Source organism: Pyrus communis, chromosome 17 (genome assembly GCF_963583255.1).
Source record: "Pyrus communis chromosome 17, drPyrComm1.1, whole genome shotgun sequence".
Lineage (NCBI taxonomy): Eukaryota > Viridiplantae > Streptophyta > Magnoliopsida > Rosales > Rosaceae > Pyrus > Pyrus communis.
In genome coordinates this window covers 12,137,665-12,198,612 of record NC_084819.1, presented here as the reverse complement: position 1 = coordinate 12,198,612, position 60,948 = coordinate 12,137,665, and the positions used below count along the sequence as shown (strand labels likewise).

Genomic DNA, 60,948 nt, shown 5'->3' with positions numbered 1-60,948 from the left:
GAGTGAATAGCCTCTCTCACACCATGTCAACAATGTATATAACTTCTCTGCCAGTGGTACATGGGCCGATGTACAATGGTGTATAACTGCAGTTGTGACAACTTTGTACCGAGTCGCCCTTTACTAGAAAAGAAAACATCACAATATGCAATGTTTTCAGTTACAGAACACGCACTCACTATTTCCCCTCTACCATCCTTGTAAGAAAGTTTTGTTCATTCTAACCTTTTTCAACTAAGTAGTGTCATTCACACATCTATTTTTACTTATAACACACCTCTCTCAATTTCGGCCGTCAATTGAATGAATTGAAGAATACTAATGAAAAAAAATTAACAAGAGTATGTACATGTAAACATAGATGTATGAATGTCATTATCCCTTCAACTAAGCTTTAGGCAAAGTTGCGTATTTCGCCCACATTCAGTATTACTCCAACATCTCAATAGGGTGAAAGAAAGGAAACCTCAGGATGGATCTGGTTTTGAAAAAACACACGATTCCCCCTCAATGTCTCTATCTATTAATATTCATTTGTGTTGGAGATAATTGAGGTGTACATCGGATAAATGAAGGGTTACAAAAGAGTGAAGCAAGGATGCTGAGAGAGAGAATTTTTTTTGTTTAATTTTGCAACGTATGGCTTTCGTTGCCTTTTAATGAAATTTACCATCCTTCCCTTCTGCCTCCTCGCCTCAATGTCTCTATCTATTAATATTCAATAAAAATATTATAACAAGATCTAAAATACCCAAAGTATCCAAGAAAATTCCCAACAGAATAATGGAGTGCTTAGGGAAAAAATAGGATTGCAGAAATCACTGTAGTATAAATAAATAAATAAATAAAACCCCTTTGTGAAAACACAATAGGTACCAACCATTTCCCCTTATTTTCTCTTAAAAAGAGGTAAACAAGATAAAAGACAAGGTGAGGGATTGGGTTGGTCTCACCGGAGAAGACGAGGTGGAGAATGGAGGGGGATGAGGGTTTTCTGCACATAGACAGGAAGGGAGAAAGAAGACGATAGTGTTTGGTTACGAAGATAGCAGATGTATAGTGTTTGGTTATGAAGATAGTAGGAGTTTGAGAGAGAATTTTATTTGACGGGTGTTAAAATTTAATGGGTCACGTAGGATGGTGATCAAATTGACCCAAGTACTGTCCGATTATTTATGAGGAGAATGACTGAAAGAACAATTAGTACTTACTAAATTTACCAAAAAGAAAATAAATTAGTACTTGCTAAATCCCTTGTGCGATTCTTAGGGCTCTCACCTCTCCAAATTCCAAGTTTGCGTTACGTAATTTTCTCAAACACACCAAGAATGAGTTTCCAGCATGAAATTATATATACTAAAATCCAGTTTTTGGTTACAATCAACAGTGTAGCAAAGGAAAGGCAACTCAATATCAAATCAGCCAAAATGAAAAAGGAGGTTTGCTTTGTTTGGGCTTGCGCTTGCCAACTTAAGTGAGAATGTGGAATGTTTCACAGGTTTAATGGGATCCCCTAAATCTCTTGATGTTGGTAATTGAAAGGTGTCCTACCAAGAACATTCCAAAAAATCTCCTAAAGCCAAGGCCCGATGAGAAAGGCGAAACATGTTCCTAATAGACTTGAAAGTGAAAGTTAGATGATCAGAAAAGGAAAGGGATATCCATCCAGAAAAATTTGCCCTTTATTTTCTTCACAATATTTAGCATTCTTTTAGATCGTGCAGTAAATTGCTGATTTTGCCCATGCTAGATGCGTGGTGGTAAGGGAATGAAGCTTAATTTACGCATGTTAGTCAGCTGGGAAAGGAAGTAAGGTGGAAAAGCAAAGCTCTTCCATTTGCTTCCATAGATTTCTCGAGCTCTCTCTCAACCCCAGAACCCTAGCCTCCGCAAGCGAATCAGGTTCGTCTCTCGCTCTCTCTCTCTCTCTCTGTCTCTCTCTCACATATTTTTTTTTTTCAATTCGAGACCGAATTTTGATCATCGTTGGACCTCCTGCTTCCACTTATTTTCTGTTTTTGTTTTCCTTTCGCCTCTCTCTTTCTCGTTCTCTGTCACGATTCTCACCTTCTTCAAATTTTTAATTTAATTCGAATAAAATGTTACCCAGAAAAGCTAAGGTTTCCTGGTGAGTTTTATCTCGACAGTATACTTTCTCTCGATCTAATTTTAAGTGATTGAAAATTGGATTTGGTGATTCTCTCTTTGTTTTTTTTTTCCTTTTTTTTTATTAATTGCCTTATACAGCCCTTTTGTAGGTTTTTGTTGCTGTAATTTCTGTTGAATTGAAAAGGGTTCAAAGGTTGCTACTTCAAGCCATGAAGCACACAATGTGCAGCCATTTGCTGCCACTAATGTGCTGTGGAGAAATCAGATCAGTGGGTATTTTTCTTAACCCCTTTTTTGTTTGATGAGTTTTGTGTGTTTATAAAATATGATATTATTGGCTGTAAGAATCTTGATTTTGTTGGGAATTTTTTGTCAATGTCGTTTGAATTAACTGCAGGGAATACTTTGCCTTTGGGTTGTATATTTCACCAATGTAAGTTTTTAATTTAGGCCAGTTGGTGATGTTGATTTATATCTTGGGTAAATGATCCAGTTCGTTATTTTTATTGTTTAAATTAGTTCATATGAATGTTGATTTCAATTCGACATTGAATTATATCTTGGATAAGCAGCAAATATATATTTGTCAAGAATACTAATTAACTACATACTGCTGCTCACCGATTTGTTAATTCATTCAAGCGTTTTTAATTTTTTTTGTTAATTAAATTACAAATAAGTATTAATGGCCTTCATTTGGTACCAATCAATCAAGTGAGAGATGAGTTGTTTAAATGTTTGATTTGAGTTGTTTGAATGTTTTATTTTACTTGAATTCGAGTCTCCAACTAGAAGAAAGAGAAAGATCTGAATGGGAGCAAGGCAGAACATGGAACAAACGAGTGCATGAGAATTTTATGTTCAGGGGATTTGGGGAAAGGGTGACCAATCATTTGAAAAAACTCAGGTATATGGTTGTTCCTCTTCGAATTACGTGAACATGGCTGTATATTTATTTCTTTTGTGTCAATTATTAGAAAGAATGCACTGGACACTGACATTCTTTTAGACATAATTAACAGGAACATCAAAATGGTTAATTCTACTATGCTCTCATTTATATTTTTCACCTCACAATGTTCCTTTTCCTTCTCTTGGCATGATAATTTGAAATGGTAGCGCATTACAGTAATAGTTATATATTTGATCTATCACTTGGATGTGAAATCCCGTTCCTGGTTTTCACTGCTATAATCTACATATTTGCATTATTGAGATTTTATATTATTTTTCGAGAATTTATATTAATTTATTTGAATTTAGATTTTAATTAAACTAGTTACGAAGTTTGAAGTTTGGAAATTAATTATCTAAAATCGGTACACCTTTCGAGATCACAATTTATATTTTCGAATAGAGCTCGATCACATGAACGCGTAGGCGCAAACTGTTCGTGAAACGGATCTATAATGAAAGAGTTATTAACATTTAAATTTAGGGACATTTTTGTAATTTTGACCCTCATTTAGAATTCTCCAAATTTTCTGGAGCCATGAGATGTGCTAGTGTGTGGCTGGGATGAAAGGAAAAGAAGAGAAAGGAGAAAAAGGGATAGCTGAGATGAAAATGAGAGAAGAGAACATGAGAGATAAGGGGAAACGAAGGGGCCAATTAGGAGACGGGAGAGGAAGGAGCGGCCAATGAGAAAGAGGGAAAGAAGGGGAAAAGGAGAAAGGTGGAGAATGAGGGGAACCAAACCAATTCCCCCTTGACCCACAACCCAGTCGTGACCCATGTGTTTCTTTGGCGAAATTCATCATTTTTTTTTTTGACGAATTGGGCCGATCTACCATTCCCAATCATCATCTCAACCCTTTCTCTACCATTTCCACACCAAATTCAAGAAGATTGGGTTCGAGATTGTGGAGAAATGTACCAGTGGGTGCAACGGGCTTCAGGGCGGTGATCCATCAAATCCAAAGGTAACTCCATCAACAATCACCACCAAAAGGCTTCCCTAAAACTCAGGAACAAAGCTCAAGCAGGTTTAAGGGCGGTGGAGCACAGGAAGTGACGAATTTAAGCACACCTTTTTTAAGGTTTTCGGCAGGTTCGAGGGAAATTGAAGCTTTTCCCGACCAAATTAGGCTTAGTCACAAGTATGAAACTTATTCCACTCATCAAGATCTACATTTCTGTGAAATTTGGTAATTTTTAGAAATAATTGAATTTTCCGACAGGTTGGGGCGACCGTTCGCCGCGTGCGGCGGCGCATGGACCGAGACTCCACTTGACCATCCTAGGCTAATTTTGATGCCCTGATTCCATATTTGACATCCATTTAGTGAAATTCCATTGTTTTAGTATAGTTTTGTAATTGACCACCTAGTTGGCCCCCACGAGGTCATTATATGAATTGACAATCCGACCGTTGGATTGGCACCAAACTTAAATATATAATAGTATATAATATTTGAGGATAGTAGGAACTGATGGATCAGGAATCCGACATAGGGATCTTCCCAAATTGAATTTTTAAGTTTGTAAAACCAATTGCTGATCGCCACTTGGCCCACTTGAATTTGAGATTGGCGGAGATCTGACCGTCGGATCGTGATGAGATTTTAGTATGTTGTTCTATGAGCATAATGTGGATCTTAGGAAGTTACAGGTCTGAAATACGATGTGTGGATCTTCAAATTAAATTGCTAGGGAGTGGACCCCATCGTTGACTGAGAGTTGACTTTTGGTCAACATGTCCTGAACCATTTGAATTACTAAAATTATTATTATTAAAGACTCAGTGAGGCTTTATGGACTTGTCTCGGTAAGTGACTTTAATATATGTGATATGGTTATTACCCTGTTTTCTTATATCAGTATCCTTTGTGGATATGACTTGGTGTTATAAATGTGTTTTCTATTAAAATATGATTTTTATAATTGGCCATCGATCTATTTTTATTAAATTTAATTTGATTCATGGATTGGAAATATTTGTGAAAAAGTGATTTGAAGTGCATATTGAAAAGTTTGTTAAACTTGAGGGCTAGTAGGGGGTCGTTACCCTAGTGTCACGGGGTTAGGTGACACCGAGTCTACACCATGTAGTAGTGGTACATGGATGGTCCTGCTTGGTTAATCAGCGATGGGCGATCCTTTTGGCCATATATACTTAGGAGTGATCATGCTTGGTTAATCCACGATGGGTGATCACTGCTTATGACCCTGCTTGGTTCATCCGCGACTGGGGGTCACTAGTGGTCCTACTTGGTTAATCCGCGATAGGAGACCATACTATATTATGGATCGTGCTTGGTTAATCCGTGATGGGCGATCCTTATAGCCACACATACTTAGAGGTGATCATGCTTGGTTAATCTGCGATGGGCGATCATTGCCTAACAGATTTGTAGGAGCAACTCTGCTCGTGATTGGGGGTCACTACCTACATGGTTTCTTAGGGGTGGCTCTGCTTGGTTAATTCCCTATGTGGGGCCACTTCCTGTTTGGTTACTTATGTAGGCTTTGGCCGGATTGCGTCCCTCTAACCTAGTTTTTAATGTATTTATGAACAACAGTTTTTGAGAATCTTTGTTGTTTTAATTAGAAAAGCCGTTGGATGTCTAGGTGACTCCTTCAAAGTTTTTAGTGACTTGACTATGATTTCATAAATATAAACTTATATTTGAGATTTATAAACTATGATCGATGGCCTTTCTTTTTATTGAATATCACATACTTGTATTATTATCATTCACCCAAGCTTCGTAGCTTATCTGAGTTCTAATTTGCCCAGTGCACCATTCCTATGATTTAGGCACTGATTATACATGTGACAGTTCATGGTAGATTACGAGAAACCGCTTGATATTTTGGTTCCGTTGAGTGGTCAGGAATCCTTGCTTTTGCTTATTTCCATAAGGTTAGTCTAGAACCCTAGATTCGAGTAAATGGGAATTACCCACAATAGACCTTGTGAATATAAATTAGATTTACCATGTTATTACTCATAATCCAAGTAGGGAATTATATAGAGTTCCTTAATTAAATTCGTGGAATAATATGTTATCTCATTGATTGATTAATGTAGTTAAATGTTAAAATCATGCATCTTTGATTTATGAATTGATTAATTGATAGGATTGTGGAATGACGTTGGATATGATTATTATTGTGATTATTTTAGTTTATCAATTTGGCTTGATATGTTACATGTTGTGGATGGAAGTATCATGTTGAAAACTTAGTGATTTATATGATGGATGGAATGGAAACATTGAATGTCAAGTGGGTTTGTTGGGTAACCCTAAACCTAGTAATTTCATGCTTGTTAAGTTCTAATAATTTATTAAGGAATGCTATACTTTCCGATTTGAACGTACTATGATAAACGTCGGAGTGTAGTAAATGGTGAACTACAAATGGCTTGATCCCTATTTAGGGTACGTAGGCAATCTAACGAGGAGGTTAGATGCAGCCATAAAGCATACGAAATTTACTATGAAATCCGAGTTTTGAGCTATGCTTGTACGTATCCCAGAGGTGGGGTATGTTAGATATACGGATACTTGGTGACGTCACATGTTGATCTTAGACGTATGTCGGGATCGGGACGTGAAATTGGAAATCTGGTAATTATTTGGGCAAACAATGGCGATGTAAGACTAAAATGGGTTCGGTTATGTGTTCATTCAATAATTCCAATAATATTTTTCTTCTAACACTGTTAACTTACTGTGGTGCTTAAAAGATTGTTAAGCATATAGCTTTCAGTGATCTCTGGTCCCTATATATGCACTTTATTTGTATATTAGTTTCACTTAATTTAAGGTTTTGAAAAATTTCATTTAATAAATCCAAAATGTGTATTCCTTTAGAGACCGTTTGATAACCATTTGGTTTTTAGTTTTAAGATTGAAGTGTTATTTCATTTTTAACGCTTTTAATTGATTCATGTTTATGTTTGGATCAGGAAAGAAACGTTGCTGACTGTGTACCTGTGACGATGCATCATTGATATGCTTCTGTGTCAATTTGACTTCAGTTATTTGGTAAGAGAACTTACTTTAATCGCCGTGCTGACATTCGTGTCCTTATTTTGTGTGTGTGTGTGTGTGTGTGTGGTCAGAAGAAGCTTTTCTGTTTTTGGATGGTTGTACTTTGTATGCAAGTGAGATTTTGGATTTACTCAAACTAAGTATTGAGTTAGGTGAGTTTTACGATTTTCTTACCTTTTTCTTTGTTGGATTGTTGTACTTTGTATGCAAGTGAGATTTTGGATTTACTCAAAGCAGGCATTGAGTTAGTTCAGGTTATACGTGGTGATGTGCTCCTAAAGAGAGAGAGAGAGAGAGAGAAGAGAAGGATAATATATCTCCATATGGTATAACATATGTTTAAGATAGGAAAAAATTGGTGCCGGGCTTTGCTGGTTGGTGAAAAAAATATAATTTTGGAGATGTCAGCTGGTGCTTGCAGTGTGGTTTAGTTCAGGGGAGATCTGAGGGTTGAAGATAACCTAGCTTTGGCAGCTGCAGTGAAAGCAAGAGGTTTGCCTCCATTGGATCTACTGCCTCCGTTAACAAAAACTCACAATCTGTTTAGATGTGGGGTTTCAAACCAACCATGGTTTCGAAAAAAATGTCAATCTTTATTATTCATAGGGTGTTATCAATCTTTATAAATAGTGTGTTTCAAACTAATAAAAAAAAGTTGAAATGTTTGTTATTACTGTATGTGATTTATAATATTTGTCTCCGCCGTATATTTTTCTTTCTTTTTTGTTCAGTGAAAAATGACATAGCCTTGGTTTATATATGCTTCATGTGTAGCCATGTTAGGGTTTCTTTGGTTAATTTTAAGTTTTTCATATTAAATGTAAGCTTAAACTTTGTGATTTCTTGAAATCGATGAGAGCATATTTTGCACTGCACATTCTCACTAAGCCAGTGTACATGAGCTGCAGAGGGTTGTTGTTAAAATACAAAAAGAGAGGTGAATCATGGTATCAAGTGGTATGAAATTAAAATATTAATATCTTTGTTAGTATTTTCTGGTGTTATTACAACAGTATCGATAATATCTGGCAGTTTTCTTTTGTTTGAATTTCTTTTTTGTGGTTTTGGATTTACAAATGGTTATTCTATTCAAATTTTCTGTATGTGATTTTGGGGGTTTGATTTGTAGCCTCCGATTGTGTATGTGGGTGTTTAATTTTGTTTTGTTTTTAGTTGCAGGAGACTTTTTGTTTTTTTTTGTTTTTTTATTTTTATTTTTATTTTTTTTGTGCTTTTGGGGGCTTTTGTTTGCAATTTTGGAACCGCTCTCTGCTCAGACCTATGATAGCACTGGTGAGCTTCCCTTTCAAAAAATAAAAATCACTTTGGTAAATAGGATTTATGAAATGCTTAATTTGGGTTTGGGGTTGCTTTTTTCTCATGATAAAAATTGGTGTGTGCCATCTGGAACTGTTATTGGGCATTTTGAGGTTTGTTGCAGTAAAGGGTTTAAGGTTTTTGGCAATGTGATATCGTACGTGTTAGGGTTTTTGAAAGTTGGCTTATTTTGGAATTAATGATTTTATGCGTCATTAAGTTGGTAAAGAAGGCTTTCAAATCAAATTTTTTTTTTCACAGTTCAAACTATTGATTAGTTGATAGAGAGCAAGGTTTTCATTCTATTTGTAAAATTTAGTCAAAAGCTTTTTTTAACAACTATGATATAGTTTGATTTCAATTCATAATTACTTATTTTGTTAAATTTAAGCTTGAATCTATTAGTAAATCTTTATACTTTATGTTCAAATACATATATAATCATGTATGTATAGTTTTTGTAATGTTGTTAAGCATTTTTAGTGTGTTCTTTTTGTGCGTAGAGGGTGAAAAGCGCGCTGTTCACTGAGGCAAAACAGGAGACATCTTCTACTTCATATGGGAAGAAGAGGTTAGTTTGATTGTGATTGCTTTTATGATTTGGTTAAGTTCGAAGTTAGTTGGCTTATGTCTAATTAGCCATTTGCGTTGTTTGCACATGTAGTTGTTTTGTAACTTAGTTGATTTGGGTTTGTACAGTTTTTTTTCTCCGTAGTATGCATATTCACTGTTATTCAGCAGATATTTAACAATATTTTTTTCTTGCATTTTTTCCCATGCTGAATTGTGAAGCGACAAGCAATATAAACATATGAATTTTGTTTCTTCATTGTTAACCTGTTGATTCTAGGGATAATTTGAGCTTTTACATTCTTTTGAACATTTTTCATATTTGACTTGCAGGATCACTGTCACTGTACACCTTTCTGCAACTGTTTCTTCTTTCTATCTCCCTTCCTCTGTGTAATTTTAGTCAAATTGAACTACTTTTTTTTAACTTCATATTTAACTAAAGTGCTCAGAATTTAGTTAAATGAAATTTTACTTTGGTTTGATGACATTTAGGTGTTCGGTGTTGAGTTCATGATTATTAGGTCCACAATCATTGCATACATGATCTTTTATATGTTTTAACCAGAATATGTCATAAAATTTTCAATTCTGCAACAACATGCAGGTCACATTTCCCACAGCAACACGCGGGTCATACTTTCTATATGTATAAAGAACTTATGACCTATTCTTCTAATCATGTATTGGAAAGAATTTTGAAAATTGATTGTATTTTCTTGTGTATATCTCTCTCGTTACGAGATCTAGTCAACACGATAGCTAAAATCTCTTTTTTTTTTCAAAGACAAACATGTCAATGTTGTCATGGGGAACCGAGTTTCTTGTTATATGTGCTTGGATTGTATGAATGTATGTATTTCCCAGTCATGTGAAAAATCTAGCAGACAGTTTCTCAAATGGATGTTTTGTCAAAACCAAAAGAAAGAGAAATGGGATTGCTAAAAGAGCAGTGCTATTCACAATTTTTTTTTTTTTTTTTTTTTACACATTTTTGTTAATTTTTGTCCATTGATCTTTTTCAATTCATTCGATTCGATAGTCGAAAATTGAGATTTGTGTGTAAAAGGTAAAAAATGAATATGTAGATAGCACCACTGTACTAAAATGTTTTAAGCCAGAAAATGCCATATTCAATTCTTTTTTTAGTTCTTTGGACTTAAAAATAATTTTGGTGTGACATTGCTGTTGCATTCTTTTAAATTTTGTTTGGTTAAATCTATAAAACATTTCTGATACATGTAGCATGCGTCTGTGGATGCTCTGCAGAGGAAAACTGGGAACCTCTTTGTTGCTAAAATTAATATTGATGTTAACATGAAGGTAATCAATTAAATAGAGTGGTTTTTTTTGGAACTCAATTTTTTGTTGACAATTTTAAACCCTAACCCATACTATGATTATTTTATTATTTGCTCCTTAATAAACTATGAAGACTCATTTGTCAACATGCAATATGCATTGTAGGATTATTTAGGCCGTCAGCTATGATGATTTCATCTAAAATATTTTTATGTACTACCTATACATTAACGCATAGTAGAAAAACTCGACTTGAGGCACCTTAGTTTTTTTAGAAAGACTTGTGTAAAATGGGGACACCAAAGTAGTGGTGTCAGACACAAACCTGTCACTCATCGTCATGTTTTTTTAACTCTCTTATGTCATGTATAATTAGTTTGAAACACTTATCATTTTGTAATCCTCGTTTCATGCTAATCTTTCTCCTAGTTTTGGCAATTTAGCAACCGACATGCAAAACCTTCCAACAAAAACCGAGTCCCCAGAAAATCCTTAACCCTAGAGAATGAGACCACCTATTGTTTGGGAAATTCTCCTTAATAACAACAATTGACAGAGGAAAGATAAAAGGATGACGTGCTACTAACTTTAATGCACCGCACAGCGCAGACAAATGTCGCCCACAGTGCTTTTGGGTGAAAGTAAAGCTCAAACAGTTATTGAGAATCTGGTTCATGGGAAAAGCAGCTTATTACAAAAGCTAGGTAGCTACTAGTCTCCACAAAGTCCCTAGGCTAGCTTTCCCGTGCCCTAAACCACTAGAGAAGTTTGAGTCACCTTCACAGAGAAAAGGTTTCCATTTGGTTTCCTTTCTTTCTTTTTTTTTTTTTAGGGTAAATTACACAGAACTACCTCAACTATTAGTCATGAATAGTTTCATACCTCGTATTTAAAAGTTTCAATATCATACATCATCTACGAATTTATTACAATTTCATACCTTCCGTCAGTTGTTTCTTAATTCCTCTATTAAATGTTGACGTGATTTGTGGTTTAACACACTTTCTATTAAAAAAAACTAAAAAAATATTATTAAAAATTAAAAAAAAATCATTTAATATTTTTTAAATATTAAAAAAAGAAAAGAAAAAAACCCACTCATGTTCGTCTTCCCCCCCCCCCCCCCTTCTCCCCCCACCCCCTAGAAAGAAAGAAGAAGAAGAAGAAGAAGAAGAAGAAGAAGAAGAAAACCCATCTTCATCTTCCCCGACCCCCTTCCCTGCAACCCACCCCTTTCTTCCCCCTCCCATCTTCCCCTTCCCTCCTCCTCGGCACCCACCCTCTTCCCTCCTCTACACACCCCACTCCTCAAATCCACACCCATTCCCCCCCCCCCCCCCCATTTTCTCCATGCCCAATTTCTCCACCCGCGGAATCAGCGGAAGATGGGATCTGGGTTGTAGGGAAAGGGGGATTGGGGAAGATGAAGATGGTTTTTTTTTTTTATGGGTTGTAGGTAGTGGGTGCAAGGGTGGGTGCGGAGGAGGAGGGAAGGGGAAGACGGGAGGAGGAAGAAATGGATGGGTTGCAGGGAAGGGGGGGGGGTCGGGGAAGATGAAGATGGGTTTTTTTTTTTTTTTTTTGTTTCTTCTTCTTTCTTTCTGGGTTGCAGTAGGCGCCGGGGGAAGATGAACATGGGGTGGGTTTTTTTTTTTTTAATAACTTTTCTTTAATTAATTATTATTTTAATAATTACAAAATATTTAAAGTTTTTTTTTTAGTTTTTAATAATATTTTATTAGTTTTTTAATAGAAAGTGTGTCACATCACAAGCCACTTCATCATTTAACGGAAGAATTGACAGACAACTGACAAAAGGTATGACATTGCAACAAATTCGAAGATATGGTATGACATTGAAACTTTTTAAAGATGAGGTATGAAACTGTAACGACCCAATAGTTGAGGTAGTTTTGTGTAATTTACCCCTTTTTTTTAACTAATTGTGCTTAAAGAGAAGTTTTAAAATTTTGAAAACTAATGAAAAATAATTGAAAACTTTGAGTTTTAACCATAATGACTAAATAAAGAGAAAAGTGAATAGTACCATAATTGACTTTTTAGTGTCAAAATGTGGTTTTTCGTTAAAATGAACAATACCGGGAGCTTTTCGTTAAAATTCCCTTTAAATTTTTGTTAAACTAGCAAGTGAATAATTAAAAAACTATTTTAGTTACTCAGTTTAACTTTTCATCTCTATCAACGTTCTTTTTTAACAAACTTTAAGATATTTTAATATTAACAATTCAAAATCAACTCACTCATTTTTTAAACTACTTTTTCTCTTTCTTTTCACCTTGCTCAAGGGTCCACTATTGAGTTTTATTATTTTTTATATTTAACGAGTAAATAGTTGCACTTCAAATTTAAAGAGTGACGGTTCATTTTGCTATCATAGAAACTCTTTTACACCATCTCTTGGAGATGAATTTTTTGAGTTTGGCTCTTTAAAATAAAGTTTGGGTTTGTTTTACAGCATCTCTTGGAGATGCTTCCAAATGTTTTCAATTGTCTTCTTTGAATATAATTTTTTCTTTTTTCTTTTTTTTGGTTAAAGAACAGGTTGTTGAAATTTTGAATCAATAGTACTCGTGTAAATTTTTCACATGTCCTATTATTTACACAAAATGCTACAATGATGGTAAATCCGTGTCAAGTAAGTGGCACATGTTGACAAGGGTCGATAACATTGGTGCGTAACATTTCAGTTGTAAACTTTTAATGTGTTATTACATTATTGGCACAAAATTTGTCATTGAGCAAAAGATTAGACGTTCTACTTAGAGAATTTCCAAAAAAATCTAAATAGTGATATATAAGCATTTTAATAAAAAAAAATAAAATACAATGTGAATTATGGCAATTAGTCAACATATTGTGTCACGTCATCCTACATTAAAATTTGAATTCTTGTGTCATAAATTAGAGTAGTTTAAAAATAAAAAATAAAAAAATAAAAAATAAAAGTTCTAAAAATTTTCCGCCCAGCGTTGCCTAGGTCTCACCTAGGTGTTAGGCAGCTGGCGACCGTCCCGATTAATTCCCAAAAGTTTGAAAATTAAGAAAGGACATCTAGACCTATCTAAGGGCCCGCGTAGCCCGCCTAAGTCACGAATCTCACTTAAACATAAAATAAATAACTTTTATTTTGCATTTTGTTTTTCAATAAATTGTAAGAAACTTGTTGAATATTTAGATAAACACTCAGTATATGCTTGTTTCCTATGTTTTTAATATATTATAATACTTTATAATTTATATGTTATTATATAATACAATTTATTTATCATAATACAATTATTTATTTTATATGTAAGTAGATATTTATTTCTATATTATATAAATCTAATTAAAAAAAAAATCCACGCCTAAACACTAGTATCCAGCCAGAACAGCGTCAAGTGCTTTTTGCAACTTTATTTCTCAGACTCACTGGACACTTGCACTCAATAAAACAATAATGTATCATCCAAAAAGTAACAACGAGAATCAAACAAAGGATTGTGGAAATCAATCACGACTATAAAAACTTCTCAAGTACCATAAAAGTTGGGGAACCAGAGAGAGTTGGCTTAAACTTTTTGATTTGAACGGTTAAATCCTCAAGTGAATGAAAACCCCAAGAACGAGGTCTCCGCTCTAACACTGCTGAAAAAACGTGCAAAAAGCAGATGCCTGTACATCAATCACACTGCATACTGCATATTTATTGGACCCCGAAAATTTAAAAGAGAGATTAACAGAGAAAACCCATCTCAAATTCTCAAAATCTCAATCATATAATGCAATCAAATTATTCATCTGTGCGTCTCTCATAGGATTATTGGATGAACCTTGGTGAGATCTCTTCACCCCCACAAACTGCATTCTTGAACTCAACAGCTGCTGGGACTGTTTGCAATGAGCAATTGCCCCCTCGATTGAGCTCTCAAGCTCTGAATTTGCACTCGCACTTCGCTTCAGCAGCTGCAAATCTGAGAACCCACTTGAGCTGAAGGAGAAAGAAGACGAGGAAGACGAAGAAACGGAGGAAGATGTAGGTGAACACAGAGATTGCAGGGCAGTTGTATGTTGAATTGCCCCACAGAAAGATTTTCTGTGGGTGTTTGAGTTTTCCTCGGCCATTTCTTTCCCAATGCTTTTCATGAGAGTGGTTGATGATATTTGGAATCTGCCACCGTCGACTCTTCCAAATGGGGTTTTCTCAGCCACTTTCATGTACTTGTTGGAGCAAAAGTCTCTGACTTTTGAGCCACTTTCTGCTTCTGCTTCGGCACATGAGTTGTAGTCATCCGCACAGGTGGTTTTTCTGAACAGGGACTTCACATATGCCCTTGAAGCCTTGAGCTTTTGACCCAATGAGGACTGCTTGATCTGCTTCAGCTTTGTAGACCAAGATTTCTTTTGATGATCATTGTGCCCACCAATGAAATTCACACACATGTCAGCCGTCCATTCGGAGATGTACTCATCTGAGTTGAGTTCACTGCTGACCCTGCAGGACTCTGAGGGGGCGATATTGTAGGACTGGTCCAATGGGATACTGGAGCTTTCCCTTTTGGTAAAGCTTTCGTCAATGGCTTCCTGTGTTTTGTTGTTGGAGGTTTGGAGGATCTTTTGGACCATTTGCAGGCGAGGTGGGAGGTGGAGCGGGAGGAGCTTACCTTTGTAGAAGAGGTCATCAGCTGGGGAATTTGTGGTTTCTTTGTCTTGACAAAGTGAGGACATCTGGAACTCAAACTCTCTGGTTTGTGGTGGAGAGCTGATGGAATAGCACAAGAAGTTGGAGGAAGAGCTCACTTCCATGTCTATGTAGTCTTCATCTGAACTATGATCACCTGGAGCTTGGCTTCTGGCCATCGCATCTGACCCTTTTCTCTCTCTCTCTCTAGTTTCTCTCTCTAGATAGTAGATTCTCTGTGTGTGAAGATGGTTAAGCTTAATTATGGGGAGGAGAGCTTGGCGAAGGAAGTGACAGGGCACTTTTTAAAAGAAAGAAAAACTAATCAAAAAGTTTGGAAACTTTGAGTTTTAACGATAAAGACAAAATAAAAAATAAAGTGAATAGTATCAGAATTGATTTTTTAGTATAAAAATATAATTTTTCGTTAAAATAAACGGATTTGGATCCTCTCTTGAGCCCAAGGAGAGGATCCTCCTGACCAAAAAACTTGGGCCGTTGGATGAAAATTCAACGTCTATAATTATTATAACTTTAAAGAGATTCCTCTGTTTGTAGCCGTTGGATGAAAATTCAATGGTCCAAGTTATTTGGTTAGGAGGATCCTCTCCTTGGGCTCAGGAGAGGATCCAAGTCCAAACTAAACAATATCAAAACCTTTTCGTTAACGTTCATTTAAAATTTAAAAAGTTGAAAAGTTTGAATAATGCATAAATAATTGTAATAAATAGCAAATTCTATTTCCTTTTTCTTTGCACTTCTATCTTGAAATGCTTCCAATAACAAGTACGCGTAAAGGAAAAACTTAAAGAAAACTAGCGAAGAGTTTAAAAAAATTCTAGTTTTAATAAAAAATGGTAAATAAAAATATAATAAATAGTACCAGAAAAAAAAAAGTAAAAATATGGTTTTTCATTAAATATGAACAGTATCAGAAATATTTCGTTAAAACTCCTAAAAACTTATTAACCTTTTTTTCCTAGCCCGAGTAGCCACACAAACTGACCAATATGTATTATTCTTCGTATATCTAGGGCTACAGAACATCTAACTGTAGGTTATATGGGCTCGAGTTTGTAGTTTCAATAGATTCTAATCACAATTTTATGAGTGTCTCGTGTGTGTGCGCACACATTATGCTTAACGTTAACACATAATGAATAGAAAATTAGACTATTGGTTCTTGAACTTTAGTTGAATTAAAACTTTGGTTTATGAACTAAACATCTGTGAGCGTTGATTTCTAAAATTGTCACATCGTGGAGCAATGGTATTTTTGGTAACTCCACTAGAATTTTGTCCAAAGTTGTCTAAACAAAAGGGTTTAAGGGAAAAAAATTCTAACGGAGTTATCTGGAAAAAAAAAAAAAAAAAAAAAAAAAGACTAAATCGGTACTTGAAACATTGTGTCTAATATTTTTTTTTTTTATGTATTATAATATAGGTGCACGGTTGATTTCCAAAAAAAATATATAGATGCACGCCGAGTTTATACTTTACGGTACAATTTTAATAGATAAAACATGCATGGAAGTTATACCAAGTAGTGGTTTTTCTATGTAATACAATAAGTTTCAAATGCCTATTTGTTCTGAAAGGATGGAGTTCTTTTAGGAGTGCAACTTTGCTCACCCCTCTAAAGTGGGGCTGATGCTCACATCCCAGGTTATTTGCCTTTAGATTAATTTGGTTTAATTAATTTAAAGTACGAATTTTAATTTAAACTAATCTAACTGTAATTAATGAGAGTGAGCAAAAAATGACACTGAAATTTATATAAAAAATACAATCCCGAACATGCCCAAGAGCCCCTTTAGAACCAATTTTGTAAGAAACGGTTTTTTGTCAAACAGTGTCAATAACTTATTTTGTTGTCTTTTTTTGTCTTTTCATTTTAGTGCAGTATTGAGTGTATGAAAAGACTTTCAGGGCTTGTTCGAGATTGCTTCTCGAACGGCTAAATGCTTTTTAACAATTAAAAACACTTCTAATTACATTTTACAACGAAAATTAAAAGTGATTCTAGATTAAAGAAGTGCTAAATACTCTCAAACATGCCCTAGATAGCTTGTTTATAATGCGCTCCAAGACTTGCAATCAAGACATATATAATGCAATGACTGTAGAGCGTGATTGGTGGATGACAATGCTCATACAAACAAAACCCCATGACTGTACGTTTTCTTGGTCTACATCCACTCCACCCTTGAAAATACCTTGAATTTGGATCTTCAAACGTTTTCTTAGACTAGTTTGCCACCACCATAAGTAGTACAAGATGAAGATGTTGACAGATCAGAACACAAGAAAGCCTCCTGCTTTTATTGAGATTTCATTTGGCAGTTTCAATGAAAAGAATATCCCCCCATCTTTTGAAACAGTGTTCAGAAAATGAAAGGAGAAATAGATTTTTTCGAAAGTGAAATTCTCTGTAAACTCTACTTCACGTTATGTATTTAATACAATTCTCATGCCAATATTATAAAATATTATGCCAAAAATATAAGACGGTAGAGAATTCTACTTTCGGGAAAATCTTCTCACTATTTCTCAAATGAAAATACAAGCTCTAATGCCAAAATCTAATCTCTAAGAAATAACTATTAGCATGAGATATTGATATCCGAGAAAGTCAACAAACATTATTTTTTAGGTGGGATTTCACTGGCCCAACAGAGTTAACAAACCTAGTTTTCAAATTTGGGGACCCTCATTTCACTCTCTAAATCTATAGACTCTTCAAACGTTATTTTTACTTTATTATTAAAATCTCTCTCTCTCTCTCTCTCTCTCTCTCTCTCTCTCTCTCTCTCTCTCTCTCTCTCTCTCTCTCTCTCTCTCTCTCTCTCTCAAGTAGCTTTAAAATTACCTTTTTAGTAACAGATATGTATTTAAATAGTCATATTTATATATTCTATCGAAGATATTCTAACTCTTTAAGTTTGTGCTTTCTTTTTCTCATATTTGTTGTGCTTCCTTTTTTTATACATGTTTATGTTCTATGATAATGACCATGTGGAATATGAGATCTAAGGAAAATAATAACTTTTTTAAACATTAATTTGATTTAGTTTACTAACTATTGTTTTTCTTCCTTTTTTTTTAATTGAGAAACATGCTTTGTTTTGGATTTTCAGGAACAAACTTGTTTCATAAATAATGCATCTCATGTTTATATGCCAATTAATTATGTTATTTTTCTGCAACAACCACTAACACCTCTGCAAAAGCTATACTTGAATTTGAAAACAAGTTTTTCATTAATTTTATTCGTTTTATTTGTGTCTGGACAAACCCAGTTTTTCATTAATAATTTATACGTGCATATCGTTATCTGACCTAGTCAAAATGTTGGAGATTTTAACCTCGTCGTCATCTTTGTAAGTATCAACTAACACGTAATTAAGTGAAAATTTTGATGAACAAAAACATCTTCAAACACGTCTTTGCATGGATGCCAGCATATGTCCTATCTTCTTTATTTGGTCTAGACCTCTCTACTTTTTAGCATTACAATACTTTCTGAGTTGATAATAATAGTTATTTTGAAAACACGACGCTCATCTAGCTGAGAAATATATATTTTTTTTTTTGCCTAAATTTTCTTTATCTTTGATCTTATTTACGTCACAAATAACCGTTTATGTTGTAGAGTCACTGCTAAGACTTGAATTGAGGTTTGTAGCCTTGAATGGTTTAATCGCTTCTTAGATGATAATAATAAGCAACATTTTTCATACAACGAAAGTTGTAGGTAAATGGATTTCTTATAAGCACATATACAAAGTTTCTTATTTTTCTGACGTGAGATTAATACTCTCAGCTCCTCCTAGATTTTAAGTTTTTGAATTTGGGTTACGTTAGAAACAATCAATCATCTTGAGGAATTCGTGCTGATTAAATCACACATGTATTAGTTTTGTTGTTTTCGCCTGACACACGTGCAATAGGAGAGTCGAATCTAACCTCCCATAACCTTCCCCTGACGGGGTTCCGCATGCCATGGCCATTGAAAGGTACGGAAAGGTGAAGGCTCCCTGCCAGCCAGTAATGGTAGCCACCAGGTGCCTACACCAGAGACAGACCATATTATCTCACTAACACTTGATTAAGAGGTCACTTGACGCTTGATTACTTCTCCTGAGCACATGATTAATCACATTTGTAGCTAATGTGATTGCAAGACTTTGCAACTCCATAGTAACTGCTTTAGCCTTCTCCGGCTCCTTGTAATGACAAAACGGGTGGACTTGCTCTTATAATTTCGATGCGTTGTGATGTATTTTTTTCCATTTCAAGTCGAGGCCAAAGCTCAAGTCGTATCACATACTTTGGGTGCTGAAGAGTAGGTTTAACTCCGATAAGCAAGGACTTACTTACATTCAGAATTTGATGTGGTAGTATTTCAAACTAATGATGCACTGTCATTTTACATAATAAAGTTTTTAAAGAATGTGATTTTATGTTATTGGCTTCGAGTATCACCGCAGTGATATGTTAGCTTCCTTGAGCCAATGAACCAACCACTTGGTGTAAGTTCCTTCTAATTTGCAAAAGGGTATATGGTACGATTTTCAATTTTTCGGAATGGTTGACACTATGTTTTAGAAATTTGTTGTTTTATCGTAATCGCATGCCAGACACATGATCAGTTATTGTGAAATAAATATACGTGCCCGTCAAAACTGTTGTCTTTGAAAAGGTGAAAATCAGTTTCTAAACTACATCCACACTGTTGAAAGCACAATATTGGAATAATTTTACAGTTACAGTATCTACACGAGAATATAGTCCACTTTCTTCATGGTATTATCTACATCTTCAAATGGATCAGAGAATTTACACAGCATCAATAGACCTAAGCAACTCCAGTGTTTGTCAACTTTTGTTTTACAACCTATAAGGAGTGTCGACTGTAGGTACATAGCGTTACATCTTGTGTCGAAAGAGACCTACTTATTTGCTTCTTCAACAAGACATGTCATAAGCCTGCAATGTTAATAAGATCAATATGCACTCGTAATGCATATTCCACCATATGAATTTGGCCTGCATTTCTTGCCGGTCAGCTAGTTCTTTTCACTTCCTTTTCAAGTTCATCAAACACCATATCGCAAATCTCATCCACTGAGATTTCTTTGACAAACTTCCCAAGTTCTGGCTGTAGTTTTGCCGGTTCTTCCTTTGCTTCATGCTTTTTAAGTTCTGGAGTCTCAGTGGTCATTGGACTGGTCTTCCCAAGATCAGGGTCTAGTTTCGGCAACTCTTCCTGCAGGTCTAGTGGATTTGACCCCTTGATGAAGAAAGAATTGGAAACTTCATCCTGTTTGAGTTCTGGAGTCCCAGTGGTCAACGGGGCAGCCTTACCAAGTTCCAGCCCTTGTTTTGTATTTTCCTTTGGGTCCAATGTCTTCTCCCCCTTAGTCAAGGAAGAATTGGTATCCTGTTTGAGTTCTGGAGTCCTGGTGGGCGATGGGGCAGTCTTACCAAGTTGCGGCCCTAGTTTTGTGTCTTCCTTTATGTCCAGTGTCTTCTCCCCCTTAGTCAAGGAAGCATTGGTACCCTGTTTGAGCTTTGGAGTCCCGGTGGTCAATGGGGCAGTCTTACCAAGTTCTGGTCCTAGTTTTGTATCTTCCTTAGGGTCCAGTGTCTTCTCCCCCTTAGTCAAGGAAGAATTGGTCTCCTGCTTGAGTTCTGGACTCCCAGTGGTCAATGGGGCAGTTTTACCAAGTTCCGGCCCTAGTTTTGTATCTTCCTTTGGGTCCAGTGCCTTCTCCCCCTTAGTCAAGGAAGAATTGGTATCCTGTTTGAGTTCTGGAGTCCCGGTGGACAATGGGGCAGTCTTACCAAGTTCCTGCCCTAGTTTTGTATCTTCCTTTGGGTCCAGTGTCTTCTCTCCCTTAGTCAAGGAAGAATTGGCATCATGTTTGAGTTCTGGAGTCCCGGTTGTCAAAGGAGAGGTAGCGGTAGGAGATGGACTTGTAATGGCCCTATCACTAGAGGGCGTCTCTGGTCTTCGCGGTGAAGCTTCAGTTTCCAATATTGGTCTGTCAATGGATTCAAATTCATCATTTAAATTTTTGATGGCATCAAAGAGTTCTTTGACCTTCTCATCATCTCTCCTGATTCAAGAAAACACCGTGTATCCATCGATATCAGAGGAGTGAGGTTACGAGCATAAAAGTGCACCTAATGGCAGATGGGAAAATGACAGCACATTCGACTACCTGAAAATGCCTTCGCTTTGAACATAGAACTGCTTTTTCATGGTATCCACTACACTTAAGGTGGTCAGAAACTGGAAAATGGCCAAAGAAGCATAGATTGAGAAATATTTTCCTTATTAACGAAAAACACAGAACAATGAATTCCATTCCATACTGCTTAACAAACAATAATATCTGCAGAAGAAGAGGCGGAAGATTTATGCATACCTTGGCTTCCATGTCCACATAATCCTCTTCAAGATTTTTCCTCGGGTTGCTTTCTTTTGAACTTCCATCGTCTATGCCCGGTATATTTGCTCTGATGTAAATGAATAATCAGGTAAATGAATAATCAGAGGCTCGATCTAACGGTGTAAAAACTGCTAAAAGAGACAGAGAATTACCCTTTACTTGAGTTCAAGCACTCCACGAGAGTCCTGATGCGAGTGATTGACGATCCCAAGTTTGCCTAATTGTGATACGAGAATGAAGTGGAAAAAAACACAACGTAATAGATTACAGGAGAATACGATGCAGTATTTAAAAACAACCATCAATGAAGAAAAGTATTATTACCTTGTAAGTGGAGAGAAGTTGGATTACCAAATTCACAAAATAGTCTCCATATCTCTCCAGTTCGCCACTTAAACATGAAAGAACCAAATATCATAATCATTGAATACGACACAACAATGCAAGTACACATTTCATTAAGTATATCGTATCAAGTACTTGTTCCATTTCCAGTTTTAAATATAAATTTATCCGACATAGTACGTTGGGAATTTTGGGATCAGATTAATTTGGTGATCAGTGTACATAAGAACTACATACTTGACCTGCTTCTCTTTTTGCTCTGTGTACGAAGACTGCAGAACCCAGGTATCTTCCAAAAAACTAACCCACGTATTTACAACATCAACTTCTGCTTTACATGAATCAATAGATTTTGAGAGCTCATCTTCCTATCATTAAAGAAAACAAATATAAAAAGATACTCCGTAGCGAGCTATCAAATTTTCATCCAATTTAGAGCAGTAAAAACCTTACTTAATGTATGCATTCTGAACGCGAAACAGGGCATAATCAAAAACCTATTGTACCTTTGCTTTTATGTGTACAAGAATCTGATTGCTTGCTTCATCAAATTGTTCTCTTTCTTCCCTTGCATTGTGAAGGCGTGCACGAACGGCCTTCAACGCGATAATCACCTATAAAAGAATGTTTAGTTGTATATGCATTCTCCAGCCAAAGATTATGAAAACAAAAAAAACCAAAAAAAACACTCAACAGGATTCATTTTGTAGACTATAGAATTGGCAGGAGTGACATTTGACATTTGATAGGCTCCATTCACATGGACGATTTACCGTCAGATTACATGTTACCTAAATGCCTAGAACTAACAATCAAATAAACAGAATTGGGAATGACTGCGATCTCCTAAAGTGCATATTTTCTTTGAAAGCATAAAAAGAGTGACATAAGAAACACAGGAGGAACCTTTTTCAGTTCATTTTGGAGTTCTTCTCTTTGCCTCTCAAGTTTTCCGATCTCTGCCACCAGTTCCTGAAAATTTACTAAAATATGTGTACCTCAACAACAAAATGATCACAACCAAACAAATTTATCCCGAATAAACAGTCCACTATATCCAAATTAAAATTTAACGGTGCACCAATAAAAAGATGTCATTTATCTGTTCTGTAAAATATTATTACAGATGAAAACTGAGGGTGAACTCTGCAGTTTTTATTTAATCATCAAACTAAATTGGCACATACCATTGTGTTGGATACCAAAAATCCTGAGTGACTAAAACTCATTTTAGAAATTAACATAATAGAGAGGCTTCAAGAAATATAACTTATTAATTGAATCAAGACATATCTGTGCAAAAGAGTTACATAGTTGGACGCAAATAAGTCCTTTGAGGCAATATACCTTCTCAACTTGGCTTACTTCGTTAGCTTTAGCTACACGAAAGCTGAGTGCTTCTTCTTCCTGAAACCTGCTTGAAGTATTGAAGGACAAAACAAAGAAAAGCATTTTACCAAAATCAAAGCCAACCAGATTAAGAAAACGCATATGGTCAAAATTTACACATTTTCCATGTCAAATGGCAATTAATCAAATATCATATTGGAGATGCATGCCCTGACATGCACCAAAACAAGAATTGATCACAAAGTGCACTATCCCCTTACAATTCCACACAAAACTATCTTCACACAGGATGTGATAACTCTTTAAACTCAAATCATCGGTCAAACGCAGTCATGGTGAACACTATCTTCACAATGGAAAAGAAAGAAATAAATATATGCTAACTCTTTAAATTATTGGTATACTTGGTCATGACGGAAATCTTCACAACGGATGTGATAAGTCAAGCATCTATTTTCTTGACACATATGTAGTGATACAGGGACAGAAAAATAGAGAATGGAAACCTGCATGCATACGCTCGCACCCATAGACACACAGAAAAAATCTTTTAAGATAATATTTGAAACCTGTGGTCTGAAATGCGCTTTTCAGCTTGTGAGGTGGAGTTAGCAAGAGATTCTGATAATATTTTCAATTTCTCAACCTGCAAGACATAGAACACGGTAGTTAAATACTAATAAGAGAAGTCTTGACCCAAGACTAAGAATATGGGGCCTAATATCCTGAACAGGTGCGGTGCCCCTCTAGCGGCACAGTTAAGCTTCTTGTTCAGTAAAAAAAGAAAAAATGAAATCTAGAAGAATTTTAGAACTTCTGTAAGATGACTACTTGACAATTGGTTTCCTTGACCTTTTCATAATGCATCTCGGGTGAGTCCCCATTGCTCAATGATTTCTTCTTTAGTAACAGAGCCTCCAACCTGGAACATAGTTGAATTTCTACAAGCGCGTCTTTTAAATTCTGCAAGGAAATCAAAACTTTCAGTCATTTGCACTTAACTACCAAAACTCCTTATTAAAAATCATCGCAAATACAACTGCATCTAAAAATGAATGACCAGTTAGCTGCCTGAACCATGCTCGGCACAACTGCACTAAATCTGAACCCAAAAGACCCTATTCACATTCTTTTATCCTTCTTCTAAAATTAGTTGAGCACAATCCTTGGACTAAATTAACCGAAGCGCAGTGCACAGCTCTAATAAAAAAGATTAACAGAAATGGTCAAGTGATGATTACAGTACTAAGATATAACAAGATAATACATACGTTTATGCTTTTTGATGTGTTAAGAAATGGGAAGTTGGGAACACATCGGATATGAAAATATTATTACAGAAGCATAGATAAATCAAAAAAATATTAAAACAAGTATGCAAACAAGAAAAGAGAAGTCTTCCTAAAGTCAAAATAAAGGTTGGACATAAAATCATCTCAATTGAAGTCTGTGCATGTATGGGCTATGTATCTGCATGTGTGCGTGAAACTCCATGCAAATGTGAGTGGATTTGAATACGTATGTCGTGCATCTGCATAAATAAGAACATCAAGCTTACCTCTATTGTCGCATCTCTTGTCTTCTTAGATGATTTTTCACAACCTTCACTAAGAGGCTTCTGGTGTGCCATCAATTTATCAAGTTCTTCCCTTATACTGCAGGCTTCAGCATCTATTCTGAGAGCACGGAACAAGTCACCGGAAGTTGTGGAGAACAAGATTAGGTGAATCAACATTCATTAAAGGAAATCAATAGAGCGTAAGCAAACCAAAAATAAATACTGTTATTACTTTCCTATACAAAATCAACTACCAAAGACAACCAAACTATAAGAGCTCATACTGAAATGGTATAGAAAGACAGTTACAAAAATATGCTTAACTGGTATGACGTTTCATAAATCAAATGCACACAAAGAACACACGCACGTGCTCGCACACACACAGATCATATATATACATATATAGTGCATATACATTATACATATTGAGAAAGCATACTGACTATCAACATTCAAACATGTAATTGTAACTTTGACATGCAATGCCTACTGCAGCATACAGAGAACAAACTTAACATTTCAAGGCATGGAGTGGAGCTATTATATATCAAAGAAAAAACCAGCACAACACAATACATCAAAGACCAATAATAAAACAGTCATTTACATTCCAAATATCTCTTAGTGCTCATGTCAATGCCCAAACATGCAACAATAAAAATGGAAAAACTGTGTTCCTCAACGACCACCTTGCAAGATCTGCATTTATTTTCAGCCCTGCAATTGCACTTTGAGCAAATTGGAGCAATTCTTCTCGCTTTATCTGAAAAGAGCAGTAGAAAGTAAAACAGAGAAGAGAGGAAGGGATGCAGGTGCTAAAATAAAAAAATTTAGTTTGCAACATGATTGTGTGATGTTAAAAATGCTGCTGCTTTTTACTTAAGCTATGGTATAATCTGGAAAATTAAAAACATGGTGCATCATGTAGCGAGAAAACCATGCTCTGCCATACAGAAGATGGCGGTTTGAGAACATGAGAAAAAAGGGAACAATTTGTTGGGAACTTGAGCCTTCAGATGATAATAATATATCAATTCTAACAAGAAACACCTTATATCTTTAAAACTTAGATTGGATTGAGACTCAAAATCTCAATCACACATTAATTTATTAGATCATAAATCAAAGGACGGGAAACTTGCATCAAATTGTAGCATACTTAATGGTTCCATCGGCTAAATGAGCTTCCTAGTACTATTTAGAGTACAGGCTCGGGTTCTGAGATTTATATGGCCCCTTGCAAAAGCTGAATATAGGGACCCTTTTAGGTGTCTGATCTCAATATTGTTTAGAGGCATACAATCTAAACCCCATGTAAATGCGCATGCTGTCATGCTGAAGACATGCATACCCCGTCCTTACCAGTACTTCATCTTGATAGTACGAAAGTGCAATTGCCAAATTCTGTACGCTGCTCATTACTGCATTATGTACTTCCTTTCCTCCTGTAAGACAGAGCCTGTATGTAACCATACAAGAAAATTCACGTAATATTTAATATTCAAAAAATATTATCTGCAAAAGCTATCTTTAGAGTTTAGATAAATCTCAACTGAATAGAATTTTTTTAACTGTCATCTGCTAAAACTGTAATTTTAAGGACCTAAGTTGTCCCAAACAAGTAATGACAATAACAATCAGCCATAATAAGAAGATTCAAAGAGTGAGAAAAATCACCCATATATCTCCAAAAGTAGCGAAACTTCTTCCTCATTTGGCTCTTCAAGAATCTGAGTCATACAAAAGAGTTAACCTGCGGTTAAACTCCATGGATCAGCAAATACAAAGCCCAGCCATTGCATACAGAAGTCACTAAAACTCAAGGGAATGCCGAAAGGATGAAAATTCTAGATATCATACTTCTAAAACTTTTCACACAGGTTAGAAGGAGAAGAAAGAAATCTTAATCCATCAGAAACATTTCATTCAAATTTTCCGTGTATAATTCAAAAAAAGGTTCTCTCTACTTATAATGGAATTATTATGCACACCGTGGATAATGTCATGCCCTCCAGAGCTTGGCTATGAAGAAAGTATGAATAGAGAAATCTCGCTTTACCGGTGCTCTATTCACTTGTCATATATACACTAGGGATCAGCTTTGTAGTTGGTAGCAGAAAATAACCACTTCCTTCTAATTCTATGTCAACCAAGTATGAATAGAGAAATCTCACTCATCATATATTATATTACAAGGAGAATGTTATCAAGCCTATCGAAAGCGAACATTTGTACTTGTTCAACTTACCGTGGATAATGTCATGCCCTCCAGAGCTTGGCTATGAAGAAAGACATCACGAAAAGTTTTCGGTTCATCTCCAGCATCAGAGTCTACGTAATAAACCTGTCGCAAACATTAAAGCAAGAATTACAGAAGAGCAACTAAAAAACAACAGCAGCAGCGAACACAAAGTGTAGGACTTACTCACCAGGGTAGGTTTCCTCGGGGAGTCTGCTGACTCATCGGATTTAAGGTGGTCTTCAGAACCCTTTCCGTTTCTCGCGTTGTAAAGGGTGGACAATCTCTCGATTTCTTTGAGTGAAACCAGCCACCTCCTCAGCAGCTGAACCCTTTCTACACCTCTACAAGAAACAGAAACTTCTTCCAATCTTTTCACAGTCTGCTTAAAACTCTGTAAATTCCTGGGACGCTGAGAAGCAAAAACCATGCAAACAAAACTTATAAGTTAAAATACAAAAGCTCAAACCAACACCAACCAAACAAATAAATAAAGCAAATATGAAAAGGGCATTCATTTTTCTCGAAATAAATTGGTCCGTTTGGACATGTTTCTCTAAAATGCACTTCTTTTCGAAAGCATTTTTGCTAAAAGCACTTTCGATAGAACCTTGTTGAACTCATTTTCGCACTCTCATTTTGTCCCTTATTCTCCCCTTATTTATTCAATTTTACAATTAGAAACAAGAGGGGCGAGTGGAAAGGAGTAAAGGGGAGTGCAACAATCAATTTCCCAGCCAAAATTCAATTGCTTTCTGAAAAAGCAATTACAAGTGTATGTGTAACAACCAAAAATGCTTTTGGCCATTCTGAAAAGCTTCCAAACAGGCCATCCAAATAAACAGAAAATAAGACATTAATAAAGGGACTTGAATCAAAATATGATTTTTTTGTCAAACGGAAAACAAGTGAGGAAAATAGTACAATGCGGTCAGGGAGGAGGAGTCTAGCTCCGCCGGCGACGGCATTGCCGGCGTGGAGGACGACGGTGTCGGTGTAGTTTCGTACGGTGCGGGTGAGGCTGTTGGCGGCCCCTGCTTCCACTGCCAGGTTCACCGCATTTCTAATCCACGACATGTCATCCGACGCACGCTCTCTCCTTTTTCTCTCGCAATTTCCCGCCCTCCAAACAAATAATGAAATAAATATTGAGAAATTAGGAATAAATTACAGATTTAATGGTGAAATTGGGCTGATTTTGGGTTGATGAACGCCGGAAGAGGAAGACGAAGAGGAACGAGTCGAGCGATTTCTTTGGGTGCAACTGCAAAACGAAATCAACGGTTTTTTCTGGTTTTAGTTGGGACTGCTTTGTTTGCGCGGTTTTCTTTTCCCTTTTGTTCCCATTCCTTTTTGGCCTTTTTGGACTACGAATTTACCAAACTGCCCTCTTTCTTCCCTGTTGCATGGGGACCTGGAGGAATTCTCGGAAGAAAACTCGTAAATTTTTTAAGCCTTCACGACGTCGTTCCAGGCTTAAACTTTAATTCTCTCTTTTTTTAGTCACTTTTTATTCATTAATAATTTCAAGTTGTACTTGATAATAAGAAACATACTTAAGAGAAATTCAAAATTTACATGCGGATATTTAGTTTAGGGATCAAATTTTTTTTTTTTTTAGTACAAGCGGTCCAGGGAGAGGGAGTAGGAATAGAAGGGTTTGAACCCGGACGAGAGGAAGACTCAAATTACTAGGGCAAATCCATCACTTGTAATTCTCATGTTTTTTAGTTGATGAATTAATATTCAGGGATTTCTAATCCAGGGACCAAAATCCCAAAGCCAAAGTACCAATGCTCCAATTTTCGCTTTACCAGTAATAGTGATTTGCGTCTTTCCTATCTTTGTTTCAATTTGTGGGAGTTTTGTGAAGATTTTTCCGACAAGACGATATTCCAAATTACTTTAAACTACAAAAAGAGAGGTTTCAACTTTTTTTTTTTTTTTTATTACATTAGATATTTTCTACGCTAAAGGATAAGAAAATGTACTAAACCTCACAATGGATTAGTCATAATAATTTGTTTCAAACTTGTTTTTAGCGAGATCCGCAGTACAAAGTGGCAAGAGAGGTTTCAACTTAAGTACAAGGAAGGGACAATCCATGCTAGCTTAGTGGCCTAAGAAAAAGTAATTCACTAATACAAAAGGAGAAGGGCAAAATGGGAGGGGCAAGTGTGACAAGAACTTTTATTCTTTAAGAGAGCTTTATTTTCTTTCCTATCAAAATTCGGAAATTCTAGTACAATGTCAATGGCTTGGATATTACACTGATAATACAACTGACCAAAAAAGAGTAATCCCCAGTTCTATTATGTGCATAGAATGGAGATGATCAGCAACAATGTGGAGTATTGTTCTCTCTACTTCATCTATAGCTAGTCCTCGAAGCCACCAACACCGCCGTGTTTGGCCAAAGGGGAGTTGCTTTTCTGCAAGTGACATCCATCAGTCAATTTCCGGCAATGGCACTTTCCAGTAGTTCCACGAGTTGAAGTCTTCCTGCACATATGTCGAAAACCAGGTTCGTCCATCATCAGCGATGAAGACAAAATTGAGTTAGATACTATGGATTATGTTCGGAGGAAAGGATGCAAAAGAGTATTTACCTGCTCAACCAGTGAAGTTGGAGGAAACATGTCGTTGACAAGAGTGTGCAAAGATGTGTACGTCTTCACATCAACGGGATGATGGCTGATGGCCACCTCACCCTACCAGTTAATCACCACGGTTTAGCCACACAAGAGACATGCATTGCTCTCTTTCGTTTGTAAAAACCATCACCGGAAGATAAATATGAAATATACCTTGGGATTGATTATGAATATTTTGCCCTTTGGAATCCCAATTTTCCTGTAGCTGAGCTCATCCGTGTCTCTATTTCCAAATCCTGCATAGAATGGATTGTAATCGGCGGGGAAGAGTTTTTTAATGTCCTGTAATATGTGATTTAGCAATTAGCATGCATCGCAACTGTTAGAAGAAAGGGATACAACCCAAAGTGTTCGAATTTGAACTCGAGCTAATCTTTATCTCCTACTTACCTCTAAACAGGCAATTTTGAATTCATGTGGTGCTCTTCTTACGACTGCCATCAGCAAATAGGAAAAAACAAACTGATCAGCACCAACTATATAATCTCAAAACTTAAAGCAGGCAGAATTCAAAATCGTAAGCAACTAAATGAGCTATTTAGTATATGGTAGTGGTGGTATGATGTATAACGGAGACAAACTAATATCTTATTTGTCAAAGGTCAATGAACTAACAAATGATGAAGTCAGTAACGTCTAAGCCAAGTGAATGACACATCAAAAGGTTCTCATGATTGCATATCCAAATCTATAGAGAATGTGAGTCTCATCCAGTGTTTAAAATATCGGTATCGGTGGAAATATCGATAGACAAATTTGTGGAAATATCGATCATATATCGATATTGATATCAATTGCCTTCGATGGAAATGATGGAAATTTGCTCAAAAACGTGGAAATTTAAAATTATTTTTTTAGGGAATGTCATATGAAGCCACAACACAAGTACGAATCAAGAATTAATGATTAGATATTGTGTAAACAATAGGTATGTGATATGTGAGAAGAAAAACTTCCTTCTAATGACAAGTAATAAGATAAAGCATTTCGCTAGAAAGAATAAATTACATATAAATTAGTTGAAATTTTCGTCATGAAAGCAGTACAAGTTTTATTGAAGTAAACTAATACCATAAAGAAAGAATTTAAAAAATAAAGAATACATAGGCTCATGGATATTTCCTGCAAACTTTTTGCAAATTGTCTGCAAACACTGGATATTTCCTGAAAATATCGAAAATATCGAGGAAATTGACTGATTTCCAGAAATATCGCGGATATGGGGTGAAGTTTAGACTTCACCCCCTCTTTCCATATCATTCCCTGAATTTTTGGATATTTCCATGGAAATATCGAGCATATCCAGGATATTTGAAACATTGGTCTCATCGGATATCAATAGTGAACTGGAAAGCAAGAATAGTTGCTTGTTTAACAACAGCACCACACATAACAATGTCATGGCCAAAATACGCTGATTTGATCCAAATCAACCTACCACCATCTAAAAAATCTATTTTGTCATAAACACTACAAAAACTTCCAGTGTTTGCCTTTCTGCATTGTTAGTTTCCATTTGAGTTTAATTTTCACAGAGATTTACTTCATGAGAAAAGCGGTAACGTCTACAGTTACAGAGTGGGCATAAACAACATTATAACAAAGTTAGTTATGCAAGCAGAACATAAATTACAGAGATGACCTCACCTTCACGAAACAATGAAGGAAATAATCCATCAGGTGAGATAACAACAGGTCCATTGGGTAAAGCTTTTCCATCCTGCAAGTACAGGAGAGTAACCAAATTGGTTATGCAATTCTATCAACAAAGCCTCGACAATCTCAATCTTACAAGTCTAATATCTGCCTTTAATCACATAAAGGAGGTAAAGAACAAAATTTTGGTGTTGGATTAGAAGGAAAGGGAGACCAAAAACCAGGCTATTATTAGATTACCTGTTTTAGGTTGAGTAAAAAGCTTCTCGTTAGATATGCCTGTACGATTGCACGTGCACTCAAAAACAGTAGCTGATATCCATTTTCCTGTATTAAAAGCAGGAATCAATATTAGATACCCGTCCACAAAAGAAAAGCAAATCAGTCCATGACAATGTAAAAATAAAATTATAAAAATTAATTGCAATGTTCCTACAATGACCTTAATGAACCTTGACTGAGAATCAGGCCGATAACCTTAATTGATAAGTTATGCAATCAAGAGATGTACCTTAATCGCAGAGAAAAGTCTAGACACACCAGTATGCGTCCAATCCTTTCCAACTAATGGCATGAACTGACCTAACACATCTGACCTGGTAAAATGCATCAAGGTGAAAAATTTTATCATTCAACTAAGCATTAATATTATCATGATGGTAAAATATCTTGTCTTTTTTGTATCTTTGAAATGTTTTATTTTTTTTTATAGCTTTGCAGATTTCATGTGCTGTCGATAGTCCAAAGGACTAATTTGTATGATTGTCCAGCACTAAACTACATCTCCTATGGCAATGGAAAGTTGCAGAAGCAATCCTATTTAGCAATCCAAACCATATTACATGACAGTAGCCTTACTTGGTAATAGTTCCATCAACATCAGAAATTACAATTCTGGCATTCCATTTCCACAAGTATATATGTGCATCAACCTGGTAAAGATAAACATGGGTTAGCAGCTAAATGGTAGAAATATATAACTCTATCCGGCTATAGCTCAAAATATAGTTGAAACACCAGATGATTGGCAAACCTGTTGTGTCCCCCAAACCCTTGTAGAGAAACTGAAAGTTATCATATTTTGACCTTCTTTGAGATTTAAAGATGCTATCTGCTCCGTGGTGGGAACATTTGTCCTTACAAATTGCTTCTGAGGGGACTCAGGAACCGTTTCAACTTGTGAGTTCGGCAGACCAGATTCAGAATCAACAAATTCATCCTCATTTGATGAATTGCTGTCGGTGTGCTCAAGTGTTTTGACCCTCCTAAATGGAATGGGCCAGAGCCTCCATCTGCGTCCAGAAGGAGTGGAGGGCGTTCCAGGATCCTCATTCCTTGGTTTTTCTGAGCCATCTTGTTCGACAGGAATTGCATCCTTGGGCTCAACAGATAAATCTAGATTAAAAGCAGCCATTCCAAGAACAGCAGGAGCTGCTTTTTCCCACGAAAAGTATCTTTCCCTATATCTGACAATCAGATTTTCATTTTTCAAAATTGATGTTGCAGAACTTATAAAATCCTCTGCAGATACACGATGCGCAGCAAAGGTTTCAGCAGCAGCTTTCACCCCCATACCCGGACGAAGTTCATTCGCACAGAGAGAAATCTCAAACCCTGGAAATTGAACAATAAACAGAAATTAGACTATGGCAAAATAGGGAGATTTAAATAACAATTGGAGCCGGTAAGAGGTGCTTACTTATGCTTGAATGGACTTGTATTTCTTCACTTGACGATTCTGGTGGGGGTTCTATTAGCTCATTTTGTGTTTCTTCGCTTGAAGATTCTGTTGGGGGTTCTATTAGCTCACTTTTACTGCATTCATCTACACTTTCAGGTCTTTGTTGATTAATTTCTGTCCCATCAACCACTGCTGATGTAACACACTGTCCATCCTTCCAGTCTGGATCATTACTGACAGAATGTACAGAAATGCTGTCAATAGTCATTTGTTCTGCAGAACACACAATCTTCTCAATTGATTCATTTTCAACTTCCAAATGTGGAGGCATATTGTTGTCGGGTGAAACAGAACCAGAAGATGCAGCTACCTCATCGTTATTTCTCAAGTCAACAGTAGCATCTTCAGTTCTATCAACCACCGGAAGAGTCTCATGAGATGTTTCTGGTGAACTTTGAACCTCCAATGAGGACCCCATATTTTCAACATCTTTCACTTCATGTTTGGCCTTTTCTTCTAGCTCCAAACAGCACTTGAAAACATCTTCCTTGTTAGCAGATGTGTCTTCTGAATTGCTATGCACCTGAAGATCTCTTTCCTGTGTTGAAGTCTTTTGTGTTTCTTGAGCTTGACATGCACATTCCCCTTCTCTTTCATCAACTTCCAACTGATGTCCAATAACATTATTATCCTTCTGGACGCTGCTGACATTCCCAGAAGCAACACTAGCTGTAGATGCATTCAGCTTACTGATATAATCAGCAGCCCAAGCAGTTTCACCTGAACTAAACTCCTCAGTGCCTTCACAGAAGTCCGTCTCTTCACCTGGACCCAGATTGAATCGAGGTGTGTCTAATTCCACATTCTCTGCGGTCTGTTCTGATGCTGAGATGGGAGCTGTCAATACATAACCATCTACACTCACCAATATAACTTCCGAGTTTAAATTCTGTGATTCCACAATACGCTCACTGTCTAGATTATCGTATCGACTAGACCCATACCCCGATAACTCAACAGAACCCTCTAGAGAAGATTGCTCATCTTGAAATTCATAGAACCTCCGATCAACATCAGATTCAGCCTTCTCCATCCGTTTTGCGCCAAACGAATTGTGTTCCTCTCTCATTTCAACCACCACAGAATCAGAGAAACTGTGCTCAAGTCTACGAATTTCATGACTTTGGCCATCACCATCGAAAGTATTATCCCCTTGTGTAGCTTCTGAATTTTCAGAATCCTTGACAACCCCATTTATCTCACTTACTTTACCCGATTCAACCTCCTTTATAAAATAAGCCTCACCCGAGTTATCAAGATACATATGGAAATTGGCATCTGTGCCATTTACATTGATGCGGACCATCTTCTCCGCACCTTTGAGAACACCCTGAAATTTACCAAACCGGACATACCAAGGTGTGCTCCTAAACGTCCCATCCTGCTGCTGAACCACAATGACATCAACAGCCCCGCCAAACGGATGAAAAGGGGTGGCAACAGAGTAAACACCTTGGGAAATTAGGCTCCCAACTTTGCCAACCACATTCATTGGTTCAAACCTACTATCAACCACTCAAATTTTTGTGAAACCCCAATTATCATCTAACCTCAAATCTCTAAATTCTTTAATACATGCATCGAAAACTCTGGTTCCGTGATCACGATTCCGATCCTTGTCCGGTATCTGCATAACATGCAACGGAATGAAACTCAAACAAAGTGGTTTCCTAATTGGAAGAATCCACATAAAAAGAAATAACCAATGTCATCTAAAAGTCATTGGAAACCCTAACACCCTGTTTGGTTGCCAAGAAAATCCGTGGGAAAATTAATTCTACAGTCCCCATCAGAAAATTCGAAACCTTTCGATACAATCCGTACAAATTGAGCTCTAAGATGCTCAAAAGTCTCAAATTTGATTCCCTGCGATTTCTAATTTTCTCGGCAACCAAACAAACCAATACCCCAATGCATACAAAAATTAAACAATTCAATCAAATACCCAAAATTGAGAAACTTAAAAAACCCACATTGAAAAATCATAAAGTGTATAAAATCAGCAAAATAACAAGAACTTTGTGATTAAATCAAACTTACGGGTTCGTATTGCAAAATTCATGAAAAATTAGAGCAATCAGATAGCTCAAACACTCGAAACAATTCTCTATGGCACCGTTCTCCTTCAATTTTGAATTTTTCCTTCTGGGTTTCTGTCCCGACGGCGAATTGGGAAATCCAACCTCTGTAGTTTGAACACTTATCGGCTTCGAAGTCTGGATTTCCGTCGGGAGGATTCGTCTGGATGAACAGAAAAAAGCCAGAGGTAGAAATCTCCGCGGCGAAGCATTAAATAGGTACTCCTGGGAGTAAAATACCGAACGAGTCCTGTGTGGTCAAGGAAATTTCGTGTGGAGTTGCCGGCTGTGACATGTAAATATCAGGGTTTGTATAAGGGTAGTTTAGTGATTTTGGGTTGGTATCACTGAGATCAGATGTCGTGTCGCCAGACTTGCCACTCGCCAGGTTTGAACAGGGAGAGAGAGAGACAAAGAAAGAGGGGGTCGGACCGAGAGCAAATCTTCATATTTGGTGTGGCTTGACCCGTTATTATTTGACACTCGTTAAGTATAGGATAACAAAGTTAATAAAATTAAATTTTTAAATATGTGTTAATCAATAATTCAGGTCACAAAGAAGCTTAACTCATTTTGAGTGCAGAATATTTAATCTCGGTCAAACCACTCCCTCAAGGTAGAGAAATATTTCATTGTGTCGGAATTAGGGGTATATAAAAATTCATAGTACAATTAGTTGAAACTTCTTTTTCAAATTTTCAATCAATTGTATTATCAAACTTGATATACCGTTCCATATTTTCGATGCACTAAAAAAATCCCTTCTTAGAGTCATATAAGTCTTTGTCTCCAAGTTAACAAAATTTTAATACGTTTCTTATTAGATTGTCTATCGTGCCCTCTAAACCTCAATTTTTTATTCAATTTATGTCTTATTGTGTTTGGGTTGAGGTGTTACTTGATAAATTATATTTTGCCTCTTTTTAAGTTTGAAAGCAATAACAACGTGTTTGCATTGAGGTGTTACTTGATAAATTATATTTTGCCTCTTTTGAAGTTTGAATGCAATAACAACCTCAATCGTCATTTTAAACCATTTTAAATTCAAACACAGAGTTATGATTTAGGTACAATGTCATACAATAGTTAGAAAATCTGTTAAGTTAACAGCTAAATGATGACCTGACAAATGCAGGCCGATATTTTTGCTAACGTGGCAATCAATTGCGCCATGTAGATAAAAATAAATTATATTTTAAATATTTGATTATTTCAAATAAATGAAAATTAAATTAAATTAAAAAATAAACCTAAGTAAAAAATAAATAAACCAAAAACTCATCTTCCCCGTCCAAAGCACCATCTCTTCCACCCTTTGTTGTTGTCTGGTTTTCCAACAACTCTCCCAACCGGTTTTGGTCATAAATTCTCATCTTTCCAAATGAGAGGCCAAATGGCAACATCAACGACTAGTTTTGATAACTGGTTCGAAAGGCAAGAACACCGTGGTGATGAATCTCAACACATTAGAATGCTTCATCTGGTCGATGCTGGACTTCATGTATTTAGAGTTGATATAAGGAAGCGCTAGACGTAATTAGTGGCAGACTTGTAGTCTTGGGCTTCGAGGAACTACTTGACATCATCGATTCAGTTGATGCACTTGACAATGGTGTCAAGGCGATAAAGCGTGGACTTGAGACATTGGGCAAGGTTAGGCTTACTGACCTTGGCGTTGGTTGGCGAGGTCACTAGTGGAGGTGACGTTGGAGAGGACGTGGTCGGAGTCAGCCTTGACATCGTAGGTGGAGGTGGAGGTGGAGGTGACGTCATGGTCAAAGATAGTGAGTGGAGGTGGCATTGGTGAAGCACTACAGGTTCTAAAGGAACTGGATCCCTCCGGATCCAAAGGAATTGAGCCCAGAGATCAAATGATTTGGGGCATTGAAATTTGATCCAATGGCTACAATTATTATAACTTTTAGAGGGGCCCTCTGTTTGAAGCAATTGGATCAAATTTCAATGGCCCAGATCATTTGATCCTTAGGCTCAGATTTTTTATCCTTAGGCTCAGATTTTTTATCCTTAGGTTTAGATTTTTTGGCCCCGGAAGGGATCCGGTTCCGGCCCCGGAAGGGATCCGGTTCCGGCCCCGGAAAGGATCCGGTTCCGGTTCTAAAGGTCCCTAGAGAAGAAGGTAGGCGCATCTTTTTCCTTTTTAAATTATTTTTCTTCAATAATTAATTTTTTTTATTTGCCACGCCATAGAAAATGTGGGCTTTATATTTGTCATGTCACCATTTAAAGGCTAACTTAACATATTTTTAACAATTGTATGACATTGCAACTAATCATTTTAGAGTTAAAAAAAATCCCATTTTTTCTTCTTTTTTTCTTTGCTTATTCACACTGGATTCAGTTCACTACAATTAAACAGTAGTAACATAATATAATATAATTACTAACCATAATTTAAGTAGAATATATAATTCTAAAACGAAATTATAGTGCATGTTCAATGGTGAATTGTCACATCCCGGCCCTGGCCCCCACCACATATCGGGCTCGACTTCATCGTAGCACGATATTGTCCGCTTTGGGCCCCGACCACGCCCTCACGGTTTTGTTTCTGGGAACTCATACGAGAACTTCCCAGTGGGTCACCCATCTTAGGATTGCTCTCACGCAAACTCGCTTAACTTTGGAGTTCCGATGAACTCCGAAGCCAATGAGCTCTCAAAAGACCTCATGCTAAGTAAAGATAAAAATATACATATAAGGCTTGCAGGATCCTCACCCCTGGCCGATTTGGGATCTTACATGAATGCTTGAAGCAATTAGGCTGAAAAAATATCGACATTTAGACAGTATTTTAGAAGAATTTAGATTGCGATGATGTATCTTGTGAACGAGTTTATAGCATATAACCTTCAGTTTCTTAACACAACGTCAGGAGCGTGCTTGATAACATGTTGTGGCCTATGAGAAAGAGGGTGCGACATCTGAAGGAGAGAGATGAGGAATTTATGTGATGCTTATTTTCCATCATTTGTGCCTTTATTTATAGTAAACTGATGAGTATTCCTTCCCTTGCAAATAATACAATCACAAAGGAATAAGATCTTCAAGTATTGTAAATACAATCTACTAATAATTTACACATCAACACATGTAATTAATATCACAACATTTTCAAATTTGTTTGTTTTTTTAGCTAAACACTCAAACAATCACGACAATATAATGGCAATGCTATACGATTTTCAAATTGGTTGATTTTTTTTAGAGAAATGATCTTAATAAAGTAACCCCATAAATGGAATTTTATCAAAGCACCAAAATGTTTGATGAGAAAAACTAGCAAGAACGTAGAAAAAGAAAAAAATAAATAAAGCATAGGTAAAAATGTACCTACCAATCCTCGCATCCATGGCCTATATAATATTACCCTTCTAATCTATCAATTAAACCACTTAACAGCATCTCCAAAGAAAATGTCAAAAGGTTTACATCAATAATAACAATAAAAAAAAAAAAAGAGATAACTTTAACGTTTTCCGACTGAAATGTTAATTCTTACATGGTATGACGTGGATTGACATCAAATGTGGTCGGTGACAAATTTGATAGCAACTTCAAATATGTTTTTAGTGATTAGTAAATGCTTTTTACCATTATTATTATTATTATTATTATTATTATTATTATTTGTTCTAATAATACTTATTACAATTATAAAAATAATAATAATGCAATAAATAATAGTTTAAATTTAGTATATTAGGTGTAGAACACAATTTAAAAAAAAAAAAAAAATTAAAGTGCCACAGAAGCCTTCAAATTTATATTTATGTTTAAAATTTGACATCTTCTTTACAGATGGCCTAAGTCTGTCATTTATAAATTTTTAGCTCAATGGTCAATAGTCAATAGTATGTGACAGTTGACTCAAAAAAAAAGTATGTGACAATTATTCATCTTTTTTTTTTTAATAAACAATATTATCTACATTAAGGAGGAGTGGTATGCTAAGTTTTATAATGAGTCAACAATAATGTAGCTCAAAAAAAATGTGAAACATTCTATCTATTAATTCACACAACACTAGTCAAGTTTATAGTTTAAATACCATGTCAACATCCATCTTAATTGCATTGAAGGGATGGGGCCAGATTCGATTAATTACGATAATCACATCCATCATTCATTAAGAAAATGCTATTAGTAATAATCATGTTGCCAATATTTTTTTTTGTTGGAAAAAGAAAAATAATTTAGTAAAATATGAAATTGCAAGTCTACGATGGCAATGTGGGTGTTTCATGGTGGAACAAGGGCATTTCCGAGACATGAAAAAACTGCCGATTGGGAACGCTGGACCGGACAGGGTCAGTCCGTCGTAATGATTTATGAGGTATGACTTGGAGTTGGGACATCCGAATATGCGTCCACGTGTTGCACATGCGCATGTCAATATTTCTCCACAAGTCCACTAGACAAGACCATAAATAGGTTTGACGGCCCATTAAGGACTAGTTTGGTATTGTTATGTTTTGAAAAAAAATTGTTTCTGCTGTGCTATGAGAATAAGCAGCTGTGAAATAAAGCAGTAGAGTATTTGGTAAACTTTTTTGTAAAAGTGCTTTTGAAAAAAAAAAAAAACAGTATTATAGTGTTTGATAAACTTTTATGTAAAACAGATGTGAAAAAAAATTGGTTTTTCAAAGCTGGGTTTTGCAGCTTTGTGTTTTTGGTTTTTTTTTTTCACCCAAAACTATGAAAAAAAGCTGAAGTTGAATGTTTACCAAACATAAAAAAACTCGCAGCTTTTTTTAATAGCCACTTTTTTCAAAATCACCTCAGTATCAAACTAAGGCTAAACCCATAAGAGCACTTCCACCTTTAAAAAGCTCCCTGGGCAATAGGTAATATAATCCTTCAATAAATAGTAACTACTTTCACTGAATAGTAATTATTCAAGTGCATCGCCACCCTGAACTGAATAGTGCAAGACTTTCATATTAAAATATTATTATTTTTTTTTAATAAAATAATAAAAATATTTTTATTTTTAATTTTGGATAATAATGAAAGATTTGTTAAAAGTATTTGAAAATATTAAAACGTGGTGTAAGGTGAAAGAACACGATTATATATTTATAGAAAAGAATTATAATTTTTTATATTTTTAATTTATTTTTTTATTATATTTAATTTTTAATTTTTAATAGTGGCTGACATCACTGTAACGTCAGCCTTGCATCACTACCCTTGGGGGTTGGGCCATTCGATTACTCACTAGGTGAGCAATTGGGCTACCCCAGAGCCCAGTCGATTGAAACGGGTTGGAGTTGTTTTCTTTTTGGTTGGGGAGGGGGGATTAAATCAACTATCCCTTAAGAGACTAGAAAGGGGTGGAAGTGCTCTAAACCATTAGGCCTCATTTCAGCCCGATGGAGTGGAAAATAATTGTAAAACTGTAATAATTAAATATCTACTGCAGTCCTAGTTAGGTTAGGAATGTGGTTTTGTAAATCTTACTAGAATTCTACAATATCTTTTAGATAGTGTCCTAATTTAGTTGTAATACCTAAAGGGTAAGAAACTTACCTTCTTACTAATATAAATAAAGGCATAATAGAGTAAGTTAACACACACCTCTTATTACACCAAACTCTCTCTATCTCCTTGCCATTGCACCTCTCTCCCTCCCTATAATTCTTCAGTTAAATAGGTCTACAACAATATTGAACTCGTCATCAATGTAGTTGAACTTGAGGTCTCTCACTATAAGTGTAAATGAATATAACTGACCAAAATGCTCCCAATAATAAATCCACACCATCCCCATCCCCCTTCATTTGTCCCTAAAACCCAAACCATCTATCTCGACCCTCATCGAGAGGCGAGAGCAAAATGATGAAATTGCTCCTTGTTACTCTCATCTTCATCACCTTGGTGGATGCCTTGGCGAGTAAAAATTTCGTGCATTCATTTGTGTATAGCTTCTACCAATAATTGATATGTGCCCATAAACTTAATCCCCTTAAATAAATAAATAAGTTTGTAGACATACGAATAAGTTTATGAACATGTGTCAATCAATAATAAAGATCACAGAGAGACCGCACATAAAATGGATAGCCCAAAAAATGCATTCATGTGCCTAACACTTGACAATTTTGATGTCCACTGGGATTGAATGCTTAATTTTGACCTATTTTAAAAATTTTGTAACTCAAATTGGTTGAAAATTGAAAGGTTATGACCTAATATGACTCAAATAGGTTGTGTTTATTTAAAACACTTGCTACGCAATGTATATTTTATGTGCTATAATATGTATGAGCAACATAGTTGTTATATTGTGCTTGTATTAAAAAAAGAAAGAAAAAAAATGAGGATCAGCTGGTGATTTCATTAGGGCAGGGTTTGGTTTTTTGCCAAAACCAAAACCGAACCGAAATATCAGTTCGGTTCAATTTTTTTTCAGTTTTTTTTGTTTGGTTTCTGTTTTTTATTTTTTATTTTTTCAAAAAATGAAAAAAAAAAAATCTGATATGAGAGAAGGCAGTAGAATTTATGTGCATAATGTTCTATATTTTGGTGTTACTGAGACTTCCAATGCTAAGAAAATGAGTCATTATGTATACCATGGAGTTTCAAGATATTATAGCATTGGTCATGTATTAACATGCAGATATGTAAATTTTCTAAAATAAGGAGCTTTATGTACCCATGTTTCTGTTAAATTGTAGTTTGGTGCATGTTTGTATGCTATTATGCGATATTATTATTCTTGTGGTGATGATGCTTACTTGTTTGATTCGTTGTCATTGTAGGTAAATTACTATGTCCAGTCTAACATCCAAATGAATGAGTATAGAGCACTGTTCTAAAAATCCCCGCCTAGTGCCACCTAGGCCCTAGGCAGTTGGTTACCGCCCCAATTAATGCTTAGGCGTTTGAAAATTAAGAAAGGGCCCATAGACCTACTAAGGCGCCCGCCTAGACCCGCCTAGGCATCGACTCACTTAGACAGAAAATAGATAACTTTCACTTTGCATTTTTTTTTTAATAAATTGTTAGAGACTTGTCGAATACTTAAATGAGCACACATTATATGCTTGTTCCCCACGTTTTCATTATGTTCCAATACTTCATAATATATGTGTCATTCTATTTTGTAGTTTATGATGAAATTATATATATATTGAGTATAAACATACACTTATTTACATGAAATATAATGGATTTAGTTAAATCTACCTAGTCCCCCGCCTAGACCCCGCCTAGTCGCCTAGGTGCTAGACCCCAGCTCGCCGCCCGACTAGCGCCTAACGTCTTTTAGAACCTTGGTACAAAAAATGTGTTGTATTGGTTAGTACTTGAGAATGTTTAGTTTTATCTTTCTAACATGGAATTCTTTTAGGAGCCTAATTTCCCACCCCCCCCCCCTTCCCCCTCTTTTGTTGTAGCCTTCCGCAACGAAGAATTATGGACAATATATTGGAACGTGTGTGAAGGTTTTGGATATGACTGGTTTAAGGCTCTTGGCATTTAACCAGATAAAAGGTATCTCTTGCTATAGCATGAGCCTCTATTTGTTTGCCATTTGTTTTTCTTTTTAATTCTTTTTGTAAGGACCCGAGAGATTGACACTTTGTATGATCTGTTGATGCAACTTTTGATTGTTATCTCTACAATTGATGACTTAAACTATCCAGAGAAGACGGATGCATACTATATCGTCAATGTCCCATACATCTATTTCCGCCTGTTGGAAGCTTTGTATCTTAACAACTCACAACACATTTGGACTTACAAATTGGGTTTACAAAATAATACCCAAAACAGATAATTAAATAAAAAAACATTAATTTAATTAATTCGGTTCGGTTTGGTTTTTTCAGTTTCGGTTCGTTTTTCGGTTTTTTGAACCCACCCCTAGATTTCATCACTGCAGTTCATCATTCTGGGAGTCAGAAAGACTCATAGAGGCATTTCAGCTTCTCTCTGACCACCATTAAAAAAATAAGTACACTTATTATAAATTGAGTTGAATTATAATATGACAAGGCATTGTTAATTTTTTTTTTTTTTTTTGAGTACATTGATATACTTTTATTACACTAAGAGGATGATAGTTTGGCTAAGACACATAATGGACAACCTAATTTGATATCGAATTCGCCGTCCACGAGATTCGAATTTAAGACCTCTCATTTTTAAGTAAAAAAAATAGCATTGGACCGTAAAACTGATATAACGCTGTTTTTTTAGTATACGGAAAATTTGATCTAATTTGACACGAGGCTATAAATACAAGAACCAAAACGATAGTTTCCTATATTCCTCCGATACACAAGAACAAGAAATGGGCCTGCCGGCCAACTGGACTTCATTTCGGCCCATAAAAAGGGGCATTACGGTCAAACCGATAGAAATCTTAAAATCCACGCCATTCCATCTTCAAACCCTTCGTCCCCAAAATCCCAAGCTTTGCCCCGATCTCCCCCAATTCCCCACCAGAGGCCAAACCCTGACCTTCGCCGAGAGCAAAATGAGGAATCTACCCCTCGTCCCTCTCGTCATCGCCGTCCTGGTGGCGGCCCTGGTTTCCCCGTCCTCCGCGGAGATTAGGACCCTCACGATCTCCTCCGACAACCGCCCCATGATTCTCTTCGAGAAGTTCGGGTTCACCCACACCGGTCACGTGAGCATCCAGGTCTCGCACGTGTCCGTCACCTCCAAGCACCCCGATAACGATCCCTCCCGCTTCGGCTTCTTCCTCCTCTCCGAGGAGTCCCTCCTCCAGGTCCTCGTCGAGATCCAGCAGAACCCTCAGCTCTGCGTCTTGGACTCCCGCTACATCACCCACCTCTTCAATTTCAAGGAGCTCTCGCCGCCGCCGCAAGCTTCCTTCAGCCACTCCTACCCGGTGTCCGCCCCCAACGAATACAGCCTCTTCTTCGCCAATTGCGTGCCGGAGACCACCGTATCCATGATCGTACGGACAGAGGTCTACAATCTTGACCCGGATGGTTCCCACGACTACCTTTCGGCCGGGTTGACCAACCTGCCGTCACTGTTTTCGGTCTTTTTTCTCGCGTATTTGGTGTTTGTGGGCTTCTGGGTCTACCTCTGCTACACCAACAAGAGATCCGTGCACCGGATCCATCTTCTGATGGGCGGATTACTTTTGATGAAGGCGTTGAATCTGATTAGCGCGGCGGAGGACAAGCACTACGTGAAGGTCACCGGCACCGCGCACGGCTGGGATGTGTTGTTCTACATCTTCCAGTTCCTCCGTGTCATTTTGTTGTTTACCGTGATCGTTTTGATCGGGACCGGGTGGTCGTTCTTGAAGCCTTTTTTGCAGGAGAAGGAGAAGAAGGTGTTGATGATTGTGATCCCTCTGCAGGTCTTGGCCAACGTAGCGTCGATTGTGATCGGCGAGACGGGACCATTTATCAAGGACTGGGTCACCTGGAACCAGATCTTCTTGTTGGTTGATATCATTTGCTGCTGCGCTATCATCTTCCCCATTGTTTGGTCCATCAGGTCTCTGAGAGAAACCTCGAAAACCGACGGAAAAGCCGCCAGGAACTTGGCAAAGCTGACCCTTTTCAGGCAATTTTACGTTGTCGTTATTGGGTACTTGTACTTCACGCGAATCGTTGTTTTTGCGCTCAAGACCATTGCGGCGTATAAGTACCAGTGGGTGAGCAATGCGGCTGAGGAGACTGTGAGCCTTGCGTTTTACATGGTGATGTTCTATATGTTCAGGCCGGTGGAGAGGAATGAGTACTTTATTCTCGATGAGGAGGAAGAAGAGGCGGCAGAGGTGGCTCTTAGGGACGAGGAGTTCGAGCTTTAAAATTGGGTAGTGTTCAATTTTTGCTACCCATCTGTATTTGACTGTGCTACTGCTGATGCTACCCACTCAATATTTTGCATCCCGCTTATCGGATTTATTGATAGAGTTGATGATGGTTCAGGTCTGCTGCTACTTCTGTTGCCTCTTCTGTTTTCCTTTCAACTGTATTATTGCTCTTTTACCTGTTATAAGAAGTTTGATGCTTTAAGATACCGTGCCTTGTAGAATTTATTTGATAGGATTTTCAGTTAAAAAATTGCTGATAATGATTTCGTTATATAATGCTGATATTGATTTCGGATCACAATGTATTGTATTGATTCTGCTGCTAGTGTCTGTTTCGATTTGATTTCTTATGTTATTCAATTCGATCTGTACCACTTTACCTGTAGTGATTCACTTCATTCTTAATAGGGTTGTTAATAGATGTTTCAAACATAATGTTTATAATGGTCTCCGCAAGATGTGCTGAGCTAAGTTTTTCGTTGCATATCCTAATAATTTCATTCATAATATGATTTTGGTTATGGTTTCTGCACGATAGTGATCTGGTTCAAAGGTTCCATGCGTATAGAAGCTTGAAACTGTTGGAATTTCTATGTGACCTTGATACAAACTAGGAAACTTTATAATTAGAGTACTTAAATTAAAACTTTGAATACTTAGCATAGTCCGAAACTACTAGAAATGGTCAATCTTACTGTCTGTTCTAGCAAATTGGGAAATTAACAATTATGTTGATCCCGTAGAAAACTAAATCAATCTGAAAACTAATTTAGCAGCAACAAACTTAAAGAAGAATACAAATTAAAACTGGTGATGGTTGATCATTGTGGAGCTTAAAACTTCTTTGGAGATCCATGGGTCTTTATTCATAGTCCTTGACCAGCCTGTGTTGTGTCCCTTTTCTCTGGAATATGTTCTTATGCTCTTCGGTTCTGTGTCTACTTTGTTTAGGCCCTTCTGATCACGGTAAAAGGCGTCTGTTCACCGGAACTGCCTAGTGTTCCTGTATATAGTTTAGAATCAAGGTTAAGATGCGTGTGCGCATGCTTTGTTATTGCATCATAAGCACCTAATCAAACAAGGGTGTTTGCTGGTGTTAAGTTGCTGATGTAGTTGAAAGTTGAAACTTTCCATTGAAGGGACCAGGGACTAACCAGAGTTAGTTGTGTTAGGAGAGATGTCCTAAGAAAGCATCAATGCCGGTTCAGAAAATGAGGACGGGTATATATGGAGAGTTGGTGAAGAAAAGGAGAGGCCGGAGTGATTGATATTTTAAGTAGAGGTTCTAGTTTCTATATCAAGAGAGGACGTGTGGACGAGAAGGCGGGAAGGGAGAGGAAGCAAATATTTCTTGATTGAATTACTCGTCTCCCAGATTTCAATTGATTTTCTCAGTTTGTTTCTTTCTCTTGTCAATATTTATTTATTTGGTTCATCACCAAGAAAGCAAGATTACTATAGCTTAACTAACTACAGGTTCCACTAAAAATTATATTGATGGCTATGATAAGAATCTATAACGCGCTAGAGCGCTCTTGTTGACGATCCTTTTAACAACATTACCTAGGGTTTGCAGGGTTTGCAGGAACACGTTGTATCGACTTGTTTTCTTTGTTCATGGATACTTGTTTTGTTGAATCTTCAAAGTTAGATTTTGAATTTTTAGAAGAGTTTTTGTATTTAAAAACCAGCCCCTCTATACGCATACACAAACTGATATTCTTTTAGGAAAAAAATAAAAAAATAAAAAATCTATCGTTTATCTTCTTTCCTCCAACAAGGAACGATATAATAATTCATGCTTTTCTTTACACACTTCAACAAAGTACAAGTTTACGAGTTTTTTGGTAATCTTTGTGGTGACTTGACACTTTTAATGTCACTTTTATGATGAAAAATTTGTTAACCAAGTCCTTGTGGTGAGCTACGTTGGCAATTGAAATTTAAACTTTTGTTAGTCTCCCGTCAAATAAACGCACGTTAGTCTCACGCAGGCCGGCTAAAATTCTTCTTTTCAAACTAAATCCAGATACTAGGGTTTAACTGAAATTGGACCTGGAGCTGTTAGTTTTGAACCCTTGTGTGGCTATTAGTTTTGGTGTTGGACCTGGAGCTATTGGTCCTCGATTTCTTGTTCAAAGCTTAAAACATTTCCTGTCTATATGTGCCTATTAGTTATGAACCCTAATATCTGACAATAAATGTTTTTGGTTTCTTGATTTGGTTTTAAAAAAGACGAATCCATGTGAGACACAATTTTGTTTTAGGGGGACTGACCGAAGTTTAGATTTGAACTTTAATTCCTAACGAAGCTCATTGCGAGCTTTTTCACCACTAGGGTAACATTTTATTTTATTTTATTTTTTAAAAAGGAGACGATTTGGTGGCAAGCCACAGTTATCGACTCCTTCTGGGGGTCGAGAAGACTCACAGAGGCATTTCAGCCTCTCCCTGGCCACAAGTCTGGCTTCCACACCAGCAGTTGGTTTTGAACTTGAGATCTTCAGTTTTTAGTTTTAAGGAAGTCTCATAATCTATTTTTTACCATTGGACTACCAGCTTGTGGTTACCACTAGGTAGCATTGAAAGTAACCAAGAGGACTGTAGACATCAAAATTTCGGTGAAATGAATGTTGACCAATAATTAAAATTTCAACGCTCACGCGTCACATAAATTTTACATGTAGCGTGTGACTCAACGAAAAATCGAAATAAATTGGAAAAGTCATCAAATAGGACACGTGTCAATACCTGGCAGAAATGATTTATTTCCTCAGATTATTTAAATAAAAAAAAATCAAGTTTTGGAATTTTATAAATAGGAAGCCAAGACATTCATTTTGAAGGAGAAAAGAAATAAGGGAATTTACATCACACCAAACCTTGAAGCCTTGAAACTCTAAAGCTCTCAAGCAAATCCCGAAGGATCAAGAAAACACTCTTCGTTCTTCGTCAAATCATTCTTCAAGATCAAGCCCCAACGGCCCTTGAAGAATTTCCACCGACTCAAGATCAAGCCCCGACGGCCCCTTGAAGAAAGTGTTCATCATTCATCATCCGTTCATCCTAAGATCAAGCCCCAACGGCCCTTTGGATCAACAATCTCAGCAAACCTATACACCCATCCTTCAAGATCAAGCCCCGACGGCCCTTGAAGAGAAGTGTTCATCGTTCATCATCTGTTCATTCTTCAAGATCAAGCCCCGACGGCCCTTGAAGAGAAGTGTTCATCGTTCATCATCTGTTCATTCTTCAAGATCAAGCCCCGACGGCCCTTGAAGAGAAGTGTTCATCATTCATCATCCGTTCATCCTAAGATCAAGCCCCAACGGCCCTTTGGACCAACAACCTCAACAAATCCACACATCCAATCGTTCTTCAAGTTAAGCTCAAAAGCCCTTGAAGATCCGCTCATCCATCAACCTTCAAGATCAAGCCCAAAAGCCCTTGAAGAAATCCATACACCCATTCTTCAAGATCAAGCCCAAAAGCCCTTGAAGATCCGTTCATCAACTGTTCATCCCTAGATCAAGCCCCGACGGCCCTTTGGATCAATAGCTCATCCACAAACCTACACCCTACGAAGATAGAATCAGAGGATCAAATTACAAAGAGATTGTAACCCTAAAAATCAAAATATAAAAAATATATTTTGTACACGGTATTCTTGTTTCTTGTTTCAGGAATTTTTCGTGTTTACAAATTTGGCACGCCCAGTGGGACAATCTCTACCTCTCATCTCTTTCTCCGTTCAAGAAAACCAAAGCACACCTCCAAAATCAATGGCATCAAGCAAGGGACAAGCCATTCTTGCAACCACCAAGGGAAGAAGCATGAGCACTTCCGCCACGAATAAAGCATCCATTGGTGCCGCAACCACTCCTCAACATGCTGCTGCAAAGTTGATACCGCTAAGCAAGCAAGAGCAGCACCAAAGGCGCGAGTCGGTCATCAACCTGACCATGCTGGGGGCACCAAAGCATGCTATTGAGGCGCACAAGATGACACCCCAAAATGGCCAATGGGGTTCTTCATCAGCACTATGGATGTCTGAAGGAAAGTCGTGTCTATTGGTTGCACAAGTCATGACCATCGGCGTCACCTCTGTTGAAGAACAACTTGCTCAAATGAGCGAAGCGATTGCAAAGCTTACACGGACTGTGGAAGAGAAGGATTTACAGATCGCCGCACTCATCAACCAACTAGATGCGCGGCTCGACGTGAAAGTCGACCCAAATGTTGGTCCATTAAAGAAAGAAGTCGACGAAGAAGAAGAGCCTCCAGCCCAGCAGAGAAAGTCGAAGAGAAGCTGAAGCTAGACTAAGCAACGGCGTTCATGGGATCTCCCTCTATCCAGCAACTATAGGAGATGATTGCAAGCACTATCAAGACACAGTACGAAGGAAGTTCACATGACTCAGTACTGTACTCAAAGCCTTACTCCAAGAAGATTGATGCTTTGAAGATGCCAATGGGTTATCAGCCCCCAAAATTCATGCAGTTCGACGGAAAAGGCAACCCAAAGCAACATGTCGCCCATTTCATTGAAACTTGCAACAATGCTGAGACAGAGGGAAACTACCTCGTCAAACAGTTCGTGCGCTCTCTGAAAGGTAACGCCTTTGACTGGTACACCGACCTCGAACCCGAGTCTATGAACAGTTGGGATCAACTAGAAAGGGAATTTCTCAACCGCTTCTACAGCACTCGTCGCACTGTGAGCATGCTGGAGCTGACCAGTACGAAACAGTGGAATGATGAACCTGTCATCGACTACATCAATAGATGGCGTTCATTAAGTCTGGATTGCAAAGATCGGCTTTTTGAAACCTCCGCCATTGAGATGTGCGTTCAAGGCATGCAGTGGGGACTACACTACATCCTTCAAGGCATCAAACCACGAACATTTGAGGAGTTAGCCACTCGTGCCCATGATATGGACTTAAGCATCACCCGTCATGGGAAGAAAGAACAGATCGCCGACTACAAGAATGACAAAGTTTTGGGGCCAAAGGTGGATAAGGCTGCGTGGAAACCCACCAAGGAAGCAATGACGGTCAACACAACTCCAGTCAAAATCCATACACGAGGCAAGGCGATTCAAACCAAGGCTTTTCGTGATCAAGAGATACGTAGATGTACTTTGAAGGAGCTTGAGGAGAAGACTTATCCATTCCCCGACTCTGACGTGGTTGCCATGTTGAAAGACTTGCTTGACAAAAAGGTGATCGACCTACCTGAGTGCAAACGGCCGGAAGATATGAACCGTACTGACAGTCCAAGGTACTGTAAATTCCACCGCTTCATTGGTCATCCGACGGAAAAGTGCTTTGTGCTAAAAGATCTCATCATGAAGTTGGCTCAGAAAGGGATCATCGAGCTAGATCTTAATGATGTGGTGAAGTCAAACTATACCACCGTCACTCCTGGCTCTTTGAACTCAAAATCTTCACCTCAACCGCTGGGGGCATGCTCCAAAACCATGTCAGTCAAGTCAAGTCAAATTGAAGGATGAACTTATGTCACTCCAAAGAAAATGCACAAGAAACATAGGTCTCCTCCCCAAGTTCACCAATCGGAAAGGGGGCAAAGCAGCTACCGTCAACCTTCAAAGCTACATGAAAATGTTGAGGATGATGAAATTATGACACAAAGATCGTCCGTTGCCATCACGATGCGCAATTTTTTCCCCAAAGACTTCTTCAATCACTCAGTCAAGACTCCTTGCTATGAAGATTGCAAAGGAATGCCTCTCTAAGATCGTTTGACAAATCCACAACAACAACAAACGCTCCTGGTCTGCACGAGCATAAAAGGCGACATCAAAAGCTCCTTGTCTGCATGAGCTGAAACTGCAAACGGCACCAAAAGCTCCTGTTCTGCACGAGCATAAAAGGCGACATCAAAAGCTCCTTGCCTGCATGAGCTGAAACTGCAAACGGCACCAAAAGCTCCTGGTCTGCACGAGCCTAAAAGGTGACAACAAACGCTCCTGGCCCGCAAGAGCATAAAATGTGTACGGCAAAATCATCATAAAAAACAACACTCATTTGAACTACGTTATGACTTGATCCCTTCTTTGGAAGAGTACGTAGGCAACTTGAAACTTCAAAACTTCAAGTACAGTCACATCAAAATAAATAAATAAATGTTTCATTAAAGAAAGTCAATTTTATTACAAAAGAAAAGAAAAGAAAAAAAAAATAAATAAAAAAGAAATAAAAAAAAAAAAAAAAATACATATGTTACTATGTATTAGAAAAAATATATATATTCTCTATCCAAAAAAAAAAAAAATGTATACATGTTAGAGGGAGTCCTTCTACACTTAAGACTTGTGCCAAATCAAAGAAAACAGAAGTTGAGACCCACAAAAAGAGGAACCCAAATGCCAAGCTCATCCCTTCTCAAACACACAATTGTTTTGAGCTTGCTGTGCAAGGAGCTTTGCTTCTTCTCCCACCAGGCCCGGGCCCGGCTCTCAAAGCCCAAACTGCGTTTTTCCTATATGCACTGAAAAAGCCTTAAGCTTTAAGCTCTTCTATCTGATTTCTCACAATTCAACTCGAAAAAATGGCGTTTCATCACCACCAGCAGCAGACCCCTCACGAAATGGCGTTCCACTCCTTCGTGGAGGACCAGCCGCCACTCTCCGGAGCTCTGACGTGGTTCAACAACGCAGCTTTCCGCCAGCAGAACACCAGCTTCAGCGGTCTTCACGACGCGGGGAGAAACGACGACGCACCGGCCATGGAGCTCAACTCAAAGACCAATAAAAGTGGCGGGTATGGGTTTGATACTGATGCTCCGAAAGCTCTGTTCCCGTTTGAGTTTCCTTACGGTGGCACTTTTGGGGTTTCATCGGATTTCATTTCGCCGGTCGAGTCGAGCGAGACTGAGAGCGACGAGGAAGACTACCTCGCTGGGTTGACCCGCCAAATGGCTCACTCCACTCTCGACGACGAGTTCAAGTACCCCGACTCTGCTTTCGCCTCCAAGAAGCCAAAGGGTTGGGTCGCTTCTGGTTCTCCCCAGTCGACTCTCTGCGCAGTCGGCAGCGGTTGCGGTTGCGGACAGGGCTTGAGCCGCGGAAGCCCTAACGCCCAGTCGCCGCCGGCCACCTGGGATCTGCTGCATGCGGCTGCAGGGGAAGTAGCCAAGATGCGCATCAACCAAAGCAGAGGCCTCCTGGGTCCTCCAAAAAAGCCTTTCCCTGTCTCGGTCCCCACCAACCACCACCCAGATGCTGCTTATTACTACCACCAACAATCGTTTTCTCACAAGCACTTGCGAGCCGCTCAGTTTAAGCTGTTGAGGCAGCAACAGGTGATGAAGGAGCAGAACGCGGCGGTCTGGGGAGCACAAACTCGATATCCTCCGGTGCAGACTCAGCCGCAGCCCCACCTAAACCACCAAACCAGAGTGAGAAACAACATTCCCAACATTCTCAATGCTCGGCCTCTGGGTTTGTCGCCATCTGCATGGCCGCCTCTGCAACAAGCTCAGCAGCAACAACAGTACAACAAAAACGGGTCCGGATTCAGAGCGGTTTATATCGGAAACCAAAACCCATATGCGAAAGTTGAGCGTTCCGGCACCGGCGTCTTCTTACCCCGCCAAGTCGGCTCCCAATTCGAACCCCGCAAGAAGCAAGTGTGTTCCACAGCTCTATTCCCAACTAGAGTTGTGCAGGCTCTGAACTTGAACATTGACGACATGCAGCAACAGCTCCATCTTCAGCTCTCCAAACTCCATAGCCGCAGCAACAACATCCACTAACTACCTCAAGCTCCTCACTCCGGCCACCGTGGTCAAAATCGGCGAAGAACTTCAGTGACCGCTGTCAAACGACTAGCCGGTCTTCAAACTCGATGCCTTACACTCTGCCTCAAGATTTGGCTGCTTCTGCATCTCCGCCATGGCTGCTACCTGTGAATGTGATTAACAAAACCAAAGTTTGTCAACTTACATCTGCTTGCCTTTGAATGTGATTGACAAAACCAAAGTTTGTCAACTCACACCCAAAGACTTTCTCCGTCTCTTACCTCCTACTACTCCAAGCTCCTCTGCATTTCCTCCCTGCACCATGTGGGAAATATATATATAAAAAAAAAATTATTAAAAAAAAAAAAAGGGACACGCCAGTCTGGAAAGAAGAAGAAATGGTGGAATCTTGGTGGATCAGCACCACCGAAAGCAAAGAAAAGAAAAATAATAATAAAAAAAGGATCTTGGTGCACCGGCACCATGTGAATATATATATATATATATATATATATATATATATATATATATATATGCTCTACTGTATTTAGCACAATACACTGAATAAAATAAAGCATGTCCATTGATCTCCGAGAAATTACAAGTGCGTACAAAAAAAAAAAAAAAAAAAAGATGGAGCTTTCACAAAGGTTGTTCACGTGAAGCCCCACTACTTGGCAAAACTCCAGGAGCGGAAGGCATCGAAGATAGATCATTCGAGGCCTCAATACTTGGTGGAACGCTAGATGACGCAGGAAAAAGGTGCCTCTGGAAGAAAGCCGCAAACCTTTGACGGTCACTTTGAATTCGACCTTCAGATTCTTGCAGCTCATCAAGCTTCCTCTTCATGCTCGTCAAATAATTATTTGCAAGCACGTGCAAACCTCTATTCTCGCGCTTAAGCTGTTGGATCTCTTGTTTAAGATTTTCCACCTCCGCCATCAATGATTCAACTTGACGGGATCGAGCAAGTAGGCGTTGGCCCATGTTGGACACGGAGCCCGCACACTGAACACTGAGAGCTAGGGACTCTTGAATGGCCAACTCATCGGACCGTTCTGAAAGCAGCCTACTATCTCTAGGAGTGAGGAGGTTCCTAGCTACTATTGTAGCTGTTGTTGCATCCTTCATCACGGAGTCTTCACCTGTAAGAGGGCCATTAGAAGATAAGAAAGACGGGCGCCATACATTACCTTGACGCGGCGCACCCGTATCATTGATGAGACTCAAATCTAAGCAAATGTTAGATGAGTTAGCCATTTTCAAAGGTGTTAAAAGAGAAGGGTTGGATGGAGCAAAATCTCAAAGGGCCGTTAAAACAAAATACACCGGAGACGATTTTCACGAATGGGTAACCTTCAAAGTGTGCATGTTGGAGGTGATCGATACCTCTATAAAAAGGAGAGGCGACACGACCACCGATTCAAAAAATTGAAGAGACACCACTCTTCAAATCTTAAAAGCCGGATTTTCCTGCGTAAAGTTCGGCAACGCCCTTCAGACACAATCTCGGCTTTTCAGATAACACGTGCAACTTTGTCAAAGATCTCTGACAAAGTTGAAAACGCGTGGAGGTCATTACCCCAACTACCACACAATTTTTACCTCTATAAAAAAAAGAAGGAGGAACAGGGTTGTTCGTTCAGAAATCGAAGAGGCGCTTGCTCAGAAATCAAAGAGGCGTTTGTTCAGAAATCGAAGAGACGCTTGCTCAAAAATCGAAGAAGCGTTTGTTCAGAAATCAAAGAGACGCTTGCTCAAAAATCGAAGAAGCGCTTGTTCAGAAATCAAACAAACATTACAAGCAACTTTGTCAAAGATTTCTGACAAAGTTGAGAATGCGTGAATCTTACTGTTTCAATTACCCAACAGTTGTCGACAATGGTAAAGGAACAGTACCACCACTTGCTATTGGGAAATCCCTATATATGTCGACCTTCATCTTTTATGGCAAGGCAGACCTGCAAAAAATGCCCAACTCTTCCTCACCTCTGAGGGCGCACTCCCAGCAAAGCCTCTCGAAATACTCAATTTTTTCTTCTTCCCCAAAGAAGATACCAGATGCCTGGAGTACAGATGAGGCAGGAGGAAACGGTAAATCGAAGCATGTGGAGACAAGCACAACAAATATATGTGCTGATTCATTCGCTACTTCTTCAAGAGCAAAAGTATCTCATATCATCAAGGGCGAAAACAAAGGTATCTCATATCATGATTTTTCCCTGTGTTTTCCTTTGCCCTTGTTCTCACCTGCTAAGACAAGGACAGAGAAAGCAATATGTTGGAACATCCACTCAAACTTGCGTTGCCACCAAGAAGTGATGGTCCATTCAAATGCAAGGTTTGCATTCCACTCCTGTATCAGAGGACAAATACTACAAGAGAAGATGCTAAACCTGCATAAGGAAATACCACTTCTGCAAAGGGAGCAAGTAAGGCAAGTGAAAATGATACATCGAAGCATGTGGAGACAAGCACAACAAATATATGTGCTGATTCATTCGCTGCTTCTTCGAAAGCAAAGGTATCTCATATCATGCTTTTTCCCTGTCTTTTCCTTTGTCCTTGTTATTACTCGCATGGCAAAGAGAAAGAGAGCAATCAGCCGGCACTTGGAATCAGTCTTCCGATCTGGAATCGACTGCCTGTAATCTATTCCCTGGTTGCTTACCTAGCGTTGCTCTCGAGTAGTCATATTCAACGGTTGATACACTTCCAGAGAAGGGACCACATCTGCTTGGAGAACAGCTAAGACGAGTGACAATGAAACATCAATCTTGTGGATCGTCAGCAAACGCAACAACTGCATATGCTGAGTCATCATCTAACCCTCTTCAAATATGAATTGGAAAGATTGAACAAAGAAACAGATCATCACCTCCACCTCGTGCTTGCCTGCCATGTGTCCGAATCCTGAAACCGCTCATGGTCCTATTTTCACTCAAGATCAAGCCTCAATGGCCCTTGAAGAAATCACAAGTCCGATTCAAAATCAATTGTTCACCACCCTTGAATCAAGTTCAACTCCAGATAAAAGGAGTTAAGTTCAGACCTTCAGGGGAGACCAAAAGAACCCTCCAGCCCAGTTCAAGATTAAGCCTGTGGAAAATCAACGATTGGAGGAAACCAGAAAATCTTCTAGTCGAACTCAAGATCAAGCCTCGATGGCCCTTGAAGAAATTTCCAGCCCAATTCAAGATCAAGCCTCGACGGCCCTTGGGTTGACATCTACATTAAGGGACTTCAAAACGCATCTTCTACACGTGACAAGCACATGTCTATGACGCGCCTTAAAGTGAGGGCATTTGTAGACATCAAAATTTCGGTAAAATGAATGTTGACCAATAATTAAAATTTCAACGCTCACGTGTCACATAAATTTTACATGTAGCGTGTGACTCAACGAAAAATCGAAATAAATTGGAAAAGTCATCAAATAGGACACGTGTCAATACCTGGCAGAAATGATTTATTTCATCTGATTATTTAAATCCAAAAAAATCAAGTTTTGGAATTCTATAAATAGGAAGCCAAGACATTCATTTTGAAGGAGAAAAGAAAGAAGAGAATTTACATCATACCAAAACCTTGAAGCCTTGAAACTCTAAAGCTCTCAAGCAAATCCCGAAGGATCAAGAAAACACTCTTCGTTCTTCGTCAAATCATTCTTCAAGATCAAGCCCCAACGGCCCTTGAAGAATTTCCACCGACTCAAGATCAAGCCCCGACGGCCCATTGAAGAAAGTGTTCATCATTCATCATCCGTTCATCCTAAGATCAAGCCCCAACGGCCCTTTGGATCAACAACCTCAACAAATCCACACATCCAATCGTTCTTCAAGATTAAGCCCAAAAGCCCTTGAAGATCCGCTCATCCATCAACCTTCAAGATCAAGCCCAAAAGCCCTTGAAGAAATCCATACACCCATTCTTCAAGACCAAGCCCAAAATCCCTTGAAGATCCGTTCATCAACTGTTCATCCCTAGATCAAGCCCCGACGGCCCTTTGGATCAACAGCTCATCCACAAACCTACACTCTACGAAGATAGAATCAGAGGATCAAATTACAAAGAGATTGTAACGCTAAAAATCAAAATATAAAAAATATATTTTGTACACGGTATTCTTGTTTCTTGTTTCAGGAATTTTTCGTGTTTACAAGGACCACAAAAAAAAAAATTTGGATAAAACTTTTTGGTGCTCCAAAGTATGGTTATTTCGGACGGAGTAGAATTATCTTCCCTCTTTTTTTTCTCTCCCCTTCCCTCCTCTCCTATTTAAACGGTCACTATTAAGCTACGTCAACGTTTTATATTCATTTTTTTTATATAAAGAGAAAGACAAAATAGAGAATATGAGAGGAGGAGAGAGAATCGTAATCCATTCCGAACGATTTTTGTATCGTCTGGAAGTCGTCAAACAAGGTATGAAACTTTACCTTTTTATTCTTTTTATTTTTTATTTTAAGCAATATAGGGCTGGACGAAAAGGATTTGGAGCAACGGTTGAAAGCTTAAGTAATGTTCGGTATGGTAGTACCGAACATATACTTAAGACAGGCTTTTTAAGAGAAGAGATTTTTTTTTTATTTTTTTTTATTTTTATGGTGACATGACACTTTTAATGTCACTTTTATGATGAAAAAATTGTTAACTAAGTCCTTGTGGTGAGCTACGTTGGCAATTGAGGTCTAAATTTAAACTTTTGTTAGTCTTCCGTCAAATAAACGCACACTAATCTCACGCAGACAGGCTAAAATTCTTCTTTTCAAACTAAATCCAGATACTAGGGTTTAACTGAAATTGGACCTGGAGCTATTAGTTTTGGTGTTGGACCTGGAGCTATTAGTTCTCGATTTCTTGTTCAAAGCTTAAAACATTTCCTGCCTATATGTGCCTATTAGTTATGAACCCTAATATCTGACAATAAATGTTTGGGATGTGATATCTACATACCTCATTTTACTTCTCACACATCTTTTTAATTTTCGGTCATCGGATCGGATGAATTGAAGAAGATCAACAAACATAAATTATCAAGAGGTGTGTGAGAAGTAAAATGGGATGTGTGGATAGTACACCCCTAAACGTTTTTGGTTTCTTGATTTGGTTTTAAAAAAACAAATCCATGTGAGACACAATTTTGTTTTAGGGGGATTGTTGGAAGTTTAGATTTGAACTTTAATTCCTAACGAATCTCATTGCGAGCTTTTTCACCATTAGGGTAACATTTTATTTTATTTTATTCTTTTAAAGGGAGACGATTTGGTGGCAAGCCACATTTATCGACTCCTTCCAGGACTGGAAAGACTCACAAAGACATTTCAGCCTCTCCCTGGTTACAAGTATGGCTTTCACACCAGCAGTTGGTTTCGAACCTGAGACCTCCAGTTTTTAGTTCTAAGGAAGTTTCGTAATCCACTTTTTACCATTGGACCACCAGCTCGTGGTTACCACTAGGGTAACATTCAAAGTAACCAAGGGGACCACAAAAAAAAAAGAAAAAAAAAGAAAAAGAGAAAGGATAAAACTTTTTGGTGCTCCGAAGTATGGTTATTTCGGACGGAGTATGATTTTCTCTCCTCTTTTTTTTTCTCCCCTTCCCTCTTCTCCTATTTGAACGGTCACGGTTAAGCCGCGTCAATATCTTATATTAATTTTTTATGGAAAGAGAAAGACAAAATAGAGAATGTGAGAGGAGGGGATAGAAGAGGATAGAAAGAGAAGGGGAGAGAATCTTAATCCATTTTGGATGGTTTTTGTATTGTCTGGAAGTCGTCAAACAAGGTATGAAACTTTACCTTTTTATTCTATATTTTATATTTTATTTTAAGCAATACGGGCTGAATGAAAAGGACTTGGAGCAACGGTTGAAAGCTTAAATAATGTTCGGAATGGTAATACCGAACATATACTTAAGGTAGGCTTTTTAAGAGAAGAGATTTCTTTTTTTTTTTTTTTTTTTTTTTCAAAAAAGAAAGATTAATTGCAGGATTCATTTTACATCAAATTTCAATGATCTGAACCGTCTATTTTGTAAGTCTTGATTCATAGATCGTCATTGCAAAAATTCAATTCAATTTGAAACTATTTGCCTATTTAATTATCACGATGAAGTTTTATTGTTTCTAATAAAACAAAGTGTTCGTCAATTTCTTTAAACTCAATTAGATGTCTCAAATATTTTCAATTTGGCTAATATTTTACAAGTATGATCTATGAGATGCAACTTGAAAGATAAACAGTTCAGAGTTGAAGTGCCCACTTAAAAGTTGTTTCGTTTCAAATATCGTAATTTTGTTGAATAACAAAAGTCGGAATTGTTTATGACAGCCATCCTTTTGCTGAGTATGTTGAAGGACGTTCGTCTGCAGGCGGTTTAACAAAACAAGAAAATAACTTGTTGGTGGATATGGCTAAGAGTTTGGTGGGTCGAAAGAGATATTGTACAACATTAAACGACGCGAACTCGATATACAATGCTTCTTGTCAAAAGAAGAACGAATGGCCACGTAGAATTCAAACCAACGTGAATGCTTTTAGGTGGAATAATTTTGTGGTTGATCAAATAGTACGTCTTATTTCAACAATATAATTAATATAGGGGTTGATCTTATATGCTAGGTGAAGATAGCATTATTGTTATGAAGATTTTTAGCTTGTAATATTTCCTATATAAAGGGATCAATATGTAATGGTGCGTTGCACCAATTCTCATGCATCTATGTGTGAGAGGGCTAGAGAGAAGAGAGAAAAATGGTGAGTTATAGTTGATTATATAGATTTTTATCTATATTAAGGGGGTGGGGGAGTGGGTTAAGTCTCACAATGAACTAACAATAGTATGATTCAAATTTGCCTTTGGCGAGAATCAAACTTAAGACCTCTTACTTACAATTGAAGACGAATGCCCCTAGACTGTAATATTAAATGGCAGTGAGATTATATAAATTAAGTGAGAGTTATTTTTGTAATTCTATTATTTTAGATAAAAAAGAAACTACTGTTGTTGTCCCAAAAACGTAGGCACACTTGTTGAATTTCTTCAATATTATATCTTATTTACTTTATATGCTACTACACATATATTGTCTATTTTACAACTACTCTAAACATAAAAATAGTGACGAGAAAGCTAGAAGTGAAAAGCATTTGTTGCTGTGTAGACCATCTGAGCACAAATAGTTTGAGTGGAATAGGACTCGTGACTTGAATACTGTGAGCGATTTGTTTTGGACTCATCCTGACAGCGTAAAATTATAGGTAGTTTTAGGCGGATCAATTATTTAGATTAAATTTTAGCAGATTAACTATTTAGATCAAATTTTATAAATCATATGACATGATTGTTGATGATTTAATTATTACTTAAATGTTGATTAATATACTTATATCTTATTAGCGACACATCACATAATTTACAATTTTAGTTTGAATATTTAGTTTACTTAACATTACTTTAAAATTACTATGCATTTCATCACGTTCTAGTAATGGATTCCACATAGAATATCTGACCATGCGTTTATTGCTATGTTGAAAAAAACCACCAAGTTAACCGTTAACCCCACTTTGCAATGAACTCATGAGTCATGGCTACTATGGTCCCTACGATTTCACATTCATTCCTTCAAAGTGAAGAGAGATATAGAAGAATAGAACCGTGTTCTAACTCTTTATCTCCGGTGAAAGTCCTTATTTAGGAACTGCCACTGTTAATTTTGAGTACTTATTTAAAAACTTAAAAGAAATCTTTGTGACTTCAAAAGAATATTGCCTCTAATAGTAGAGTCCTTATAGTAGAATCCCTAAATTTAAAGTTTTTAGGATTTCATGTGATAATTTGATTAGGTACACATTTTTTTTTATTTTATGTTAATCTTTTTTTGATTACTTAAAAGCATTAAGAGTATTAAAATCTTCAATCAAGATTATGGGTCTTGTTTTCCACTTAAGGTGTAAATTTTTTTTGTTTATGTTAACCATTTTTAATTAATTAAAAGCATTAAAAGCTTCAATCAAGATTGTGGGTTCCGTTTCCACTTAAGGTTGTCGGTATACAGTCTTTATATGCAAAGACACACACTATGTACCTAGTGAGTCCCTATACTTAATTAGGGACTCACTTTCCGATCCATTAGAGATTCATTTTGTCCTTATATTTGTTTTATACCAATTTTATACGGTGGTTTTCCCTATTTAAAGACTTCACTGGAGATGCTTACTTAAAACTCATGTGAAATTCATCATTGACCTTTTTTTTTTTTTAACAAACGATAGTATTTACACTAAGGGGG

General features: G+C 37.4%; 4 protein-coding genes and 1 long non-coding RNA gene across 5 annotated transcripts; 2 read left to right on the top strand and 3 right to left on the bottom strand.

Moving 5' to 3' along the window:
* The first annotated feature begins 1,791 nt into the window (after nucleotides 1–1,791).
* LOC137722371 (uncharacterized) lies at nucleotides 1,792–8,135 on the top strand. The gene is made up of 3 exons (XR_011066757.1): nucleotides 1,792–1,902; nucleotides 2,259–3,016; nucleotides 7,025–8,135. It is a non-coding gene; the product is annotated as an uncharacterized lncRNA (long non-coding RNA).
* A 5,614-nt stretch (nucleotides 8,136–13,749) lies between these two features.
* LOC137722370 (probable membrane-associated kinase regulator 4) lies at nucleotides 13,750–15,334 on the bottom strand. The gene has a single exon (XM_068461356.1). It carries the CDS (start codon nucleotides 15,156–15,158, stop codon nucleotides 14,070–14,072), a length of 1,089 nt encoding a protein of 362 aa, XP_068317457.1. The 5' UTR covers nucleotides 15,159–15,334; the 3' UTR covers nucleotides 13,750–14,069.
* A 4,710-nt stretch (nucleotides 15,335–20,044) lies between these two features.
* Nucleotides 20,045–28,261, bottom strand: LOC137722017 (synaptonemal complex protein ZEP1-like). The gene is made up of 18 exons (XM_068461024.1): nucleotides 27,857–28,261; nucleotides 27,123–27,344; nucleotides 26,942–27,037; nucleotides 26,371–26,423; nucleotides 26,056–26,152; nucleotides 25,383–25,456; nucleotides 24,691–24,808; nucleotides 23,985–24,095; nucleotides 23,702–23,778; nucleotides 23,130–23,196; nucleotides 22,689–22,754; nucleotides 22,289–22,396; nucleotides 22,020–22,150; nucleotides 21,762–21,828; nucleotides 21,590–21,654; nucleotides 21,414–21,504; nucleotides 21,207–21,277; nucleotides 20,045–21,101 (listed from the first exon to the last, which is right to left on the bottom strand). Exons 1-18 carry the CDS (start codon nucleotides 28,007–28,009, stop codon nucleotides 20,045–20,047), a joined length of 2,724 nt encoding a protein of 907 aa, XP_068317125.1. The 5' UTR covers nucleotides 28,010–28,261.
* Nucleotides 28,262–29,110: 849 nt separating this feature from the next.
* Nucleotides 29,111–35,349, bottom strand: LOC137722369 (phosphatidate phosphatase PAH1-like). The gene is made up of 11 exons (XM_068461355.1): nucleotides 35,024–35,349; nucleotides 32,942–34,610; nucleotides 32,276–32,856; nucleotides 32,101–32,174; nucleotides 31,754–31,838; nucleotides 31,483–31,569; nucleotides 31,234–31,306; nucleotides 29,977–30,020; nucleotides 29,740–29,868; nucleotides 29,542–29,643; nucleotides 29,111–29,434 (listed from the first exon to the last, which is right to left on the bottom strand). Exons 2-11 carry the CDS (start codon nucleotides 34,473–34,475, stop codon nucleotides 29,381–29,383), a joined length of 2,763 nt encoding a protein of 920 aa, XP_068317456.1. The 5' UTR covers nucleotides 34,476–34,610; nucleotides 35,024–35,349; the 3' UTR covers nucleotides 29,111–29,380.
* Nucleotides 35,350–43,466: 8,117 nt separating this feature from the next.
* Nucleotides 43,467–45,188, top strand: LOC137722622 (protein CANDIDATE G-PROTEIN COUPLED RECEPTOR 7-like). Its single transcript, XM_068461665.1, has one exon. It carries the CDS (start codon nucleotides 43,565–43,567, stop codon nucleotides 44,879–44,881), a length of 1,317 nt encoding a protein of 438 aa, XP_068317766.1. The 5' UTR covers nucleotides 43,467–43,564; the 3' UTR covers nucleotides 44,882–45,188.
* Nucleotides 45,189–60,948: the final 15,760 nt, after the last annotated feature.

What these genes read in the sequence shown, in the direction of transcription:
- LOC137722370 (XM_068461356.1), bottom strand. Translation starts at nt 15,158, where the DNA reads ATGGCCAGAAGCCAAGCTCCAGGTGATCATAGTTCAGATGAAGACTAC.
- LOC137722017 (XM_068461024.1), bottom strand. Translation starts at nt 28,009, where the DNA reads ATGTCGTGGATTAGAAATGCGGTGAACCTGGCAGTGGAAGCAGGGGCC. An exon ending in CTACTTTTGGAGATATATGG is followed by an intron (nt 26,153 to 26,370) that starts GTGATTTTTCTC and finishes GGTTACATACAG; the next exon opens with GCTCTGTCTTACAGGAGGAA. An exon ending in AACTTCTCTCCACTTACAAG is followed by an intron (nt 21,655 to 21,761) that starts GTAATAATACTT and finishes TATCACAATTAG; the next exon opens with GCAAACTTGGGATCGTCAAT.
- LOC137722369 (XM_068461355.1), bottom strand. Translation starts at nt 34,475, where the DNA reads ATGAATGTGGTTGGCAAAGTTGGGAGCCTAATTTCCCAAGGTGTTTAC. An exon ending in GGGTTTGGGGGACACAACAG is followed by an intron (nt 32,175 to 32,275) that starts GTTTGCCAATCA and finishes TATCTTTACCAG; the next exon opens with GTTGATGCACATATATACTT. An exon ending in GTTGATGGAACTATTACCAA is followed by an intron (nt 31,839 to 32,100) that starts GTAAGGCTACTG and finishes GCATTTTACCAG; the next exon opens with GTCAGATGTGTTAGGTCAGT.
- LOC137722622 (XM_068461665.1), top strand. Translation starts at nt 43,565, where the DNA reads ATGAGGAATCTACCCCTCGTCCCTCTCGTCATCGCCGTCCTGGTGGCG.